Here is a 71708-nt window from a genome sequence, read left to right on the forward strand (position 1 = left end):
TTTCCCGAGACCACCGAAAATTATACTTTTACAAATTCAGCGCAAAAATCAGGTGTTATTTGTTCATCACATCCCCGCGTCCCAGGTCCCGGAGTCCCACGTCCCCGAGTCCCACGTCCCCACGTCCCACGTCCCCACGTCCCAAGTCCCCGCGTCCCACGTCCCCGCGTCCCACGTCCTCACGTCCTCACGTCCTCACGTCCCTGCGTCCAACATCCCACGTCCCCACGTCTGCGATCCCACGTCCCACGTCCCCGCGTCCCAAGCCCCCGCGTCCCAGTCCCCGCGTCCCACGTCCCCGTCCTACTTTTAGTCACAGCTCTGGGTAAGAACATGAGTGAAAGGATTCTTCCCACCGTTCCTCTTCATCGTTTTCTTTTCCTAACTTTCGTTCTTTTTCTGTCAAACACTTAACATTGCCTCAGATTTAGTTCTCACTGGAATCAAAGAACCCTATGAATCCCTTCCATAGTTCTTTATACTTTTCAAAAAGACATCAGTAACATCTAAGTTCACTTTCAGACTATTGCAATGCCATGTTATGAATTTTTTCAGAAGATTGTATCGCTGGAGGAGGGAGAGAGAAAGTGCTTGCTATCTAAAAATTGGCATGTTTGAGGCTCATATTTTTTTACTTTCGAACCGATTTTGGTGAAATTCTGAAGAATTACTCATGTCATTCTGAAAATTGATGTGCTGTAGAAGAGTTTGCTGATAATTACTGTTTCAGAAAAAAAATTGGAAATTTGTGTTAAAATACATTGTTGCTTTGGAATAGGGGGATCAACTGTTGTACCACTTATTTGACAACATCACCCATTTCACAGTTTTACCCTCTCTAAAGTCTTTAATTCTTTGTTGTAAAACAAATGGGCTTTACAAAGTGTGCTGAGCACAGAAGAGTTATTTTGAAGTAAGAGTTGCAAAAAAGTAGTACATGTTCATATAACCTGTATAAGCTCTTTCAAGAGGTTTAGAAATAACTGGTAGGACCAAGATAGGCATATAGTTATTCTTATCTTGAGGCAAGTCTTTCAGGTAAACAGGGGTTAACCTGGCTTTAACCTCCTCTTCTATTGCAAAAAGAAAGTATCAGCGCTATTGTGTGGAAGCCGATTGCCAGCCAAACCTTTGAACAAACCGACTTCAAGGTAAAAAAAATAATAAAGAAACTTTCTTAATCCCTTCCTTTTTTATTTTCATTGCTTAACTATATCATAGTTAACAAATGACGCTCACTGAATTCGAGCACGTGGCCCTATCCGAGCTTTCTTGGGTTCTTGATCTTTTCCATTTGTTGCAGGGCTTCAAAGAAAAAGTTTGATCCTTTGGCAGAGTTTTCAAGGTTAGCTGGAAAGTTGAAAGATAAAGTAATGAATCCAAACAAAGGTAAGTAACGGTGAAGTTGATTTGTGTGCTCCCAGCAAGACTGAAAAGTATTTGAAGCAGCAGTCAACGTGCCATACGCATTAAATTACAGCAGATGTACCCGTTTTGCCATATTTTACTTTAATTGAAAATTTTGTGGGCAACAAAAGCTCTTGACTACAGTTTTACGCAGCAGCGATGGAATCTCTCTTTAATCATTAAAGTTACAAGTTCCCTATAAGTTTTAGGGAAAATTTTTTCAGTTGATATCTACAAGTACTTGCGCAAGTACATTCGCTAATGATAGTGCAAAGTCAGCAACAAATTATGTGGTCAGTGAAAATCCTTTGAAGTTTTTACCTCATTTCATTTGTTTTACGCTCTAGATGACTCACCGAATGAAGACGACCCGTTTGATATCCCAGACACACCTCTGGTAACACTCTACAACTTTCACCAACTAACTTAGTAGTGTAAACGATTTGGAATTGTTTGAATGTAGGTGAACAATGAAAGGATCACAGAGCAATTGAATCATGGCCATCGATGTTGATCCTGAAATCAATTCGTGAGTTGCAAAAGCTCGAAAACGAATTTTTATTCATTTCTTTGTAGGATTGTGACTGGGAAAGTGAAGAAGAAAATGAAGAAGTGGAAGAAAAGAAGACGCGTGACCTCAGCTTGTGGAAGATAACGATTCCTCACGTGATCATGGAGACTAAACAGGTGATTGGTCATTTTACTTCAAGTAAAAACCGGGAAGGTTGGGTCGGGTCTTAAGATTAAGTACGCGACCCGACCCAAACCTCCCCGGTTTTTTTTCACTCCCTCGCTACCATCGCGCCCTTTGCTTTCGCGTTTCGTTTTACTAATTGAACGTCAGGGATAGGCTACCATTGCAGGTTAAAGTGAGGAGGAAATAACCTTATCATGTAGTAGTAGTAGTAGTAGTAGCAGTAGCAGTAGCAGTAGCAGTAGCAGTAGCAGTAGCAGTAGCAGTAGCAGTAGTAGTAGTAGTAGTAGTTGTTGTTGTTCTTTATTTAATGTAGCACCACACTTAGCTACAAGCTACTTTCCAGGAAATAATTTGGATATATCAACAAAAGTTAAATGGTAAATTGGCCATCGTAACGATTACAAAAGCTGACGTTTCGAGCGTTAGCCCTTCGTCGGAGCGAATAGAGGAATTGTGGGTTGTGTGTGCTTTTAAAGGCAGAAAATTTCTGCCTTTAAAAGCACACACAACCCACAATTATTTCGTTACCCCCACCGACGCAGCCCCAAATAGTTTCTTTAGAAACTATCAGCCTACTCTCCAGGAAACCCACAACAAAATATTCAATAAAAAATTACAACCTACATCAAGAATTTATGTACATTAAGTAAAATATTATTATATAAGGATATCGTAAACTTTAATGACTGTAACGCGGTTGACTTGGAAAATTGTAATTTCCATTTTGTGACAATCAAACCAGATCCTTTAAAACTCTGTTGGATCAGTCTAGTGAGAGGAATGGTCACCGTGTTTAAAGATAGTAGAATGAATCCTTAAACTAGTGTTAACTGTAGTGTGTTCGCTTGCTCTCGATTACTGTAACTGAGAGCAGTAATAGACTTTCATGCATGACATAAAAGGTTTCTTTGCTTTACAGAAATGTATTTTTATTATATCTGTGGAAAGAGCTGATGCAGAAGAAGGTGCGTATGCTGTAAATATACATCATTTACAATTGGCGCTATTCCGAAATCAAAGTTCCTCTTTTTCGTCGTAGAACCTTTAGGTATTCTAGAACGATCAGAGCATTTTCCATCACAAAATCAACGAAGACAGAATTTACTTTTACCCAACAAATGTGTCATCCTTTTCATCAGCAGGTTGTTGCACTAAATAGTTTATCCTTCAGCGACTTTGACCCTGTTTACTTGACTTTATGTTTTGATCGGAGAGGTGTTCTCTTCTTCTTATGGTTTCCATCTTTTTCAACCAATGTTTCTACGCTGTCATGATTCCTGCTTCCGTTTCCGCCAAATCTCTGGATATTTGTGCGAACTTCTTTTCCAAACTTACTGCTGCCTTTTGAGGTATTTGCGTTTGTTCCATGGAGGTTTGTAACCATAATGCACTTCGTGAAAGTCTTCGGTCGGTGAGTGCGAGCTGGGGATTTAAAGTTTCAAGCCAAACGCGCAATTTTTCATATTCCATCATCTTCTCTTTAGAGTTACAAGCCAGGCTCTATCAACGGTGTATATAGTTTTCAAATAATCAAAGCTACGCTGGCCACCTTTTGAAATAAAAAAGGTATAGTTTCAGCAAAAAGTGGCTTTCTTTGCAACAAAGTCGATAACAAGATGACGATAATGAAAAGTCAAAATTATAATAACTATTACTATTTTAAGCTACCAATTTCAACATAAGAACGGTTCATTAAGATGAAACACGCTGTTCGACAAAGGGTTCAATGCGAGGTATTTTTATTCTTACTGTTTCCACTGAAGTGGTTAGGTATTTTTCCATAGCTATGTTCGAGGTTCCTTCGAGTGTCCGCTCATTCCACAGTTACTTTGCGAGTGTATTTCCGATTATGAGCGTATCCTTCTCAGTCCCTTACACCCTTCTTTAGTCCAGAGTGAAACGGTTTCAATGGATACCAAACTAGCACTACCTCTGAAAACTGACGCCTTCAAGGCACCCCAGCTCCTCCAGAACCCACGCATATTGCAAAATCGCTTTGTGAGTTTACATAAGCGGTGACCCGTTAAAGGAGCAGTGAAAGTGATCCAAATGAAAGAAATCCCTGTTTTCGTTTTACTACTTTCTTGAGGAACGGTACGCTACTGGTAAAGCGGTTTAGAAATGCATGCATTTTGGTAAAAAGGGGGGGGGAGCTCAAGCAGTGAACTTATATTTCTTTTTTCCCTTTTCTTTGTAGTGACCCGATGGGATGTAGCACGGTAGGTTTTAATTACTGTTTGTCATCAGCTTCCCAGATTACGAGCAGTCTTTCCTTTTCGGCGTAGTTCGTCGCACGAGTCAAAACAAATTAAGTGAAAAAAATAACGGTGTTAGCGCACTGCGCAGAACTCTAGGTGCGAGGCGTACTGAGTTTTTTTCCCCTCGTGCGACGAACTTCACCGAAAAACAGAGACTGCTGTTAGTAAGGGGAGTTCAAGTTATACAGATGCCCTTCCATTCTATATTTTGTTGAGGAACTAAACGAATTTCACGATTTTGACATTTTTTCACAAAGCAATCGAAGTTTGCTAAACATTCCTCTTACCTTTTCCATTTTGAAAGTGGCGAAGGCACTAGTAAAATCGTTCCTTTTTTGTTCATATTACCAACAATAGTCGCGAAGAGGGAACTATCGTGCAATTCCTTGTAAGAGGATGTTGTACCTTTACAGACTTGGTTTTAACAGTTTTAATCGCCCTTTGATATTCATTTTAAATCAACAGGCGGTATAAGGAGTTCTTTGTTCTTCAAAGCAAGTTACAAGAATTCCACGGTAAGTATTGGATTTTGATCCATGTTTGCTTTGAATTATTTCCATTAGAAATATCACACCGAACTAAAAGGCATAGACACAGGGTCATTTTTATCAGCCAGCACGCGCAAGATGAGAGAAACACCCATGAGACCCACTAGACTAGTCTTTTTTCCTGTTCGACACTCCTAAAAAGTGCTTCGTGCATATAATTTCATTTCATTTCGTCTCTTGCAGGTTCAATCGATGACTCGCTTCTTCCACCGAAGCGTAATTCTTTAAAATCAGTTTCGCAGAAGAGTACAGCTACTTATTTCGATGCTTGCAGAGTTCAGTTTGAGAAATATTTACAGGTGAGAATGAGGCATGAATGAATCTCGAGGCTTGGAGTGAATTCTTCGAATAATTTGTTGCTTTTCTGTTTTCTAGTATTTGTGTTCTAATCCGCTGCTAAAGGGAAGCGGATTATTGTTCAACTTCCTTTCACCAGAAAAGGAATTCAGTAAAATGTTTGGCCCTGACAGGATGGGTGATAAAGCGGGTAAGTTGTATACTGTTTTGCACCACTAATATATCCTATGCACAGATAGAATGAAAAGAATACAGGATGAAATCAATAGAAGAAAAGATTAATAAGCAACGTGACGTTACTAAGCCAAAAAAAGCTTTTTTGAAACATACTTACAGCGAAGAGGGGTTATAGGACTGATAAATTAGTCAATCTAAGCTAATCAGAAAACAATGTCAAGTGTGACAGGTTGTTTGCCCAACGTGATTCTCTGTCATAGGAATATTACCGACACCCTCCTGCAGTTTTAGCTGTTGGAGTCCATACTTTTTGTTCTAATTTCTCGATTCTGCATTTTTCGCAGGTAAAAAGATCAAGTCAATGACAACAATACTCAAAAAGGAGGTAAGCCGGCGATGCTTTAAAGACAAGTGAATTACTTGATTCTTATACTGAGTTCTATTCAAGTATTCAGTCGGTGGATATACAATAAATGTCCCGTGGGTATACAAGGAGTGTCCCATGGGCATACAATGAATGTCCCCTGGGTATATAATGGATGTCCCCTGGGTATACAATGAATGTCCCCTGGGTAAAACTGTTAACCTTGCTGTTTCTCTCTACAGAAAGGTCAGAACCTTGATCCATTTTTGCAGTCGTTCTTATCATCTACCGTAGAACCAACAAAAAGGAAGCCATTACCAAAGTTAGTCATTTTCTTCACGTTGATTTTGTTTTAAGCTATCAACCATAAATCTCAGACCGATCTTGCAAACTATCTGTATAATCACAGGCAACGAGCAGAGCCTCTCTTTCCAGTTTATCTTGTCACATGAGTCAAAAATAGTTAACAGAAACCAGTTGTTTTATTCACCTCTGGTTACTGGTGACTCGCACAAAAGAACAAAAACAAAAACAAATGCTCTTAGCTTAATGGAGCCTATTCAAGGTAAGCCAAAATTGTGCTATTTTATTGACGTGGTAAATATTGGGTATTATCTATTGTAGGGGTCTTCTAGATGAATCAAGAAGAGGCGAGGTACGCTTACATTTTAGACATGATTTTCTTCTCTCCATATCTGTTTTCTATATTTGATTAAGCGTTTTTGTGTAGATGGCTTTGAACTCGCTTTTACCAGCCCTCAGTGTTACACTTTCAAACAATTTTGTACTTTCGGTTTTGAAACCTTTTGATCATTTTAACGAGTTACATTTGATTGTTGAATTGCATCTAGGAGGGACTTTTTCCAGGAAGGAGAAAACCGGCATCGTAAGTATTGCGTGGTTCGCAAACCTTTCTTTTTATTCTCGAGAAGGACAACAACTTAAATGAACAATATTATGTAATAATTTTTTTGTTTTTTCCCCTTTTTAGGAGTAGTGCATTACGCTTGAAGGTAGAAGGTGAGTTTTTGATCCGTAATCTATTAGATTTTAAATCGCTTTGTTTGTTGTTTTTATTCGTATCTACATGGTGTAGCTCATGGGATCATAGTAGGACACGAGTTTTGGATAAAGCTGATAATCATCGAAATCTTTGTTGTTATGTAGCATCAGGGAAGCCGCAGATACCAGTGACCGGTGTCACCGATTACATCTTGTTCCTCGGTAAGTCATATAAAATTCGTTCTTTGAGCGTGTACAAAGTGAAGTGATTCATTGTCTTACTAATGGTTGGGCGAATTTAGCCATAGATTGCCAAAGTGCCAAACCACTGCGCGTGCTTTTTAGCTCGGTTTCTTGAAATAAGTCAAGTCGCAAACTATCTGTAATTATTGGCTCTGTAGCTCACGAAGAATTAGCCAAAACAGCCAACGAAGATTGATGTCGCTGCGATATTAGGGACCTTAAGAAACCACGACGGCGACGGCAACGAGGACGAGGAAAAACAAGAGATCTAATTGGCAGAACAATAGCTCAGCACGTGCATTTTGAAACTTTGTACATTTCGTAGCCGTCCTATGCAAAACAGCAACGTGAAATCGCCAAAATTTGCGTCGTCTGCGAACCGAAACCGCGATGGCAAATTATTTTAATATCCATTTGGAACTCAAAGGCTACTTTATACGTCGTGCTGAAGTTGAGCTATGGCGCTGTATGAGACAGTAAGCTCGTGCAGCCATTTTAGAAATTCTGACTAAGAGTAGAAATTCATTTTTGAATCGAAGTCTTCCTTGGCGTCGCCATCGTGGTTTCTTAAGGTCCCTATTTACAAACTTTTCTGGTGAATTTTCACCAGTCAAGCTATGTATCGTCATCTTTTTTTTCTTACAGCGCAACGTCTATTCAATGTTCCAGCCTGGTTATACAGCTTGTTAGTTTGTGGAAAAGTCGCATTTCAAGAGACTCTAGATGTTTACGCTGACAGGTGCCCATGAAACTTAACTTTAGGCAGGATATCAAGTAATTCTGTAAATGAGACTCACCGGCATAACTGCTAGAGCCCATTTCGGTTTCTCCCACAGTTCCACGGTAACTAGTCATACTCCTCGGGGGAGGAGAGAGGTTCTGTGAGAGTAAAGTGTGTTGCCCAAGAACACAACATACTGGCCCAGACAGAAATTGAATGTTCATGTTTCCATGTACAGTGAGTTCAAAACAATACAGCCTCCCCATTAGCTCAATAAATACAGCGCTGGACTATTTGTGCGGGAGGTCGAGGGTTCGAGCCCCGGCCGGACCAACACTCAGGGTCTTAAAATAATTGAGAAGAATATGCTACCTTTCTATAACATCAAGAAATGATTAGATATTCTATTCTTCTCGGATAGGGACGAATAAATGGAGGTCCCGTCTCCTGCAGGGTTAGGGGCAGGAGACGTTAATTTCCCAACGCACGAGATTACTGTGTGATGGATGTCCTCCCCTAGGGTGGGATGGGTGGGTAACAGGACCCCCGTTGATACCATTGTTTACTACACTGAAGGGGCTATCCTGTATGAATATAGATGTCTACTTCTACTTCTACAGAATGAGCCAACTCTCCCTCAACTCTTTCTCTTGTCTCAAACAAATAGAGTTATTTTGAAAGAGATGTTTCCCACAAAAAAGCGAATATTTCAATACCAGCAAAATCTGGTCACTCTCGTCCCCGTTGCCAACCTTACGTCCCTTTTTTTGTATCGCAGATATTTAGCTGGTAAAGTGGATTTGTTGACGAATGAACATCGCCTGGTTATGATAATTCATTTACTAAGAGGTGACAGAGAACTGCTGGTGTAGATCCATCTGATATTTTTGGAATTGTTTTCATGTGATATAAGCTCATCACGAACGCAAGTGAAGTCTCGACTGCCATCAAAACCTGGTGAAAGACACAAAGCCAAGAGGAAGAAAATTTACTTTTAAAAATTTTTAATTTGAATTATTTTACTTACTCAGAGGCACGCCTATGACATTTTTTTTCTTCTCTCGTAGATGCACTTTTCTTTGATGAAGATCCCCCACGGTAAACTAAAATGTCTTGAAATGCCATTTTTTAAACTAGTTTCATTGCATGCCAATTTAATTACTTGGTATTTATTTTAATTTCCTATGTACTATTACGTTTTTTCGTTGGTATGATTGACTTCTCTTTCTTTTTCCTAGAACGGATACACAGAAGTTAGAAAGACGCGAAAAGACTCTGAAGGAAATGCTCGAGTTCATACCAGGTTTGTGAGTTAACATACCAGGAGGCCACCCACCATAGGGGGTGGCTTTGGACAAAAAACACACCTCTATCCTTACTCCACCCAAATTGTACCTGAATCACCTACATGCTGCAGCGCACTAGTGTTAAACTTAGCTTAAGTGCACAATGTTTATTACTTGTCTACAGATATGGCCGTGCGTGTTGTTGGAGCTGATAGACATAAAGCTGGGATTAGTTCATTGTTTGAGCTCCTTCAGCAGCCCAGGTTGAACAAACAGGTTCGTGTGTTCATATGAGCTTTCAAATGAAGGAGTCGTTTGGTTAATGTAATAAAGTAGTTTCTCAACGTTCTGGAATGATAGGTATTTTGCGCCACGTCATGCTTTTAAAGTAGTTTGTTCCAGATGTTCACTATTTTATCAACTCCTTTTTGCCCAAAAAAAAGAAATAAAATAAAGCAGACTGATAGGAGAGCGACGGAAAATAAACTGCGGAATATTTGAGCATGACGTATCTAACAACGTTTTCTACAACCGAACGCTTGAAACTTATGAATAATTGCGGTGCAAGGCTAGTTTCAAAAATATTTACAGCCGTGTTTCTTTCCTGATATATTTTGGTTGTTTTGTGTTGAATATTGTTTTTGTCTTTTTAATTTTCACCTTATATGAGACAAGGAAGTCAATTTATGAATGTAAGGATGAAGAATTACATCATTCAATGAAAAGCCAGAGAACAAACAAAGGTTCCAAATCAAGGCAGATAGTTCAAAGTGAATATAAGAGACGATTCAGGAGCTGCCTTGTTTATGAACCCAAGTATCCTAATCATGATGTAGCTTTTCGTTTGTCTCTTAGCTGACGTATGTTCTCCTGGATTGTTTGATGGCTGAGATTTTTCCAGAGCTGAAGGAGGTATGACACTTGCTCTTTCCTCGGTATCTTTCTTTCTTTTCTGCATCAAGCTAACATCTTAAGCTTAGATAGACCGTACGTTTTAGTCTAGAACTATTGTTTATTCACATTAAACGTGACACAATTTTCGACGTATGCAAAGACAAAGATTTTTATTTCTCTACGCTGACAGAAGCATAAAACTTATCAGTTAGTAACCAGTTCGCTAAATTCTCAGAATTGTTGCATTTCGATTTCCGCAGAGTGAGTTGTTTCCAGCAGAAGAGCTCCCAAGTCGCAAATGAATCAAAATATGTTAAAAAAGGGAAAATCAGTGAATGCAAGACAAACTGAGAAAAAGTTTCTCTTCTGAGTCAAGAAAAGAGGAAATAATTTCATTCGGAAGAGTAACTTTTAAAATGTGTAGATATTTACGTAACAGAAATGAAATTTAGTCATCAAAAGCTATGATAAAAATGTGGTAATTTGTATGTTTCTTTTATTTAAAAGTTTTCCACAAAATACAGGAAAGATTGAATCACTAAATTAATAAAATTATTTTTTGAAAAGTTTGTGATTGCTTCAGTCTCTTTTTTTGTGATCAGTCACTGTGTAAGCAAAATAAATTGTCATGCGAAAGTAACATCCACAATAATGTTTTCTTTTATTTGTTTTAACGAAAATGCAACTATTTTTATTCTTTTCGTATTTAATCATGAAACATATGGCAGTGTGGTCGTCCACCATTACAGGAAGGTATTAACTTGTTGTTACTGGTGTATTGTTGCATAGTTAAACAGCGAAGACAGTATACCTTTCCTATGATATTTTAACTTTACATTGACACACAATATGAGAACTCCCTCTATTCATCGTCGGTGGCCATAACCTCTGATTTTGATAGAAATGCTGAATTCAGGTGAAAATGGGTTCTGAAATGCTGAGATGATCGGCATGGAGACAAAAGGTTGTTCTAAATATAACACTGTATATGTTTGACTCGCTTATTTAACTCGGCCTCGTTCTGCAGGAGATAAGAGCAGGCAATTACGTTAACCCTTCTCGAGGCACATATTGTAAGTTTTCCTTCTGGAGGAGAAATATATCATTAAGAGAATTTGGGCTGACCTTAAATTAATCTTTGTCTTGATGTTTTTCTTTCTGGTTGATCAAAGTTTTGCTCCCGCCACTAGAAAGTGAAAAGAGCCAGGAGCACATCGCTAATCATCCAGCACAAATAAATATTAAACATGGCAAAGGGTCTTCAGGATTATAAACACATCAGTCTTGTTCCTCGGGAGTGAGAAGAAAAAAAAACATAGACCTGGATAAATAAATGAGTCAACCTCCCGCATTTATAACAACTCGCCAGATGCTTTACCACCAATTATAAAGAAATAATGCACATGGAGCAACGAGGTTCAAATGATGAAAAAAATACCTATATCTTATTAAACGTTTTGTTGTGTAGTATCGCTGAGTATTTTTACGAGTTGTGCCGTATTTTGACGAGCCCGTAGGGCTCGTCAAAATACAAATAAAGAGTAAAAATACTCAGCGATACTACACAACAAAACGTCTAATAAGTTATTTATTATCCAACACGCCAAACTGTTATTTCAGTGCGGGCGAATTTCGCGGATATTTATCTACGGGGAGTGCGTGACAAAAGTATGCGAAGCGGAACGGAATTGGCGCGTTGACGTGTTGCTGTATTTTTTTTTCTTCAATAAATGAAGAAATTTCCAGGTCGTCTAGCTGTTTTTCTTCGTTTGATTCATCTAATAAACTTGGATGTATATTTGCTAGCCATTCTGACTCTTCGTCGTCAGAAATGTGAATCAAATTGTCCGCCATTTTTTTTTCGTAACTACAGTTCAATTCTTCGCTTGCGCGGTGCGAGAAAACCTGTTTAACCGGTACTCTACAGTACAAATACCGCGTGATATTTGTACTCGTCTATGGCGTTATTTGTACTCTACGAAGTGTAGTTGGATAATAATTAAGGTTATATAACAAACACACAACGGGTCTTCAGCAATTTTCAAATAGGTTTCATTACTTTCGGAAATTGTTATTTTTCCAGACCAAATCGAACTCACTTAAACCAATCAGAAATCAGTAGTTTACCCACAACGTATATACCACATTTACTTACCTATCAAGTGTACATTTGCATTGGTAACTCACCGATTACCGCAGATTTTATTTCCTTCAAGATCTCTTAAAAGGTTTTACTTTGAAGCCTGAGCGTCGGGAACTTTTTTCTTTCGTAAGCAAACAATCGGCACTCCGTGTAGTTGTGTTGAAAATAAGTTTGGCTCTTATGCAAATTTGTATTAGCTGTGAGCGGGAGAGAAAACGAAATTACATTATCTAAAGGATAAAGCAACAAGAACCGATTTGTGCACTTCAAATAACTCCATTAAATGATGACAGAAGGTGAAGACCCACTATATTTATCTTACGTTGTGAACTGCATTCTCAATGCCTTCTCGTCGTATGCCGCAATCATGTTGAACAGTTTAACTATCCACACACTGAGAAGAACGCCGTCGTTACCGAAGCCTCTGAAAACATTACTGCTGAGTCTTGCAGTTTCTGATCTTGGAGTTGGTTTGCTAGCTCAACCTCTTTATATCGCAGTTCTTTTAAAAGTGGATCAAAGACATGGAAGACAATCTACTTAACGAGATCTTCGACGTGATCACGAGTGTATTTTATTACGCTTCGTTTCTGGGTCTCATAGCTTTAAGTTTAGACAGATTCCTGGCTGTTCATCTTCATCTCAGATATCAAGAACTTGTGACTCACAAACGTGTCGTTGGTTTGGTCATTTCAATCTGGCTTTTGAGCACATTTCTTTCTTCACTTTTGTTGTGGCTATCGAGTGACTTTGTAATTGACTTATTGGAAATTACTATCTTCACTTGCTGTTTTGTTAGTGTGACACTTTTTTATGTCAAAATTTATAACACTGTACGACGCCTTGAAATCCAAATGCGAGCTCTGCACCTAGGGCAAGCTGGTCAGAATCAAAATGGCGAAATGTACCTTTATTTCTCGAGGCTGAAGAAATCTTCTCTGAGCACATTCTATGTATATGTGGTATTTATGATCTGTTACTTTCCAGACTATTGTAATGCCATCCTGAATGTGTTACGGAGTGAACCAAACATGTTTTTAGAAGGTTTGGATTTGTTCACTTTTACTCTTGTGTTTACAAATTCTTCTGTTAATCCTGTTATTTACTGCTTAAGGATAAAACACATTCGACACACTATAGTGGACATACTTCGAAATATATTTCGGAATGTTTATGGAATTCACAGCTGATGGAACATGGAGAAGTTTCACAAAGAGAAAGTGAAGCTGTAACATTTTGATGTTAATTTGAAGTTTGTTAGTTCTTCATGAAGTTTATCCTGATGTATGTCAACCATTCGCTGGTGTATTCGAACCTGTCAGGTAGTTAGAAATACAAACATCGGTTAAAATCATGATCTCATTGGTTACATGTCGGCCTAGCGGAGTGGAACTGTAATCTAGGTCTCAATATACCACACAGGTAAATAGAGCTTCTCGCACGCACTGATTGGTTGGTTGAAAAGTGATTAACAAGTGCTATTCACCTTCGAGCAGCAGATAAGGCAAAATCGCGCGTCGAGAGTTCAATATCTGATTAATTTTCGGTGTACTGACAGAATAAACAAATAATTTTTTGCTTCAGTGTGGTAAATAGTCCGGATAATCGAAAATATGAAAATTAATAAGATAGAAATGTAAACAAAAGGTATACAGCAAAGAAAACATCATTTTAATTGTGATAGCTACACAGCTTGTATGTATTAACAAATAACGCATCAGAATATTTCTTTGTCTCGTCGCACTTGCGAATTTTGAAAAGCGCACAGGATAATACGCTGTTTTAACAGCCTTTTGAAAGGATTAGTGGGCTTTTTGCGACTCTAAGTTTTCAAGGTCACAACTAATTAATATCATGAAAAACTGGGACCAGAGAAAAAAGTCCGGATAGTCGAATTGTCCGGATAATCGAGGTCCGGATAATCAAGGTCCGGATAATCGAGGTCCGGATAATCGAATTGTCCGGATAATCGAGGTCCGGATAATCGAGGTTCGACTGTATAGACACATTCAGTGGAGTTCATAGTGTAATAATACACACGAAAAAAATCCGCGCTTCTGATTGGCTGCAAACGAGTGCCTTTTTCATGTAAAACGAATTCTTAGTCGTAGCGGCAGTGCAAATTGCAAAACGAGCGCTCGTGCTGTCAAAAGTTCGAATTTCTTGAACTTCTGTGATCCTTTTATTATGTAAATTTTTAATAACTAATGACATGATTTCTCGTAAAACATGGAGTAACGGTAATATCTCAGAGACTCAGCTTAACCCATATCGTCTATTAGTGGATTATTAGGGTGATACCCTGTGGGGGGAGGGGTAATAGACTATTGAGCGAAACAAACAAACATTTAGCAACAAGCTGCTAAAAGACTTATTTCACTACAAAAAAAAAAAGAATAAAATGAAAAATAAAAAATTAGAAATTATATCTTTGACGTTAACTGGAACTAGTTAACATTTGTTCACCGAAGTGGAGGTGAATTATTATTTTGGTATAGGAGAGGATAAGGTGTAAGTAATTCAATCGAAACTAAAATGAGACAAAAATTCATAGGTGTATAAACGAATATCTATTTATCTTTTCAATACTCTCACAGAATCACTCAGTGTACTTACAAAAATAATCTTTCAGCAAAATACGAAATCAACACCTTTAAGTGGCCATGTTAAGCAGGAGATGCTCCTAATTTATCGTCTTTACGTGTCATATTCCTATTTCAAAGTTTAAAATAGGCTTGTTTTTCTTTTTCGTTTTTAGAGTTATCTGATTAAAGACCCTCTAGCTAAGTAATTGGCGTTCGTTTGAATCAATTTCCGGGTAACTTATCGCTAAAAAAATATATAATAAAACAAAAACAATAGCTGTTAACGTCATCGGTCACCCCCTGAGGGTCCCCCAGAGGAACACATAGCCTCTTCACACAGAGAACAACTTACAAATCTAGTTGAGGACTTATATTGAATACCCAACATTTGAAAAAATGCACAGAACTTAATCTAGAAAGTTTTTTTATTCAAAATATGCTAGATTTTTGGCTTAATTTGTTGAATGGTTCAAGTTCGATTTTATCATTATTATAGCTCGTCACTCAAACCGCACTTTTGAATGATTGCTCATCAGCAGTCGATTCCGGTAACATTTTTGAAGCTCTCAATAGAAATCTCAGTAGCATTCCCACCCACTGATTACAGGTGATGCCTGGCGCAGGTCAGCAGTATTGTTTGTGACATGGTCTAATGCGGAAGCAAAGCGTCGTACTGTAAAACCAAGACCTCACAGCGGTTTTTTTTTTTTACACTAAAAATATAAATTCGATTTATCTGTATTCGCTTGGAGGAGCCCTTTATCGATTTTTTGAACTGCTAAGTTCCTCTATCGTGTACTAGAGGTGGAAAAAAGTGTTGAAGCTTCGAAGAAATTAAATTCCTCTTCACTGGATGATTATGACATTTAAATATCAGAACGACTAATAATTGAGTTTACACTCTCTAGAAGACTGCCATGGAAGGGAGCAGGTGATCTGTTTGAGGAAATTCAACTAAACAGCAGTGAAATGACGGAAATTTCTAAGTGTCAAACATTTGTCAACAGACTCAGTCATGATAGGCGATTTCAAGCCTTTGTTCGGTAACAAGTAAAAAAAAATAATAATTATTGATAATTAAGGCTTGCAGAATATGTCCAATTGAAAATTGTAGCTGTATTGAAAATGCCGAGGAGTGTCTTGGAGCAGTTACGTATGAAATTAATCACAAAATAGCCCGGATCTGTTTTTTTTAGAGGTAACACCTCAAAAGTACCCAATATTCATTTTTAATAATACTTCATGGACCTTGAAAGGTAGTTTTGCGGCTTGCATCGAACGGAAATTTATGTGACCCAGAAATATCTGTTTTATACTCTTTTTAGGATGAGCTTTTATAAACAATCTACTAATTTCGATGAAGTTCAAGGAAGTTGAGTGGGTGTTGATTTTGACAGATTGCTTGTCAATAGACATGGTAAACCCTTTTGTCAAAGGTGACATATATTATTAGTAGAAAACTAGAAGCCATCCACTTTTAATATTGCCATCCGTTTTCTAGCCAAGGTAGTTACATTCTAATTTGAATGCTGCTAACAGATCTAAGTCGTAAACTTACGACTCGAAATTTTGAAAAGCAGGATTTATATTCCCAATTTACTGATTTTAACTCGCTGAGATCAAACTCGTGAGGCCCTCTTAACAGTCTCTGTTTTCAAACGCCTTAACAATTTCTTAGATTCGGAACCAAATTTGGAAGGTGAGTATTTACACAGTATAACTAATGATCCTATGGCAACCGAGCTTGATAAGAAGTTTTGCCAGAATTTGGTGCCTTATCGCCCTTCTGACCTTGCATTGGTTGTAATGAGAGTCACACAAAGTTCTAACTAAAGCTTATTTAAAAATTTTCACTATTTATCATGTAATTATATTGTTAGTGACTCTTTTAACTTCCCCACCATGGCCACTGGGAAAACTGAGAGGTAATAATCTTAAAGGCATTACACAAACATAACGTATATGAATAGAAACTAAACTCAGGCATAAAATATCACATCATGCAACTCGGCAATCACTACAACCCGGATCCGAAAGGATTATTTTTCCAGATCTCTGGCATATCCATCAAATGATTCCGTCCATGCAAGTACTTTTGCTACCGACAACAACTGATGTAATCAAAAGCTCTTAAAGCAATAAGCAAATTCATTCATATTTGTGTGCTAACCAAAAGATGGAATATGTTGTGCGGAGGAAACCACAATCGCCTACACTTCAATTATATTATTCGACGGGCCAGTTAAAATCAACGGCTGTGGTTGAGAATAATTTTACTTCCCCCATTGGCCACGAGCATGCGTAAAGAAATAAAAGGCATGTCCTTTCTTTTTGATGCAGTATACTTACGAGTGGTTCTTGTCCAAAATTCAATTGTTACACTAAAGGCGGCAGGAAGTCACTACTTGCTAAGATAATGGAACAATCCACAACTTGGAAATTCTACTTGTTTCGGAGCTTTGTCAACTTGCAATGACCTTTGGTTAGTTTTAATACATTCATTGAGCTTAATTCTTTGTAGACTTGAAATCAGTTGTCTTAAAGAGCATCGACCATATCTTTAGTGGTTTATATCATTCTATACATGGTTTTTTGCATTTGTATCTTGTATTTATTATATAATTTTTTTAGTTGGAGGGCCAATGAATTGTAAATCTTTGTGATTATCATCATGATCTTGTGCTATTTCTTAACTAACCAAGGCATTTCCGTATTACCTACTGAAAATAGTCAACGGTTATGTGGTACGGCGCCTAATTGACCTTCCTCTTGTAGAATAACCTTCAGAATTTTGTCAACCCACTGATCGGACAAAATACAGGGAAGAGTCACGTTCTCATTTAAATACAACTGCTCAAGCGGATCGATCAGAGAATCATCATAGTTGATAATTATTATGCTGACGAACTGATCAGGGGCTGATACTCGTAGGTAAACCTTACATTTTTAATATGCATTAAAAAGGTACGCGATAACAACACAAGAAAAAGGAAGAAAAAAAAAACAATCATCTAAGAGTGGGTAGCATGTCTGTACGAGAAACACACTACGAGGCTTAAGCACACATTCACGGTGAACGTTATCGATTTTTTAATATGAATTCAGTCGACAGGCTATTACACTTAAGGGCCATTCTGTCTTTAAAAAGAACAATACGCAGTTAAAACCCAGAAACTCTCAAAACAACGCAAGAAAAAGGAAGAAAAAAAAACAATCATCTAAGATTGGGTAGCGTGTCTGTACGAGAAACACACTACGAGGCTTAAGCACACATTCACGGTGAATGTTATCGATTTTTTAATATGAATTCAGTCGACAGGCTATTACACTTAGGGGCCATTCTGTCTTTAAAAAGAACAATACGCAGTTAAAACCCGGACACTCTCAAACCTTGGAGGGTTTTAATGAAACAAAGTAGTTTTGGCAGAATTTGGGTATGGTACAAGGCGTGAAACTCAATACACTCTGTTTCAAGACAAAATTTACCAATTCTGAGGTTATTATGCTAATGCCTCCGTTTAGGTCTCCTTTGATCTTCCGACATGCCAAATGAACACACGACTGATTGTTTATCAATTTCTGAACAAGATGTTAATCTTTTGCACCCTCATTTAAGTCCACTGAAACTTATGATTGTTTGCATTCGTTCATCTCCAACAAAACAAATAAATGATATTGGTCGCGTTTTATTGCATATAGTCTTCTCAATACTGGTGAATTTGCGAAGATTGATATTTTTTTAAGCTTGGATGTGCTAGCAACACTCTAACGCGGGCAAGATTAGAAAACTCCGCCCACTTTACAGGTCAATTAGAAACAGCAGGATGCGATAAATTACACTTGCTCAGTCACTGAAAGAAAGCTAATTGTTTCAGATATTTTTATCTGCGAAGATGGTCAATTAATTTGAGCTCGAGTAAATTCAAAATAAAAGTAGTGCGATACCTTAAGGACGTTGAAAGGTTGCTTCTAAAATTAATTATTTTGCCAGAATTTTCCATATTTGAAGATACTTGTTGGGTCGTGTGAAGAGGAAAACAATTCAGAAGCTCCAAAGTTACAAGTGAGCGAGATCACAACGATATACTGTTTTTTTTAATACAAAAGAGTGACGTTTAACATGACATAGTCTTGCATACTCCTTGAAAGACTTTGTATAAACTTCCTCAACCCTGGAGCCGGACCACCAGACCAAACTACCTAAAAATCATAATACATTTCACTGTGGAGATCAATCAAAACTGAGTTATATATGACTTTACAACTCAAAACATTTAAACCATCTGTCAGAACATCTTTAAGTTTCAGTGATCTTACGCGGAAATATTGTTCATGCACATCAAACTATTATAAACTCTTCTGAAAATTTCTACATCTAAAATGGAACATAGTTGCACTTGAAAAAGCCTCCATGTGATCAGTTTAGGGATCAGGACAAAGGTACCCTTATTGTCTAATTGATTTTGACTTTTGTTCTAACTTGGAATAAACGTGGCATATCAAATTTGTAGACCATCTGACCATCAGAGTCAATGAATCCGCTTTTGAAACTGTCATCGATTTTCAGTAAATTTATCGCGTAAAACTATCGATTATCGGGGCATAACAAATTTGCATAGACCATCTGACCATCAAAGTCAGTGAATCTCGCTTTTGAAACTGCCGGTTTCAGCAAATTTATCGCGTATAGTGATCGATTATCATTGTTTATAAACAGAATGGGTTTTCAATGGAAATTCAACCTTACGAAATACTTCCGCGTAAGAGAATTCAAACTGACCTTGTTGTCATTATGTAAATTCAAAAGGCAATTCGATTTTCATTTCATTTTCCGCTGTTCATATAAAACAAAAACAAGCGAGAAATAAAAAATCTCAAAGTCTTCATCAACTGGCCTTCTCCCTTGCTTTATAAACATCGTACTTGGAGGGCATATTACGAGAAAAAGGTTTTCCCAAATTTATATTTGCAGGATCATGGGAGGTAGGCCCCCAAATGGTTTGGTAGATGGCAATTAATATCAAAATTCATCAGTCAAGATCGCCGGGAAGTCATAGATAATTTAAAGCTGCTTTCGTTCTCGAGAAGTTACCATTTTGTCCACTGTTAGTCTTCTGTTCGACTATCCACGCGTTTGGTCTTCACCTGCGTCCTAAACAATGACAAGCGCTGAGGGTCCCGATCGTTCATCAATGGTCGCCAATTGTGTGCTCAACGCATTGTTATCCTACACCGCCATCACATTGAACATCATAACAATTTACGCAATGAGAAAAACCTCGTCGCTACCGGGGCCGTTAAGAACATTTCTACTGAGTCTTGCTATCTCAGATCTTGGTGTTGGTATATTTGTACAACCTTATTACGTTGTGCTTTTAGTTAGAGGGTTGAAAAGCGCCGATCCTGTTGACGAATCAACAAATAAAGCCATGCTTGCCATCGCGGATACCCTCTCCATAGTTTCAATTCTCACTGTTTTCGCCCTCAGCATGGACAGATTCCTGGCTGTACATCTTCATCTCAGATATCAGGAGCTTATCACCCACAGACACTCTGTTTTGGCTGCGATATCAATCTGGATGTTCAGTGTATTTCTTGGAGTATCTGGACATTTTTGGATACCCCCCTCCCTTGTGATTTTCCTTCCTGTTGTCCTTGGGTTCTGTTTTATGTGCACAGGATTAGTTTACTGCAGGATTTATTTTGCTGTACGGCGCCACACGAGGGAAATTCAGTCCTTGCAAGTGCGGCGAGCCGAGCAGGATGACGGTGACATGGAACAAACCGCAAGGATAAGGAAAATTGCTATTACTACATTTTACGTGTATCTTGTGTACTTGGTCTGTAATTTGCCTGAATACTGCACTAGTATTGCTACTACTGCCACTAACGAGCGTAGCGTTGCTTTGAAAACTTTTAGGCTTTACAGTTGGACTCTTGTGTGTATGAATTCATCGCTAAACCCCATTATTTACTGTTGGAGTATGAGGCACATTCGACACACCATCATTAACACTCTCAAAAATATACACCTGTGCGGAAAGTGAGCGACACAGAAAAATAAAAAGTCGAACTCCTATGGCTATTGCACCTGACAGTTATTATGTGAGTGGATACAATAACACAACTTGATAAGCTTTTTGAACTAACAGCCTGCATAAAGTAGTAATAAAATGGTTTACTTGTAATATTCAAAATTGATCTCTAGTAATAAGGAAAAAATCACCGTAGGGAGCCTGTCTAAACGAGAATATTGGTGCAATTTTTGCTGTTGCTCCTCTGCTAATGACATTGGCACAGAAAAGAAGTGCTTTGTATTTATGATAGCCTAATTTAGATGCAACATGAAAAGGAACACATCAAAGCGTGACGGTTGCTATCGTACATATCTTAAAAGGAAATTTCTACGTAATTTGAATACAAATGTTAAGCATGGTGATAATTGGAATTAGAATAAAGAGCTTCAGCTATCTACGTTTTCTAGTTCTACAATATATTAGAGAGCTATCACATAAAAAAAAAAAACAAGCAAAAACCACCTCATGGCTCAGTAATTTTGCATCGATGGAAAGACAAAGAACTTTTGACTGATACAGCGTTGTCGCTCAGCCAAAAACCATATAATTAAACTTTGAATTGACCTTTTAGTTGCTTCCACAGTAGACGCCGACAACTCCCTGACGAAATGAATTCAGGGAAAGTGTTTTTTTTTTTTCAATTCTGTCGCTTTTCCTCCAGTGGAAGCTTTTATATTTTCAATTTACGCTTTTTTAAAGGTTGTTTTACACTTCGGGTTCACAAATCATTAAACAAATAAAGATCCAGAATATATTATCTGACCCTTCCTTCTTAAACGAATCCAAATGAGATTAGATACACACACGTCTCGTAGTTCTCGCAGCAGTTATTGGACATAAACAAATAAGAGGAAACCCACTAACCGGATAATGCCTAGAACATTTGTATTTAGAAAAGTCTTTATTTGGCATCGATTATGTAAAAATCAGAATCATCATGAAACTTAGGCTCGGCCAAACGCTATCAAAATTTAACGCAAGATCTTGCAACGTTGTTGCGCGCAACGTGTTCCACACCTTTGGCCAGCCCATTAAATTGTTGGTTGGTGTTGTTTGAAGCGGTCAAATTTTTGGTGCCACATTTTTGGATGTTGCAAAATATTTCTCTCGTTTGGCCAGGTTCTTCACAACATTTTTTATCGCACGATCCAACAATGTTGCGTTGAAATGTTGCGTGCGTTTAGACGGGCCTTGAAAATGTTATTCGGTTTTAATTACCCCAGAGGACTTAGTGATCATAGTTGGATCAAATTTCTTCAGTTATGAGTAATGCACCCCTTTGTTTCGTTTGTTTTTAGGTTTTGTGAATGGCACCCATCCTTACAAAATATTTCGGTTTAAATTGACCAAACATACCCGCAGTTTATTGACATTCAAGCCAACTCTCCGCCTACACAGCCCACCGCTTATTATACCAAACAACCCTCTTCCCACACAAAAATATTATTAAGAAGTCTGCATTTCGATTTTTCCGTTTTACAGTGCTCGATACATAAAAGTAGAGCGCGATATATACTGAGTTAGGGAAATGCAAAGAGTACGCTTTCATCCTTACAAGCCTGTTTCTAAGATCACTAAGAAAATTATTAAATATTTTGAAGTAAAAACGGTATTTTGTTTATTTTCTTACAGCTGAATAGAGCCTCAATCGAAAGCCCATATATATTATGGAAGAACAAATTATCCCTTACTCAAAATATGAGTCATTTACTTTCATGGAAAACTGAATCGCAGAATAAAAACCCGCAGTATAACACACGCACTACCCTCGTGTTTTTCAGTAGAATGTGCGCTCAGATTACTATCGTCTGAGTGTGACTGTCCCTGCCATAAGTGTTTCCAAGGGGCAGAAAAGTGAGGTTGATTATTTCCGCTGAAAAATCGATCTCGACGTGTGCAGCCATCATAATCTACTTCACATACGTATATCATAAATGCATTCGGAGACCAATTAATCCTTTTTCTCTGAATAAATAGCGCGGGGCTTGTCTAGTCTGTAAAATTCTTTCATCGTAGAAAAAGCCGAACTAAAACTGATCACTCAACTATTTTACCCGAAAATGAACACCCAACATAGTTTAAAAAAAAAAAAAAAAAACACATAAAAAGTTAATATACAGAGTAAATCCCATAATTTAACTGAATAAAGCTGCCGCGATCACATTAAACAGAAAAAAAGACTGAGAAAGTCTAAGAAGAGCCCTAGAACCCAGGAGTAACATTTCATAATATAGTGAGGCGAATGAGCGTGCTTAGAAGGACGTTTTGTTGTCAGCGACAATGATAGGCACCTGAACATCCTGAGCGGGTGATGATATCCGTTCAGGTCGTCTTGAGAAAATATCTATTAGGTGTATATTTTCGAAAACTTCCCGCAGCTTCATGAATGTTTAATAGGGCAGACAGTAGTGTCTACTAAAGTCCAAATATAGAAAAAGCTTGTTCCGCATTCAAATCAGTTTCACTCCCTGAGTAAATAAAAAGACCATAAAAATCATTTAAATCGAAAGTTGCCCTGAAAAGGAAAATGATTAATTTCATCCAGATAATATACTTTCTTGCTATCACTACGAAAACATAAAAATGTATTCTCTTAAATATATACTCAGTTTACTCGCAATTGGACTGAGAAGAAAAAAGGACTTTTATACTGCAAGCGACAGAGATGTCAATGAACCAAAACATAAATTATCTTAAAAACGTCACAACAGGCTCCTCTTCCGAGAAATGTCTTAATGGAGCAAACTTAATTAAAGCAGAAATAATAATTATGAGTATTCTCTTAAATATATGCTCAGTTCACTCGCAATTCGACTGAGAAGAAAAAAAGGACTTTTATACTGCAATCGACAGAGATGTCAATGAACCAAAATATAAATTATGTTAAAAACGTCACAACACGTTCCTCTTCCGAGAAATGTCTTTAATGGAGCAAACTTAATTAAAGCAGAAATAATAATTATGAGTTTGAAAGTTTTCTTCCTCGTCTTTGGCCACTGATACAGATATACAAAAAGAATGCAATAAACGTATAGTAGTTGACTTAAGCCAAAGTGCACTTCTTCTCTCAGTACACTCTTTCCTAAAGCTTTCTTAATGGGTTTCGGGCGGCGATTGTTTATTCATTGGAAAAAGCTAATTTTAAGTAGGGCAGGTGAACCCGCCCTTGATTGAATTTACTAGTACTCACAATCGGCTGCGATGAATAATATGATTTTAGGGAAAATAAAACAGTTCAGAATTATTCTCTTTTTCTCATGATTAAGTTTTCCCACAAACTCGTGAAAATAACATACAAAAGACATTTAAATGTAATCCTAACTTTCGAAAATTTCAGTCCACTATTTGATTCCTACTCTGAAGTACAAACTGAATTTGACAAACTTCATTCAAAAAGAAAGAGGAAAAACAGTCATTGAAATATTATAAGATATTAGCGATGGAAAAACTACAGAAACTTCTCCTGTTGATCTTGATTTTGTGAGGATAGAAAAAGGCATAGACTTGACGTGGTATCAGCAGATAAAAGGGTGCGGTAATTTTAGTATCAAGCAAACAAAACCAATTCTTAAGAATAATTTCTGTGAGCAGCTGTTCATCATTAAAGCGGACCATGTTCATCAGCCCGAGAACGGTGCTGGAGACAGTACTGTAAACATCTCTGTGGCAACGCTCACAGCAGTTTTCTTTACGACCACAGAATGGAAGTCTCGTACATCGTTAATCTCGTCTTGAACGCCTTGAAATCCTTCACCGCCATCAAGTCCAAGATTTCACGCGATAAGGACAACTTCATCCTTACCGACTCCTTTCAAAGTCCTTGACTGACTGGTTGACTGCCTTGCTGACGGACTGTTGACTGACTGGCTAATAGACTGGTGCCTGACTGGCTAGCGACTGGCGACTGGCTAATTAAACGGTTGTCTTATACTGGCTGGCTGATTCACTGGTACTTGACTGGCTGACTGACTTGTTGACTGACTGGCTGACTGACTGATTGAGTTAATGGCGACTGACTGTCTGACTAATTGGTTGAGTGTCTCACCGGCACCTCAAGGCTATCTGATTGGCTAACTGATTTACTGACCGAGTGGTGACTGATTGGCTAACTGACTGGGGAACTGACTGGCTGACTGACTGACTGACTCACTGAGTCACTGACTCACTGACTAACTGACTCACTGACTCACTGAGTCACTGACTAACTGACTCACTGACTCAATGGTACCTGACCAGCTGAGTGACTGGTTGACTATCTGGCTAACTGACTGGTTCACTGAAGGACTTATTGCTTACTGACTGGCGTATGACTGGCTGACAGACTGGTTCACTGATCACTCGCACCCGACTTGTTTTTAAGCCTGAGTTGAGCTCTACAAGAGCTCACACTTTTCACTTTTTGGCCAAATTTTGCAAAACGCATCGCATTTCAGCTGGATTTTAATGTTTTCTTAAAGATTTCAAGCCCATGAAATGAAAACATTTAATCTCGGCTTTTTTGCATATACTTTCTGCAAATAGTGTTTCGCAAGCAGTTTCTGACCTTATCGCTGGTTTGTTAGCTCAGCCATTATATATCCTACTTATTGTCATTCGGTCCAAGCAAAACACCGCAGACGGCGATACCTTGGCATCCACCCCACTACTGGTCATGATATGTACTCTGTGCACCGCTTCACATTTCGGCGTCATGGCTTTGAGTCTAGACAGTTTCCTGACTGCTCATCTCCATCTCAGATATCAGGAGCCTTGTTGGTGCAATGATCTTATTAGGGACCTTAAGCAGTTAGGACGGCAACGCCAAGGAAGACGTCGATTAAAACATGAATTTCTATTTTTAATCAGAATTTCGGAAATGGCTGCATGTATTTACCATCTCATACGGCGCCACAACTCAACCTCAACATAACGTATAAAAGTAGCGTTGAGTTCTAAATGGAAATCAAAATAATTTGCCATCACGGTTTCGGTTCAAAGACGACGCAAAGTTTGGTGATCTCACGTTGTTGTTTTGCAAAGGACGGCTAAGAAATGTACTAAGTTTTAAAATACACGTGCGGAGCTATTGTTCTGCTAACTGGGTTTTTTGGTTTTTCCACGTCCTCGTTGCCGTCGCCGTCGTGGTTTACTTAAGGTCTCTAATGTGGATATCAGGTGTTGGTATTTCACTAGTTTGGACTTGGGGGAAGGCATGAACAGCTTTCTGCTTTGTCGCAATAATTTGGAGTCTTTGTTTCGTTTACATCACAATTGTTAATTTTAGATTATATCAAGCTATAAAACGGCACAGAAACCAACTTTACGCTCACTTATAGGTACAGCAAGTAGAACAGCATAGCCACAAAGAAAGTGCTACAAAGCCAAGAAAATCTGCAGTCAGTACACTGTAAGTACATCTTGTACTTTTAGTTTGTCATTTGTAGCATTATTTTCATTGTAAGACGTAAAAGTGCAGACAATTTCCTTCTCTAATCCTTACTGATTCCTGTTATTTACTGTTGAAGGATAAGACCAATTCGTCAAACCATTATGGACGTACTGCGGAACATATTCCCATGCAACTCGTAACCAAAGAAAACCGGAAAGAAAAACTTTGTTGATTGGATTAACTCAAGGGTAACCTCGTTATCAAGTGATGGATTTTTATCGCAGAATATTCATCGTCTAAAATTGTTTCAATCGTTTGTTCTTGTCATGAGTTCATGATCAATCTTCTTACACGCAGCGAATCGCAGACATTTTCCTCATTATATGGAAAAACAATCTGTTTGGTAAAATAGCCAATTATCGCGGCGACATGATAACTCATAACACATTTTGTTACCATAGCTATTTATAGCTGTTTTTGTAAGCTATCACGAATAAACCTAAAGCACAGTAGTATGCTTTTCAGACGAAGACACGACCGTGATAACCGGAACTCTGAAGTTTAACATGACTCTTACTCAAGTTTTTGAGAACTGAAAGGTATTTATCATGTATGGTTTTCGAAAATTGCAAGCAATTTTTCGTAACTTATTCGATAAGAGCTTAATTCAGGGTAAATAGGAGTGACTTGAAAGAACTAAGTCGATTCTTAATATTTTGAAAAGTTTTCAGTATTTACGCGCCTACATTTAGAAAATTGATCAGTATTGAGATCAGTTTCACTTGCTCCAACTTTATCTTGTGTGAAGGTGAGACAAGAGACAAATTATCACAAACATGTTAGTGTTCTTTCTGTTTAAAAGGAGTAAATTTCATCGCGGAAGCTAATAGAAAAAGATATAAGCTTGACATAAGCTCTTCCTTTCTTCGTCATGCACGGTAATTGAATGCTAACAGAAGGAACTAACAAATATCATTTGTGTTGCCCTATTCGTAGCTTAAGACTAGGTGTGCTATTCGCTAAACACGCTCTTCTCCCAGCCTTTTTTTAATGTTTCTTTGTGCATCTTTAAGAAAGGCAGGTGAGCTCGCCCCCGCTCGAACTGACTCGTGCTCAAAATTTCAATGATGAATAAATTGTTCTGATTAAAGTAATATAAAAGTTTCAAAATTTTCTCCATTGCGCAAAATTTCAGCCATTTCACGAGTCCAGCAAGGGAACCTCGAGGTTAACAAATTGTCAAAACCTCAATAAATGTATTTCTAACTTAAGAAACTCACATCTGCTTCTGATTCTGAATTACAAATTCCGTTTATTTGGTGCTCAACAGTATGCAAATAGATTTAAATAAAAATCCGTAATGCTTCTTACAAAGTGCATACCCTAAAATGCATTATAACACAGCACGTGTGTTTGTCCAATGTCACTCCTATTGAGTTACAATGGTATAAATGTCTTAATACCTACGGCCGCGCGGATATATCGTGGCGTATGCAGTCAAATTTGGCTGCAACGTTCCAGTCCTATTCAGCTGCGAGAAGCTAGAGAAGCTATAATCGCTGTCGGCTATGCCTCGAGCAACTTTTAAGCTTCTATGGCGCTCTCTAAAGTTCCTGTGTGCATCCGTGTTCTGTAGCTCTTTGTAATAATCATCTCACTTTGAAATGAAATTGTCGCACATTATAATAAAATAGTCTCGCTTTGTCATTAAAAAGCTGTCATATTTTTTTCTAACACGCCATTACCTTTTGTAATAAATTAAGTTGGCTTACTTTATAATAAACTCGGTATAGACGGTCGGAGCGCAAGTAGATCCAACGATAGCTAATAGATTGTAAATAGTTAGCAAAATTGATAGTAACCAGTGGCCAGTCTTTCTAGCAAATGTTAAGACGTCGTTTTCAAATTAGGTTTTTAAAGGAACACGAGCTGTTTTAATTATTTTCATTAGTTTCCCACCACTTCTGCACGTTGTATATTATAGAAAGTTATAATCCCGGTAGGAACATAGGTTACGTTATTACGCCCTATTTTTTTTTGTTTTTTTTTTGTTTTTTTTGTTTTGTTTTGTTTTTTTCTTAATTAGCTCAGCATCTTGAGGTTCAGTACTACGATAAGAAAATTAATAATACTGACGAAGATGGTGATACAGGACTTACGCCATAACGGACACTATCTGCACTTCCACAGAAAGACCGAGCTGTTACAAAGTGCGACAAGCTTTGTTATAAAGTATGGCAGCTTTTTTAAAACAGAGTGCGACAAGCTTTATTAATTTTATTACAAATTGTGACAGGTATTCCGAAATAAAACGGAACAATTTATACTTCAATAAACGCACGCTAAGCATGAACCAGTCGTTAAATCATTTAAGGAGAGAAGGTCATTCATCTTGCCATTTATTAACTTTGAACTGAAGAGAGTTCAGTCATTCACATACTACCGGGTATAGGCAATATAAAGCTAAGCAAATATTTCACCTGTTTTTACGTAAATTTTTTGAGAACAGAAAGTAACAGGTGGTCGTTTTATGTGATATGTGATATCGTTGGCTATAAGGGAGCGAAAACTACAGGATCAATGGGATGACGATCTCCAGTCAGAAAGCTGGAAGTCAGTTAACTCTAAACTTCTCTGTGGCGATTCTCACAGTAGTTTTCTTTTTGACCACAGAATGGAAGTCTGGTACATCGTTAATCTCGTCTTGAACGCCATAACATCTTTCACCACCACTGTGTTCAACACTTGTACAATCTACGCGATGAGGAAAACTTCTTCTTTACCGGGACCTTTCAAAACACTTCTCCTGAGTCTTGCAGTTTCTGATCTTATCGCTGGTTTGTTAGCTCAGCCATTGTACATCCTGCTAATTGTCATTTTGTCCAAGCAAAACACCTCGGAGAATTCCTTGGCATCCACCCTGCTACTGGTCATCGTATGTGCTCTATGCACCGCTTCACTTCTCAGCGTCATGGCTTTGAGTATAGACAGGTTCCTTGCTGTTCATCTTCATCTCAGATATCAGGAGCTTGTGACTAACAAACGCGTTGTTGGTGCAGTGATCGTGACATGGATATCAAGTGTGGGTATTTCGCTAGTTTGGATTTGGAGGAAGGCGTATACAGCCTTCTCCTTCGTCGCAATAATTTGGAGTCTTTGTTTCGTTTGCATGACAATTGTTAATTTTAGACTATATCAAGCTATCAAACGCCACAGAAACCAAATCCAGGCAAGCTTACATGTACAGCAAGTAGCACAGCATAGCCAGGTAGAGAGTGCTACAAAGCCGAGAAAATCTGCAGTAAGTACACTGTATGTGTATCTTGTAGTTTTAGTTTGTTATTTGCCAATGTATTGTTGTATAATTTTCATTGCAATACATGGAAGTGCAGACAGTTTCCTTCACTACTCACGGACCGTTATGTTTTTCAACTCTTCATTAAATCCTGTTATTTACTGTTGGAGGATAAGACCAATTCGTCAAACCATGATGGACGTACTACGGAACATATTCCCATGCAAGTCGGCATCAGAATCAGTGCCAACAAGATCTTCGCAAGAAAGAACAAGAACAGCACATGGCATCCACACTACGAGAAATTTACAGGAAAGTTGAGGCGTTGTGACCTTAAATCTTGACTTAGTAATTAGTACATTTTTAGTACTGTGTACCGCACTTATAACAAATATCGTTATGAAAAATAATGCGTTCTGTCATAAAGGCTGATAGTTTCGAAAGAAACTGTTTGGGGCTACGTCGGTGGGAGTAACGAAATAATTTGGATATATCAACAAAGTTGAAGTGGTAAATTGGCCACCATAACGATTACAAAAGCTGACGTTTCGAGCGTTAGCCCTTCGTCGGAGCGAATAGAGGAATTGTGGGTTGTGTGTGCTTTTAAAGGCAGAGAATGGAGCTACGTTATTGGTGGGAACATGGCAACGAGAAAAACAAGAATAAATTAGTGGAATGAAAAGCGTTCGTTGATCCCTGTGGGATTTAGACTGCCGGTTTGAAAGATGAGCTTTTGTTCAAGGTTTTTACGGCTTTCCGTGCTACCTAAGTGTAAGGAAAGACCGCAGATTGCCATATGTTACTTAGATGATTAGGTAAATTAAAATGTCTAGCGACTGGTTTCGATGTGTCCTTGTCATTCCTTTCCACGTCTCGAAGGTGTTCTCGGAATCGGTCACCTAGTCTTCTGTCTGTTTCACCGATGTATATCTTTTTGCAATAAGTGCAAGTTATGCAATAGATTACATTGGCAGAGGTGCATGTAACGTGATCGGTGATCTTAATGGATCGTTTAGGTCCCGATATTTCCACCACAAATCAGAGTGAATGTGCCAGTTTTTCGATAAACGTGGTTACCCTGTTTCTGTCGTTCAAGCGGGTCACCGCCGCGCCCAACTTATTGATCGACATTCAGCACTACAAACGTCGCATAAGGAAGATTCCGACCGCATTCCATTCACTCTCGCGTTTCACCCTCACAACCACTCAGTTAAATCCATCATTCTTAAGAACTTTAAATTACTTCAAAACGATCCAGAGACAAGCACTATCTTTTCGCAGCCTCCGCTCATTTCATTCAAACGCGAGAAAAACATAGGCAATTTTTTGGTCAAAAGTTCTTTTCACACTAATGACCAACCAGGCACTTTTAAATGCCTCTATTCGCTCCGACGAAGGGCTAACGCTCCAAACGTCAGCTTTTGTAATCGTTACGGTGGCCAATTTACCACTTCAACTTTGTTGATATATCCAAATTATTTCGTTCTATCATAAGACACATAAATACATAAAAATCCTAATTTTAATAAGTGCTCCAATAAGAATCTTATCTATACCCTTCTGGTTTTGATCGGATTTTGTCAGCTAGATTTGTGGGTTACTGATGCTCAATACGCCATTAAAAAAAAACATTGAAAGTGGGTTTATGTGACAATCTTCGTTGTGTTCGGATCTGAGTGTTTGATAAAACCTTTGCACGTTCAGTAGAAAATGAAGATAGCATATTTGAAGCCTCATAGGTGATTACTTTTCTTTAACTGACACTGACATACTTCATGCAAAGCGTATATGGTGTAAAGTTTTTTTTCTCAACGCGCCTCAATCCAAATATTCCTTTAAATAAACCGTTTTTCATGATGACAATCTGAGTCTGAAGTTATTATCAAAGTGGAGTAAATGGGGCTTAGCCTTTCGGAGAACCACCGATGAATTCTGAATAATCAATATCGCTTAAGTTTTCAGTGCCTCGCAGGTTTTTCCGCACACCTGTAGCCGAAAGTCGTTCTTCTTAAAGTTGTACTGTGTTCCTATTGGTCAAGCTAGACCAAACTCTGAGGCACACTTTAATCGTGAGTGCGTTGCCATTAATTAAAGTGAATGGTAGTTCAGAGTAAACTTCCTACGCGATAGTTACGGAAGTTCTTTCAATAGCGGCTTATCAGTTAATTGGTATACCCAAGTTAATTGGTATACCCAAGCGTTTTAGAACTGGTTTCATTCTTTTTCCTGTAGCCGTCGTGTTTTCAAAAATGTCCAGAACAGTTACGCTACGCTGACAATTCTCCACATGACTTTTTGTTTTTGTTTTTCTTGACGGAAATGATTAAAGTATGTAATCAAGTTCTTTTGCGTCATTTCCACTAGGCAGAGGAAGTATTAATGCTTCAGATCTTTGCGTTGAAACAAAGATATTTTTTCTTGAAGGGAAATCAGTTGGTACTTAGAAACTTGGGACTACAGTAAGGTTACGGTCTCATTTCAATTTTTCACAAAAACAAAATGAAAAAAATAACCCTTTCATTTTTCTCAGTGACGTATGATGATCTGACACACTTCATTGGAACAAATTTTCCAGACTGTCATCCCCTCAGTTCACTGTTTAAATAGATAATCTTAATTTGATTCTAGAAACCCGTTTTGAAACCTGAGTTGTGAGTCTCGCTGCCCCCACTATGCATTGGCATATTAGACAATCCCAATATGTAAAGTAGAGGCTCGTTCCATGAAATATAGGAAATTCAAAACTCTTTTACTTAAATTTCAGAATTTTTTTTAATTCGAGAAAAAGGACGCGAATGCTTTTTTCGAATTTTAATTAAAACATTTTGAGATAACTAGGACTAGTGCGGATCTTACTGATACAGAATTTTGATCACCGGCCTTTCGTCAACAAAGGTTGTTATCCGTAGCTCCCCGTCGGGTGGTCGCGGTTCATCACTAAGCGCTCTTCGCCACCAACACAGAAGAGTGTTTGACATAGTACAGAATAGAAATGCAAGAAAGAACAGTCAACTTGACGAGTGCGAGCATCGTTAATCTTGTCTTGAACGCATTATCAGTCCCGATAGCCATCGTTTTGAACAACTTAACAAGTCACCTCACGAGAAAGACTTTGTCATCGTTACCGAAGCTTTTAATAAATATTACTACTGAGTCTTGCTGTCTCTGATCTTGCTTTTGGTTTAAATGCCCAGCCATTATTTATTGCATTGAAGATTTCAAGGTACTATGGCCTATTTACTCTCAAGTTGTTAGATGGAAATTTGCATGCACTTTCTAACATATCGTTCCTCGGTGTCATGGCCCTGAGCGTGGACAGATTCTTGGTTGTTCAACCTCATCTCAGATATTAGGAGCTTGTGAAGTACAGGTGTGTCGCTGGTGCGGTGATTTTACCGTGGTTGTTAGACATTTTTATTTTCAGTAGTTTCCTAGAATTGGATTCACGTTAAAGTTGTAGTCCTCGTAATTTGGAGTATTTGTTTTTTATTTGCATAACAATTATAAGTTGCAGATTGTATTTTGCAGCAAAAGGCCATAAAAACCAAATTCAAGCCTTACAGCTTGTTGAACTGAGTTCAACAAGCAGCACCGAATGGTGAATGGAGGATGCTAGGAAGCTGAGAAAATCTGCAGTCAGCGTATTCTATTTATATTTTGTATTCATAGTTTGTTACATGCCGATATATTCTAGTCTTGTTGTCCGGTTAAATTTTGGGCTACATCGCTTCAGCAGCACAGCATCATATCATCTTTATTTTTTTCTCTCAGACACTAATGTTTGTAAATTCGTCATTAAATCCAATTATTCACTGCTGGAGAATGAAAGACATTCGGCATTCTATCATTAGCATACTGCGACAGATATTTTCATGTCAGAATTACGGATGAGCAAGATAGAAAAATTTTACAGAACTGACTCGGCCTTCCACTCATGGGTCTACGACATTTGAATTCCTAAGTTTTTTAGATTTTGCTTCATACTATGTAACATTGACTTTTAAGCCTACTAAATTGAGTTTGGAAAGGTTAAGAATGTCTTAGTGACTTAAGTATAATTTTATACTTCGCTCAGAATTCATATACATTTGTTGCCTCCTTACAGGGTGCGTTTTGGAAAATTTAGCAAAGTACCCGGCGACCCTGCAGTCTTTTGTATATATTCAGTGATTATGTATAGCGATTTTAGCCACCCTCCCTTTGAAAAGAAACTAGTTCACGGACGCAAGTTTATGCCTTATTCCAAACAAAATTATTCGACTACAACAACATTACTGGTGCAGAAGATTATAAATCATTAATTTCTTGATTGGCATCAACTTTACAGCTAAGCAGGCAAAACTGACAATGAAACAAATCTTTTTCAGGTTGGAAAAAACAGGATTTACACACATACTTTAGTTTATAGAAGGTTGCGTAGTTTGTAAAACTTAGTGGAGTATTGACGCGAAGACATGATAGTCTGGGAGCAAATGTGGTCCCGTGTGAAGTTCGTGCTGAAAGCAAGCACCTAGTGTAAAAGTGTTCATTAGGACCTACTAAACATGAAAAGTTTTGGTGCCAGCTTTGCAACTTGCTCAGACCGCTTTTAAGGGGGGGGGGTTAAGTTCTGACCCATGAAATCCAGCATGAAAACGAGGCTAAAACACATAGTTCTTCATAATTTTGTTGATAACGGACGAAATTGGGCATGATCCTACCTGTTGATTTATGCTAATTTACATAGTCACGTGATCTTACGCATGAAACCGAGGCTGGAACACATAATTTTCCAAACATTTGTTCAAAAAAATCCTTATCATGCCAAACTTGCTCACCTTAGTCAGTTAATTAGACATCTTGCATCGATTGGTGCTACTTTGTAGTGTCACGTGATCCCATACATGCAAACGAGGCTGGAAATATCTGGTAGCAAGGTGTAGGATGGCATTTGTCTTGCCAAATGTATTAAAAACTACTAGGCAGGTACATATCTGGTTATCCGAGTTTAGATATAAAAACTTCAACTAATCATTGTCCTATGGCCCATAGCACAGGGACGAGACGGATAAAGAAAATATTGCGGAGGCTCCACTTGAGAATCTATTTTGTACACATAATCAATAATTTTGCCAACTTATGATACTGGTTCCATGTATTCATTTTCACATGTATATTGGAACAAGGGCAGAAAATGAAAATAGCGACTACTGCTAGTTTATATATACAGTCATGAAAGTCTTACTGAATATCTATATACATTGTTCAGTTGTCCATTCCTATGGAATTTCTTGTTCGACTTCGATTCGTCCTCATCATACTCATCATCACTCTCAGCATACTCGTTCTGGCAATCTTCAGAGCACAGACAGAGATCAGTACAGACAAGTCCGGCTTTATGACACTGACAACGGTTGTTAGAGCAACGGGACTTGGCGCACTTCCATCGGACAAGCTGTATAATTGCCTCTGGAGCTGGTGGAAGATTTTTCATGACTGGTACCCACTTTCCATCTTCATCTTGCCATCCATAGCCTTCTGGTGAGGGCAACACTGCGTTTGCTACTTGATCGTTGTTCCAAACAAGAAGCTGGTAGTGCGCTCTCAGTATGGCTTGATGGAGAGCAGCTTGTGTGGGCGGCAACCTCTCAGACTCAGCTTGATTTTTCTTAAAGAGGGACCATCTGAGGGCTTTGACAGTTTTGATGTCTGTCTTTGTTTGGTACATCCGACAAACCAGCTGTTCCACTCCACTTCTTGTGCCGTCATTTAGCTGTTCCCCACAACCGAGGTTAGCAAGAGCTTGCAAGATAGGAGTACTGCCATTATCAAACTCATTCCAACAAGTGGCTATTCCCTTTCCAGAGAAACTCCCAGTAACATCTGCTCCGGTCAACGCATGAGATGCTGGCAGCGCAGCCGTCTTAGTGGGCCCAAGGGCGTCTGCAATTGACTTCAAGTTGATAACTCTACGACTACTGCAGGTCCCAGTAAAAAAGCAAGAGTTCGAGCACAAATCTGGATACTGTCGGAGAGCCAAAACAAGAACATCAGTGTCAGGAGAATATATAGAGAGTTGCGTAGCACCTTGAGCAGAGGCATCCAGAGCATATAAAATAATCTTTGTGTCGGCTTCTTCTTGTGTACTTTGTAAATGCCTGACGTCTCTGTGCGTTGCCTCACATTCCTTTCCCCATGCCACAACGACTTGTCTCCCATTAGCATTATCCTTCACAGTCTTTGCGAGAAACATAGTAAGTTCGCCCTTGGTCTTTGAATGGGCAAGAAGCTTCTTCATCGGCACCTTGGCGATTTGGGTAGAATCAGTGATGCGATAATAAATGGGAGCATGGCCACCTTGTCGTTTTACTGGTGTTGCTGATTTCAGTGAGAATGGTTGAAGTGAGGTTGATCTTTCCTGTCTTGATCCTATCTTGTACAAAAGAACTGAATAGCTTTCTCCCTTCTTCACTCTTATTAACAAGATCTTTCTTCGTTTTCTCATTCATCACAACCGTTTGTGACCAACTTGTACAGATCGGTGTTGGTGCTAAGGTCTGATGAAAAGGGATTGGTGAAGGTCTTGATTGTCTCGGTCAACTTATTTATGCTGTTATCTTCATGCGTCAAAACAGCTGAGTTTAGTTCTTGATGGTGTGCACGTTCCGGAACGAGACCCGCCATTGCCCTGGCTTCTGCTGTGAGTCGGGCTAGTTCTGGGGCAATGAGGAAAAACTTGGCTCGTGCGCTCTCATTCAAAGTGATTCCTACAAGCCCACCAGAAACTTTCATAGATCGATTGAGGTGTTCCAACGCAGTATCACCACCAACAGCACAGAAGGGAACCTTCTTGTTCTTGTTCACCACACAGTTTCCTGTGATGAACTCTCCACTGGAATTTGTGCGAAATAGGATTGTAGTAATCGCTCATAATAAAGTTATATAAGCCACACGAAATACATTATCATTACACCTTTTTAGCTTTTATTTTTTTCATTCAAATGCTATACATACAGCATTAATATGCATTACAATGAGTCAACGTTATTGTCCTGGATGATGTGTTCACCTTTGGCGTGTTTTGCAATCCAGCCTCATTTCCATGTATGGGGCCACGTGACACTACAAAGTGGCATCAATCGATGCAAGATGTCTAACTGACTAAGGTGAGCAAGTTTGGCATGATAAGGATTTTTTTGGACAAATTTATAGTAAATTGTTTCAGTCTCGCTTTCATGCGTAAGATCAAGTGACCTATGTAAATTAGCATAACTCAACAGGGAGGATCATGCCCAATCATGTGAGCACCACTAATATATCCTATGCACAGGTAGAATGAAAAGAATACAGGATGAAATCAATAGAAGAATAGATTAATAAGCAACGTGACGTTACTGAGCGAAAAAAAGCTTTTTTGAAACATGCTTACAGCGAAGAGGGGTTATAGGACTGATAAATTAGTCAATCTAAGCTAATCAGAAAACAATGTCAAGTGTGACAGGTTGTTTGCCCAACGTGATTCTCTGTCATAGGAATATTACCGACACCCTCCTGCAGTTTTAGCTGTTGGAGTCCATACTTTTTGTTCTAATTTCTCGATTCTGCATTTTTCGCAGGTAAAAAGATCAAGTCAATGACAACAATACACAAAAAGGAGGTAAGCCGGCGATGCTTTAAAGACAAGTGAATTACTTGATTCTTATACTGAGTTCGATTCAAGTATTCAGTCGGTGGGTATACAATAGATGTCCCCTGGGTATACAAGGAGTGTCCCATGGGTATACAATGAATGTCCCCTGGGTATACAATGGATATCCCCTGGGTATGCAATGAATGTCCCCTGGGTAAAACTGTTAACCTTGCTGTTTCTCTCTACAGAAAGGTCAGAACCTCGATCCATTTTTGCAGTCGATCTTATCATCTACCGTAGAACCAACAAAAAGGAAGCCATTACCAAAGTTAGTCATTTTCTTCATGTTGATTTTGTTTTAAGCTATCAACCATAAATCTCAGACCGATCTTGCAAACTATCTCTATAATCACAGGCAACGAGCAGAGCCTCTCTTTCCAGTTTATCTTGTCACATGAGTCACAAAGAGTTAACAGAAACCAGTTGTTTTATTCACCTCTGGTTATTGGTGACTCGCACAAAAGAACAAAAACAAAAACAAAAACAAATGCTCTTAGCTTAATGGAGCCTATTCAAGGTAAGCCAAAATTGTGCTATTTAATTGACTTGGTAAATATTGGGTTTTATCTATTGTAGGGGTCTTCTAGATGAATCAAGAAGAGGCGAGGTACGCTTACATTTTAGACATGATTTTCTTCTCTCCATATCTGTTTTCTATATTTGATTAAGCGTTTTTGTGTAGATGGCTTTGAACTCGCTTTTACCAGCCCTCAATGGTACACTTTCAAACAATTTTGTACTTTCGGATTTGAAACCTTTTGATCATTTTAACGAGTTACATTTGATTGTTAAATTGCATCTAGGAGGGACTTTTTCCAGGAAGGAGAAAACCGGCATCGTGAGTATTGCGTGGTTCGCAAACCTTTCTTTTTATTCTCGAGAAGGACAACAACTTAAATCAACAATATTATACATATGATGCACGATCCTCGCAGTACATAGCGCTATTTAAGCAATAGCGAAAATCAAACCTGAAAAAAATCAGGCCTGTACGGGATTCGAACCACTGACCTCTGCGATACTAGTGCAAAACATATGAACTTCATATATCTATTGTATCTGATTTATCATCACGGGTTTATTACGAATCAACTTAACGGCCTGCTCCCAGTTGGCTTGTTAGCTCAATAGGTGGTTTGCACGTTACGTCATAGCCGCCATGTTGGTGGACGTAAACAATGAATATCTCATTAGCTTCGTTTGTTCGTCCACCAGCATTTGTTCCTTTCACCATTGTTACCTGTGTCTCTAGAGATTGGTTGCAAACCACCAATTAGTAGAGTGCTGCACTAGTATCGCAGAGGTCAGTGGTTCGAATCCCGTACAGGCCTGCTGTTTTTCAGGCCTGATTTTCGCTATTGCATAAATAGCGCCATCTACTGCGAAGGATCGTGCATCATAAATATATCTTTGATGTTAAAAGGAACTAGTTAACATTTGTTCACCGAAGCGGAGGTGAATTATTAGGGACCTTAAGAAACCACGACGGCGACGGCAACGAGGACGTGGTAAAAAAAGAGATCTAATTGGCAGAACAATAGCTCAGAACGTGCGTTTTGAAACTTGGTACATTTCTTAGCCGTCCTATGCAAAACAACTTGAACGTGAAATCGCCACAATTTGCGTCGTCTGCGAACCGAAACCGCAACGGCAAATTATTTTAATTTCCATTTGGAACTCAACGGCTACTTTATACGTCATGCTGAAGTTGAGCTGTGGCGCTGTATGAGACAGTAAGTTCCTGCATCCATTTTTGAAATTCTAACTAAGAGTAGAAACTCATTTTTTAATCGAAGTCTACCTTGGCGTCGCCGTCGTGGTTTCTTAAAGTCCCTATTATTTTGGTATAGGAGAGGATAACGTGTAAGTAATTCAATCCAAACTAAAATGAGACAAAAATTCATAGTTGTATAAACGAATATCTATTTATCTTTTCAATACTCTCACAGAATCACTCAGTGTACTTACAAAAATAATCTTTCGGCAAAATACGAAATCAACACCTTTAAGAAGCCATGTTAAGCAGGAGATGCTCATAATTTATCGTTTTTACGTGTCATATTCCTATTTCAAAGTAAAAAAAAAGCTTGTTTTTCTTTTTCGTTTTTAGAGTTATCTGATTAAAGGCCCTCTAGCTAAGTACTTGGCGTTCGTTTGAATCAATTTCCGGGTAACTTATCGGTAAAAAAATATATAATAAAACAAAAACAATAGCTGTTAACGTCATCAGTCACCCCCTGAGGGTCCCCCAGAGGAACACATAGCCTCTTCACACAGAGAACAACTTACAAATCTAGTTGAGGATTTATATTGAATACCCAACATTTGAAAAAATGCACAGAACTTAATCTAGAAAGATTTTTTATTCAAAATATGCTAGCTTTTTGGCTTAATTTGTTGAATGGTTTAAGTTCGATTTTATCATTATTAAAGCTCGTCACTCAAACCGCACTTTTGAATGATTGCTTATCAGCAGTCGATTCCGGTAACATTTTTGAAACTCTCAATCGAAATTTCAGTAGCATTCCCACCCACTGATTACAGGTGATGCCTGGCGCAGGTCAGCAGTATTGTTTGTGACATGGTCTAATGCGGAAGCAAAGCGTCGTACTGTAAAATCAAGACCTCACAGCGGTTTTTTTTTTTACACTAAAAATATAAATTCGATTTATCTGTATTCGATTGGAGGAGTCCTTTATCGATTCTTTGAACTGCTAAGTTTCTCTGTAGTATACTAGAGGTGGAAAAAAGTGTTGAAGCTTCGAAGAAATTAAATTTCTCTTCACTGGATGATTATGACATTTCAATATCAGAACGACTAATAATTGAGTTTACACTCTCTAGAAGACTGCCATAGAAGGGAGAGGTGATCTGTTTGAGGAAAGTCAACTGAACAGCAGTGAAATGAAAGAAATTTCTAAGTGTCAAACATTCGTCAACAGACTCAGTCATGATAGGCGATTTCAAGCCTTTGTTCGGTAACAATTAAAAAAAAAAAAAATCAATATTGACAATTAAGCCTTGCAGAATATGTCCAATTGAAAATTGTAGCTGTATTGAAAATGCCGAGGAGTGACTTGGAGCAGTTACGTATGAAATTAATCACAAAATAGCCCGGATCTGTTTTTTTAGAGGTAACACCTCAAAAGTACCCAATATTCATTTTTCATAATACTTCATGGACCTCGAAAGGTAGTTTTGCGGCTTGCATCGAACGGAAATTTATGTGACCCAGAAATATCTGTTTTATACTCTTTTTAGGATGAGCTTTTATAAACAATCTACCAATTTCGATGAAGTTCAAGGAAGTTGAGTGGGTGTTGATTTTGACAGATTGCTTGTCAATAGACATGGTAAACCCTTTTGTCAAAGGTGACATATATTATTAGTAGAAAACTAGAAGCCATCCACTTTTAATATTGCCATCCGTTTTCTAGCCAAGGTAATTACATTCTAATTTGAATGCTGCTAACAGATCTAAGTCGTAAACTTACGACTCGAAATTTTGAAAAGCAGGATTCATATTCCCAATTTACTGATTTTAACTCGCTGATATCAAACTCGTGAGGCCCTCTTATCAGTCTCCGTTTTCAAACGCCTTAAGAATTTCTTAGATTTGGAACCAAATTTGGAAGGTGAGTATTTACACAGTATAACTAATGATCCTATGGCAACCGAGCTTGATAAGAAGTTTTGCCAGAATTTGGTGCCTCATCGCCCTTCTGACCTTGCATTGGTTGTAATGAGAGTCACACTAAGTTCTAACTAAAGCTTATTTAAAAATTTTCACTATTTATCATGTAATTATATTGTTAGTAACTCTTTTAACTTCCCCACCATGGCCACTGGGAAAACTGAGAGGTAATAATCTTAAAGGCATTACACAAACATAACGTATATGAATACAAACTAAACTCAGGCATAAAATATCACATCATGCAACTCGGCAATCACTACAACCCGGATCCGAAAGGATTATTTTTCCAGATCTCTGGCATATCCATCAAATGATTCCGTCCACGCAAGTACTTTTGCTACCGACAACAACTGATGTAATCAAAAGCTCTTAAAGCAATACGCAAATTCATTCATATTTGTGTGCTAACCAGAAGATGGAATAAGTTTTGCGGAGGAAACCACAATCGCCTACTCTTCAATTATATTATTCGATGGGCCAGTTAAAATCAACGGCTGTGTTTGAGAATAATTTTACTTCCCCCGTTGGCCACGAGCATGGGTAAAGAAATAAAAGGCATGTCCTTTCTTTTTGATGCAGTATACTTACGAGTGGTTCTTGTCCAAAATTCAATTGTTACACTAAAGGCGGCAGGAAGTTACTACTTGCTAAGATAATGCAACAATCCACAACTTGGAATTCTACTTGTTTCGGAGCTTTGTCCACTAGAAATGACCTTTGGTTAGTTTTAATACATTCCTTGAGCTTAATTCCTTGTAGACTTGAAATCAGTTGTCTTAAAGAGCATCGACCATATCTTTAGTGGTTTATATCATTCTTTACATGGTTTTTTGCATTTGTATCTTGTATTTATTATATAATTTTTTTAGTTGGAGGGCCAATGAATTGTAAATCTTTGTGATTATCATCATGATCTTGTGCTATTTCTTAACTAACCAAGGCATTTCCGTATTACCTACTGAAAATAGTCAACGGTTATGTGGTACGGCGCCTAATTGACCTTCTTCTTGTAGAATAACCTTCAGAATTTTGTCAACCCACTGATCGGACAAAATACAGGGAAGAGTCACGTTCTCATTTAAATACAACTGCTCAAGCGGATCGATCAGAGAATCATCATAGTTGATAATTATTATGCTGACGAACTGATCAGGGGCTGATACTCGTAGGTAAACCTTACATTTTTAATATGCAAGAAAAAGGAAGAAAAAAAAACAATCATCTAAGAGTGGGTAGCATGTCTGTACGAGAAACACATTACGAGGCTTAAGTACACATTCACGGTGAACGTTATCGATTTTTTAATATGAATTCAGTCGACAGGCTTTTACACTTAAGGGCCATTCTGTCTTTAAAAAGAACAATACGCAGTTAAAACCCGGAAACTCTCAAAACAACAAAAGAAAAAGGAAGAAAAAAAAACAATCAACTAAGATTGGGTAACGTGTCTGTACAAGAAACACACTACGAGGCTTAAGCACACACTCACGGGGAATGTTATCGATTTTTTAATATGAATTCAGTCGACAGGCTATTACACTTAGGGGCCATTCTGTCTTTAAAAAGAACAATACGCAGTTAAAACCCGGAAACTCTCAAACCTTGGAGGGTTTTAATGAAACAAAGTAGTTTTGGCAGAATTTGGGTATGGTACAAGGCGTGAAACTCAATACACTCTGTTTCAAGACAAAATTTACCAATTCTGAGGTTATTATGCTAATGCCTCCGTTTAGGTCTCCTTTGATCTTCCGACATGCCAAATGAACACACGACTGATTGTTTATCAATTTCTGAACAAGATGTTAATCTTTTGCACCCTCATTTAAGTCCACTGAAAGTTATGATTGTTTGCATTCGTTCATCTCCAACAAAACAAGTAAATGATATTGGTCGCGTTTTATTGCATATAGTCTTCTCAATACTGGTGAATTTGCGAAGATTGATATTTTTTTAAGCTTGGATGTGCTAGCAACACTCTAACGCGGGCAAGATTAGAAAACTCCGCCCACTTTACAGGTCAATTAGAAACAGCAGGATGCGATAATTTACACTTGCTCAGTCACTGAAAGAAAGCTAATTGTTTCAGATATTTTTATCTGCGAAGATGGTCAATTAATGTGAGCACGAGTAAATTCAAAATAAAAGTAGTGTGATACCTTAAGGACGTTGAAAGGTTGCTTCTAAAATTAATTATTTTGCCAGAATTTTCCATATTTGAAGATACTTGTTGAGTCCTGTGAAGAGGAAAACAATTCAGAAGCTCCAAAGCCACAAGTGAACGAGATCACAACGATATACTGTTTTTTCTAATACAAAAGAGTGACGTTTAACATGACGTAGTCTTGCATACTCCTTGATAGACTTTGTATAAACTTCCTCAACCCTGGAGCCGGACCACCAGACCAAACTACCCAAAAATCATAATACATTTCACTGTGGAGATCAATCAAAACTGAGTTATATATGACTTTACAACTCAAAACATTTAAACCACCCGTCAGAACATCTTTAAGTTTCAGTGATCTTACGCGGAAATATCGTTCATGCACATCATACTATTATAAACTCTTCTGAAAATTTCTACGGCCAAAATGGAACATCTTTGCACTTGAAAAAGCCTCCATGTGATCAGTTTAGGGATCAGGACAAAGGTACCCTTATTGTCTAATTGATTTTTACTTTTGCTCTAACTCGGAATAAACGTGCCATAACAAATTTGCATAGACCATCTGACCATCTGACCTTCAGAGTCAATGAATCCGCTTTTGAAACTGTCATCGATTTTCAGTAAATTCATCGCGTAAAATTATCGATCATCGGGCATAACAAATTTGCATAGACCATCTGACCATCTGAGTCAATGAATCTATCGATTTTCAGTAAATTCATCGCGTAAAATTATCGATTATCGGGTATAACAAATTTGCATAGATCATCTGACCATCAGAGTCAATGAGTCCGCTTTTGAAACTGTCATCGATTTTCAGTAAATTCATCGCATAAAAGTATCGATTATCGGGGCATAACAAAATTGCATAGACCATCTGACTATCAAAGTCAGTGAATCTCGCTTTTGAAACTGCCATCGGTTTCAGCAAATTTATCGCGTATAGTGATCGATTATCATTGTTTACCAACAGAATGGGTTTTCAATGGAAATTCAACCTTACGAAATACTTCCGCGCAAGAGAATTTAAACTGACTTTGTTGTCATTATTATGTAAATTCAAAGGGCAATTCGATTTTCATTTCATTTTCGGATGTTCATATAAAGCAAAAACAAGCGAGAAATAAAGAATCTCAGAGTCTTCATCAATTGGCCTTGCTTTATAAATAATTGGCCTTCTCCCTCGGAACATCTTACTCGGAGGACATATTACGAGAAAAAGGTTTTCCCAAATTTATTTTTGCAGGATCATGCGAGGTAGGCCCCCAAATGATTTGGTAGATGGCAATTAATATCAAAATTCATCAGTCAAGATCGCCGGGAAGTCATAGATAATTTAAAGCTGCTTTTGTTCTCGAGAAGTTACCATTTTGTCCACTGTTACTCTCCTGGTCGACTATCCACGCGTTTGGTCTTCATCTGCGTCCTAAACAATGACAAGCGCTGAGAGCCCCTATCGTTCATCAATGGTCGCCAATTGTGTGCTCAACGCATTGTTATCCTACACCGCCATCACATTGAACATCATAACAATTTACGCAATGAGAAAAACCTCGTCGCTACCGAGGCCGTTAAGGACATTTCTGCTGAGTCTTGCTATCTCAGATCTTGGTGTTGGTATATTTGTACAACCTTATTACGTTGTGCTTTTAGTTAGAGGGTTGAAAAGCGCCGATCCTGTTGACGAATCAACGAATAAAGCCATGCTTGCCATCGCCGATACCCTCTCCATAGATTCAATTCTCAGTGTTTTCGCCCTCAGCATGGACAGATTCCTCGCTGTACATCTTCATCTCAGATATCAGGAGCTTATCACTCACAGACACTCTGTTTTGGCTGTGATATCAATCTGGATGTTCAGTGTATTTCTTGGAGTATCTGGAAATTTTTGGATGCCTCCCTCCCTTCTGATTTTCCTTCCTGTTGTCCTTGGGTTCTGTTTTATGTGCACAGGATTAGTTTACTGCAGGATTTATTTTGCTGTACGGCGCCACACGAGGGAAATTCAGTCCTTGCGAGTGCGGCAAGCCGAGCAGGATGACGGTGACATGGACCAAGCCGCAAGGATGAGGAAAATTGCCATTACTACATTTTACGTGTATCTTGTGTACTTGGTCTGTAATTTGCCTGAATACTGCACTCATATTGCTGCTACTGCCACTAACGAGCCTAGCGTTGCTTTGAAAACTTTTAGGTTTTACAGTTGGACTCTTGTGTGTATGAATTCATCGCTAAACCCCGTTATTTACTGTTGGAGTATGAGGCACATTCGACACACCATCATTAACACTCTCAAAAATATACACCCGCGCGGAAAGTGAGCGACACAGAAAAATAACAAGTCGATTTGCACCTGACAGTTATTATGTGAGTGGATACAATAACACAACTTGATAAGCTTTTTGAACTAACAGCCTGCATAAAGTAGTAATAAAATAGTTTACTTGTAATATTCAAAATTGATCTCTAGTAATAAGGACAAAATCACCGTAGGGAGCCTGTCTAAACGAGAATATTGGTTCAATTTTTGCTGTTGCTCCTCTGCTAACGACATTGGCACAGAAAATAAGTGCTTTGTATTTATGATAGCCTAATTTAGATGCAACATGAAAAGGCACACATCAAAACGTGTCGGTTGCTATTGTACATATCTTAAAAGGAAATTTCTACGTAATTTGAATACAAATGTTAAGCATGGTGATAATTGGAATTAGAATAGAGAGCTTCAGCTATCTACGTTTTCTAGTTCTACAATATATTAGAGAGCTATCACATAAAAAAAAACAAGCAAATAACACCTCAATTTTCATGACTCAGTAATTTTGCATCGATGGAAAGACAAAGAACTTTTGACTGATACAGCGTTGTCGCTCAGCCAAAAACCATATAATTAAACTTTGAATTGACCTTTTAGTTTCTTCCACAGTAGACGCCGACAACTCCCTGACGAAATGAATTCAAGGAAAGTGTTTTTTTTTTTTAATTCTGTCGCTTTTCCTCCAGTGGAAGCTTTTATATTTTCATTTTACGCTTTTTTAAAGGTTGTTTTACACTTCGGGTTTACAAATCTTGAAACAAATAAAGATCCAGATTTTATTATCTGACCCATCCTTCCCAAACGAATCCAAATGACATTCGATACATACGTCTCAGAGTTCTCGCAGCAGTTATTGGACATAAACAAATAAGAGGAAACCCACTAACCGGATAATGCCTAGAACATTTGTATTTATAAAAGTGTTTATTTGGCATCGATTATGTAAAAATCAGAATCATCATGAAACTTAGGCTCGGCCAAACGCTATCAAAATTTCAACGCAAGATCTTGCAACGTTGTTGCGCGCAACGTGTTCCACACCTTTGGCCACCCCATTAAATTGTTGGTTGGTGTTGTTTCAAGTGGTCAAGTTTTTGGTGCCACACTTTTGGATGTTGCAAAATATTTCTCTCGTTTGGCCAGGTTCTTCACAACATTTTTTATCGCACGATCCAACAATGTTGCGTTGAAATGTTGCGTGCGTTTAGACGGGCCTTGAAAATTTTATTCGGTTTTAAGTACCCCAGAGGACTTAGTGATCATAGTTGGATCAAATTTCTTTAGTTATGAGTAATGCACCCCTTTGTTTTGTTTGTTTTTAGGTTTTGTGAATGGCACCCATCCTTACAAAATATTTCGGTTTAAATTGACCAAACATACCCGCAGTTTATTGACATTCAAGCCAACCCTCCGCCTACAAAACCCACAGCTTATTATACCAAACAACCCTCTACCCACACAAAACTATTATTAAGAAGTCTGCATTTCGATTTTTCCGTTTTACAGTGCTCGATACATAAAAGTAGAACGCGATATATACTGAGTTAGGTGTTTCCTAGGGGCAGAAAAGTGAGGTTGATTATTTCCGCTGAAAAATCGGTCTCGACATGTGCAGCCATCATAATCTACTTCACATACGTATATCATAAATGCATTCGGAGACCAATTAATCCTTTTTTCTCTGAATAAATAGCGCGAGGCTTGTCTAGTCTGTAAAATTCTTTCATCGTAGAAGAAGCCGAACTAAACCTGATCACTCAACTATTTTACCCGAAAATGAACACCCAACATAATTTTTTTATAAAAAAAAAATACATAAAAAGTTAATATACAGAATAAATCCAAAGTCTGACTAAACGTTCATAATTTAACTGAATAAAGCTGCCGCGATCAGATTAAACAAATGATAGGCACCTCAACATGCTGAGTGGGTGATGATATCCGTTCAGGTCGTCTTGAGAAAAATATCTATTATGTGTATAGTTTTGAAAACTTCCCGCAGCTTCATGAATGTTTAATAGGGCAGACAGTAGTGTCTACTAAAGTCCAAATATAGGAAAAGCTTGTTCCGCATTCGAATCAGTTTCACTCCCTGAGTAAATAAAAAGACCATAAAAATCATTTAAATCAAAAGTTGCCCTGAAAAGGAAAATAATTAATTTCTTCCAGATAATATACTTTCTTGTTATCACTACGAAAACATAAAAATGTATTCTCTTGAATATATGCTCAGTTCACTCGCAATTGGACTGAGAAGAAAAAAGGACTTTTATACTGCAAGCGACAGAGATGTCAATGAACCAAAACATAAATTATGTTAAAAACGTCACAACAGGCTCCTCTTCCGAGAAATGTCTTAAAGGAGCAAACTTAATTAAAGCAGAAATAATAATTATGAGTATTCTCTTAAATATATGCTCAGTTCACTCGCAATTGGACTGATACTGCAATCGAGAGAGATGTCAATGAACCAACATATAAATTATGTTAAAAACGTCACAACACGTTCCTCTTCCGAGAAATGTCTTTAATGGAGCAAACTTAATTAAAGCAGAAATAATAATTATGAGTTTGAAAGTTTTCTTCCTCGTCTTCGGCCACTCATACAGATATACAAACAGAATGCAATAAAAGTATAGTACTTGACTTAAGCCAAAGTGCACTTCTTCTCTCAGTACACTCTTTACTAAAGCTTTCTTAATGGGTTTCGGGCGGCGATTGTTTATTCATTGGAAAAAGCTAATTTTAAGAAGGGCAGGTGAACCCGCTTTTGATTGAATTTACTAGTACTCACAACCGGCTGCGATGAATAATGTGATTTTAGGGAAAATAAAACAGTTCAGAATTATTCTCTTTTTCTCATGATTAAGTTTTCCCACAAACTCATGAAAATAACATAAAAAAGACATTTGAATGTAATCCTAACTTTCGAAAATTTCAGTCCAATATTTGATTCCTACTCTGAGGTCTAAAATCGGTTTTCACCTCGCCGCTATGCTAATGAAATATAATGAAAATCCGGCACGTATTTTACAAACTGAATTTGACAAACTTCATTCAAAAAGAAAGAAGAAAAACAGTCATTGAAATATTATAAGATATCAGCGATGGAAAAATTACAGAAACTTCTCCTGTTGATCTTGATTTTGTGAGGATAGAAAAAGGCATAGACTTGACGTGGTATCAGCAGATAAAAGGGTGCGGTAATTTTAGTATCAAGCAAACAAAACGAATTCTTAAGATTAATTTCTGTGAGTAGCTGTTCATCATTAAAGCGGACCATGTTCATCAGCCCGAGAACGGTGCTGGAGACAGTACTGTAAACATCTCTGTGGCAACGCTCACAGCAGTTTTCTTTACGACCACAGAATGGAAATCTCGTACATCGTTAATCTCATCTTGAACGCCTTCAAATCCTTCACCGTCATCAAGTCCAAGACTTCACGCGATAAGGACAACTTCATCCTTACCGGCTCCTTTCAAAGTCCTTGACTGACTGGTTGACTGCCTTGCTGACGGACTGTTGACTGACTGGTTAATAGACTGGTGCCTGACTGGCTAGCGACTGGCGACTGGCTAATTAAACGGTTGTCTTATACTGGCTGGCTGACTCACTGGTACCTGACTGGCTGACTGACTTGTTGACTGACTGGCTGACTGACTGATTGAGTTAATGGCGACTGACTGTCTGACTAATTGGTTAAGTGTCTCACCGGCACCTCAAGGCTATCTGATTGGCTAACTGATTTACTGACCGAGTGGTGATCCGCTGGGGAACTGACTGGCTGACTCACTGACTCACTGACTCACTGACTCACTGACTCACTGACTCACTGACTCACTGACTCACTGACTCACTGGTACCTGACCAGCTGAGTGACTGGTTGACTATCTGGTTAACTGACTGGTTCACTGAAGGACTTATTGCTTACTGACTGGCGTATGACTGGCTGACAGACTGGTTCACTGATCACTCGCACCCGACTTGTTTTTAAGCCTGAGTTGAGCTCTACAAGAGCTCGCACTTTTCACTTTTTGGCCAAATTTTGCAAAACACATCACATTTCAGCTGGATTTTAATGTTTTCTTAAAGATTTCAAGCCCATGAAATGAAAACATTTAATCTCGGCTTGTTTGCAAATACTTTCTGCAAATAGTGTTTTGCAAGCAGTTTCTGACCTTATCGCTGGTTTGTTAGCTCAGCCATTTTATATCCTACTTATTGTCATTCGGTCCAAGCAAAACACCGCAGACGGCGATACCTTGGCATCCACCCCACTACTGGTCATGATATGTACTCTGTGCACCGCTTCACATCTCGGCGTCATGGCTTTGAGTCTGGACAGTTTCCTGACTGCTCATCTCCATCTCAGATATCAGGAGCCTTGTTGGTGCAATGATCTTATTAGGGACCTTAAGCAGTTAGGACGGCAACGCCAAGGAAGACGTCGATTAAAAAATGAATTTCTATTTTTAATCAGAATTTCGGAAATGGCTGCATGTATTTACCATCTCATACGGCGCCACAACTCAACCTCAACATAACGTATAAAAGTAGCGTTGAGTTCTAAATGGAAATCAAAATAATTTGCCATCACGGTTTCGGTTCAAAGACGACGCAAAGTTTGCAATGGTGATCTCATGTTGTTGTTTTGCAAAGGACGGCTAAGAAATGTACTAAGTTTTAAAATACACGTGCGGAGCTATTGTTCTGCTAACTGGTTTTTTTTGGTTTTTCCACGTCCTCGTTGCCGTCGCCGTCGTGGTTTACTTAAGGTCTCTAATGTGGATATCAGGTGTTGGCATTTCACTAGTTTGGACTTGGAGGAAGGCATGAACAGCTTTCTGCTTTGTCGCAATAATTTGGAGTCTTTGTTTCGTTTACATCACAATTGTTAATTTTAGATTATATCAAGCTATAAAACGGCACAGAAACCAACTTTACGCTGACTTACAGGTACAGCAAGTAGAACAGCATAGCCACCTAGAGAGTGCTACAAAGTCAAGAAAATCTGCAGTCAGTACACTGTAAGTATATCTTGTAGTTTTAGTTTGTTATTTGTAGCATGATTTTCATTGTAAGACGTAAAAGTGCAAACAATTTCCTTCTCTAATCCTTACTGATTCCTGTTATTTACTGTTGAACGATAAGACCAATTCGTCAAACCATTATGGACGTACTGCGGAACATATTCCCATGCAAGTCGTGACCAAAGAAAACCGGAAAGAAAAACTTTGTTGATTGGATTAACTCAAGGGTAACCTCGTTATCAAATGGTGGATTTTTATCGCAGAATGTTCATCATCTAAAATGGTTTCAATCATTTGTTCTTGTCATTAATACTGGGGACCTTAAGCAAACCACGACGGCGACGGCAACGAGGACGTGGAAAAAAGAAAGATCTAATTGGCAGAACAATAGCCCAGCACGTGCGTTTTAAAATTTTGTACATTTCTTTTTCACTAAAATTTGCGTCGTCTGCTAACCGAAACCGCGACGACAAATTATTCGTCTTCTGCTAACCGAAACAGCGACGACAAATTATATCAATTTCCATTTGGAACTGTTCGCTACTTTTATACGTTGTGTTGAGGTTGAGGTGTGGCGCCGTACGAGACAGTAAACACATGTAGTCAATTTCCAAATTCTAATTAAAAGTAGAAATTAATTTTTTAATGGACGTCTTCCTTGGGGTTGCTGTCTTGATTGCTTAAGGTCCCTATTGATATCAAAAGATTCGCCATTACGGCAAAAAAGAACAATAACAACACATGGTATCCAAAGGGAAACTCGACTTGACTGAAGCTAATGTGTTATTTATCGTTAGCTAATGCGAAATATATTGCCTTTATGAAAAGGTAATTTGAAATATGATACTTTTAGTCATGTGAATCAGGGGAAGGAAAAGCATCACACACAGTGTTGAAGTTTGATTGCTGAGTAAAGCTTTCGCCCAACCAGAGGAAAATTATAGCAAATCTAAAGCCTTTTAACAAAGGGCTTCTCGTTATTAGACAGACATGCTTCACGCAAAGCGATATTTGAGCCCTACCTTTTTTTCCGCACATAATGACAAAATATGCGGGAAATAAATGACAATTTAATTGTGAAGACTTAATCCGAGTAGAGATGGTCAGGCGAAGCCTTCCAAATACGCCACTCATGGGTGCCGAGTAATGTACTCATCTAGGCCTTCAGTGCCTCGCAAGTTTTTCCCCTCATCTGTAGCCGTCAGCCACTCTTATCAACTTGTGTTCCTATTGGTCAAGCCGTGTTTACGATACGATGATCACGATCATACTTTGCGGCACACTTCGTACTTAGGTGCGTCTCCATGGTTAGAGGTAGTTTGAAATTCAGAGGTTTTTTCTAGGCGATTTTTGCAGAAATTTTGAGTGTAGTGACTGGTTTAAATAATAAGACAAGATTTTCCAGTTGATTGGTTGATTTCACAGCGAACCGGCCAAGTCGCTACCTCGTGTCTCAAAAATGTCTGTACCTATAAGCGATCAGAAAAATTTCACTAATGATCGTCTACCTGTTTTTCTTGACTAAAATAATAAACCGGAAGGCATATGCTTTTAATTCACTGCCGCTTTGATGAGGAAGCATCAACGCTTTTAAAAGAAGTTTAATTGAAAAAAAAAGAGGATTTCTTTTTTAAGGAAAATTGTTTTCTACTCCCCTAAGACAGTTTAGATGATGCTTAGAAACCCAGGAGCAAAGCTAATATATAGTCTCATTAAAAAGAAACCCGCAAGACTATTTAGTTTATCTGAGCAACATATGATCATCCGATAGACCTCATCAGAACACATCTTCCAAACAGTCTTCACTTCAGTTCATTTTTTACATAGATAGTCTTAATTTGGTTCTAGAGACCCATAATGAAACCCGATTTCAATCTAATGGAAGAAACAGCAATCACTTGAATGGATTTGATCAATATTGATCTTGTTTTGAATACATTTTTAATACAGACATCATGTTGAACAGTTAAATAATCATCATCACCAAGCCTTACGCTAATGTTTGTAAATTCATCGCTGAATCCTGCTATTTATTGGTGGAACTCTATCTTGGCAAGTTCTGCACTACATTTTAACATCTGATTTCCACGTCATTCCTTCGAATGGAATTTTTCAGTTGAGTATTGAAAGTAATCCAATTGCATCCTTTGTAATTCTTAATCGTTTTAAATAAGTTGTTTGTTAATAGGTTTTTAACTATATTATATTGTTAGGCCTTTTTTAATAGTTCCATTAGAAAATAGTTGATAGGTTATTAATTGTTTCCCCAATTAGTAGAGGGTTTCCTTAACCCCATCGGCTAGATATTTCAAGACACATTAACAAAGTTTATGTATGTATGTATGTATGTAGGTTTCATTTTATTTCGCTACGTGATTGGTCCACAAAAATCGCGCCACTTTCCTCAATCAATCAGATTCAAAACCAGAACCAATCGTGACTTTATCACCCACGTTCTCTTGAGCTATGAGCAGTTTACTTGTTTTTACTTTAACAGTATTTACCTTCGTGCAGACTAACTGAATTGATTGCTTTCGTTTGGGTTTGACTACACTTACTCGGAATATGCAGTAAGCAACTAACCGCTGGCGTTCCATTTCCGTACCTACTGACTAGAAATTACGTTCTTAGCTTTCCATCCATTTCAAGAGAGTTCAAGTAGCAGTTCTTTAAACTCGTAAGAAGAGTGATAAATTGGAAAGATTAAAGAAAAGCTCAGAAATCCGAGTTTTTGTGAGGTTTTTAATTAAACAGACTAAACAGACGATATGCTGCATTAAAGTAGAATCCCTTCATTAGCTGACGGTTTTATCTTTTATTTATCCACAGGTGGCCCAAGCGTACTGTGTGTGACCCAGGTTTCAGTCCGGCGTGTGACTTTGGGTGTAAAGTTCAGTAAAGGCAATAACTAACATATTTTAAAGATCAGATTTCAAGCGTACGAATAGGCCGTTAAAAAAAGGAAAAAAATATAAAAAAAGATAACAAAAAGTTTCAAAGGATAATAAAAGCGAGGAATAAAACAAATGCAGTCTCCCTACCTTTTTCCCGTACCTGCTTTGTTGCCAACGGTCGTTTTGACGCTGTTTTGGCGACTTTCTTTGTAACGTGTGTGGTGCTACCGGTCAACTGTGTATAAAAAAAAACTCAAGGCTGGAAACTTCAACCGGTCCCGAACACCAACCGTCGCCACTTGCAGCACAGGTAGCCCAGGCTCTGCCACAGGCTCTTTCACAGTGAATAATTAAAGAGTTTGTATAGTGGTTTAGTTGGATTACGAAGGTAAAACTTTATTTCTTTGATTATTTCACACAACTTACAAATATCCTCTTACCCGGGATACCTTGTTAGAAGACTATGGGGAGGACCCGTTGAGAGAGATTTGACTACGTTCCAGGTTGACCGCGCATTAACGGTCTCTCAGCTGCACAAGAAGTTCCTTCCACGCATTAGAAGAATTCAGAACGGCCGTTAATTTAAAATTCTCGCTGGATTGGTTGCTCGACAAACCGACTTTTGTGAGATTTTTTTTGATGAACTTGAAGGGCAACTATTTGGCTTTCGTGCTGCCGAGTCTTGATTCGAGGGAAAGTATTTAAGTGTTGTTTTCGAGCGATTTTGGCGAGCATGTGTCAACAGAAGTTTCCGACCTTCCCGTATTTTATGCACGGTAATTTAGGGCGTCAAGCTAAAACACATAAAAACGGCCTCAAATCGCGAGGAGAACAACACAGACTACTCTCTACGAAGGTAAGACTTTATTTCTTTGATTATTTCACACAACTTTACATTTACGGAGCTCAAAAGCAAGTCCAACCGGCTAAACCACTATACTAACTCTTTAATTATTCACTGTGAAAGAGCCTGTGACAGAGCTTGGCCTAGCTGTGATGCGCTTTGATATTTGAATTCCGCAGTAAGGGCAAAAGGATACGCGTACCTACAAAGCGATTTAGCCAGAATGGGTAGTAAAACGGAGCGGCTCTCGGATCGATGCAGCGGAATTTGGAAACTTTTGCCGCTGGAAAGGATAAGTAATAAGTAAGCGCCCTCACGGGTGGAAATTTGAGAGAGATCGGTCGACTTTTGTGCAATTTGTCGGCCTTCGAGTGGCGACGGTTGGTGTTCGGGACCGGTTGAAGTTTCCAGCCTTGAGTTTTTTTATACACAGTTCACCGGTAGCTCCACACGCGTTACAAAGAAAGTCGCCAAAACAGCGTCAAAACGACCTTTGGCAACAAAGCAGGTACGGAAAAAAGGTAAGGAGACTGCACATGTTTTATTCCTCGCTTTTATTATCCTTTTAAATTGTTCTTATTTTTTTTAATTTTTCCTTTTTTTAACGGCCCACACGTATGCTTGAAATTCGATCTTAATATGTTAGTTATTGCCGTTAATAAACTTTACAGCCAAAAGTCACACACAGCAAGCTTGGGCCACTTGTGATCTATCCTCTTTTTCAGTGGTAATTAGGCATTCATTTCCTCTTACTTCCCATCTTACGTAGACAGAAATATTAGCATTCGGTTTCCAATGTTACAGCTATTGTTACTTGCAGTTAGTCAGTTTTAAAATTCATCCTGTGTATCTGTTTTCGTTGCCGATTGTTCAATTCTCTCCATATCGAGAGTTGAAATGAGTTCATGATCAATCTTCCTACACGCAGCGAATCGCAGACATTTTCCTCATTATATGGAAAAACAATCTCTTTGGTAAAATAGCCAATTATCGCGGCGACATGATAACTGATAACACATTTTGTTACCATAGCTATTTATAGCTGTTTTTGTAAGCTATCACGAATAAACCTAAAGCAGAGTAGTATGCTTTTCAGACGAAGACACGACCGTGATAACCGGAACTCTGAAGTTTAACATGACTCTTACTCAAGTTTTTGAGAACGGAAAGGTATTTATCATGTATGGTTTTCGAAAATTGCAAGCAACTTTTCGTAACTTATTCGATAAGAGTTTAATTCAGGGTAAATAGGAGTGACTTGGAAGAACTGAGTCGATTCTTAATATTTTGAAAAGTTTTCAGTATTTACGCGCCTATATTTAGAAAATTGTTCATGACTTTACAACTCAAAACATTTAAACCATCTGTCAGAACATCTTTAAGTTTCAGTGATCTTACACGGAAATATCGTTCATGCACATCAAACTATTATAAACTCTTCTGAAAATTTCTACGGCCAAAATAGAACATCGTTGCACTTGAAAAAGCCTCCATGTGACCAGTTTAGGGATCAGGACAAAGGTACCCTTATTGTCTAATTGATTTTGACTTTTGCTCTAACTTGGAATAAACCTGGCATAACAAATTTGCATAGACCATCTGACCATCAGAGTCAATGAATACACTTTTGAAACTGTCATCGACTTTCAGTAAATTCATCGCGTAAAATTATCAATTATCGGGGCATAACAAATTTGCATAGACCATCTGACTATCAAAGTCAGTGAATCTCGCTTTTGAAACTGTCATCAGTTTCTGTAAATTTATCGCGTATAGTGATCGATTATCATTGTTTACAAACAGAATGGGTTTTCAATGGAAATTCTACCATACGAAATGCTTCCGCGTAAGAGAATTCAAACTGACGTTGTTGTCATTATTATGTAAATTCAAAAGGCAGTTCGAGTTTCATTTCATTTTCGGATGTTCGTATAAAACAAAAACAAACGAGAAATAAAGAATCTCAAAGTCTTCATCAATTGGCCTTCTCCCTTGCTTTATAAACATCATACTCGGAGGACATATTACGAGAAAAAGGTTTTCCCAAATTAATTTTTGCAGGTTCACGGGAGGTAGGCCCCCAAATGGTTTGGCAGATGGCAATTAATATCAAAATTCCTCAATCAAGATCGCCGGGAAGTCATAGATAATTTAAAGCTGCTTTCGTTCACGAGAAGTTACCATTTTGTCCACTGTTAGTCTCCTGGTCGACTATCCACGCGTTTGATCTTCATCTGCGTCCTAAACAATGACAAGCGCTGAGGGTCCCTATCGTTCATCGATGGTCGCCAATTGTGTGCTCAACGCATTGTTATCCTACACCGCCATCACATTGAACATCATAACAATTTACGCAATGAGAAAAACCTCGTCGCTACCGAGGCCGTTAAGGACATTTCTGCTGAGTCTTGCTATCTCAGATCTTGGTGTTGGTATATTTGTACAACCTTATTACGTTGTGCTTTTAGTTAGAGAGTTGAAAAGCGCCGATCCTGTTGACGAATCAACATTTAAAGCCATGTTTGCCATCGCGGATACCCTCTCCATAGCTTCAATTCTCACTGTTTTCGCCCTCAGCATGGACAGATTCCTAGTTGTACATCTTCATCACAGATATCAGGAGCTAATCACTCACAGACTCTCTGTTTTGGCTGTGATATCAATCTGGATGTTCAGTGTATTTCTTGGAGTATCTGGCAATTTTTGGATGCCTTCCTCCCTTCTGATTTTCCTTCCTGTTGTCCTTGGGTTCTGTTTTATGTGCACAGGATTAGTTTACTGCAGGATTTATTTTGCTTTACGGCGCCACACGAGGGAAATTCAGTCCTTGCGAGTGCGGCGAGCCGAGCAGGATGACGGTGACATGGAACAAGCCGCAAGGATGAGGAAAATTGCCATTACTACATTTTACGTGTATCTTGTGTACTTGGTCTGTAATTTGCCTGAATACTGCACTAGTATTGCTACTACTGCCAATAACGAGCCTAGCGTTGCTTTGAAAACTTTTAGGTTTTACAGTTGGACTCTTGTGTGTATGAATTCATCGCTAAACCCCGTTATTTACTGTTGGAGTATGAGGCACATTCGACACACCATCATTAACACTCTCAAAAATATACACCCGTGCGGAAAGTGAGCGACACAGAAAAATAACAAGTCGAACTCCTATGGCTATTGCACCTGACAGTTATTATGTGAGTGGATACAATAACACAACTTGATAAGCTTTTTGAACTAACAGCCTGCATAAAGTAGTAATAAAATGGTTTACTTGTAATATTAAAAATTGATCTCTAGTAATAAGGACAAAATCACCGTAGGGAGCCTGTCTAAACGAGAATATTAGTGCAATTTTTGCTGTTGCTCCTCTGCTAACGACATTGGCACAGAAAATAAGTGCTTTGTATTTATGATAGCCTAATTTAGATGCAACATGAAAAGGCACACATCAAAGCGTGTCGGTTGCTATTGTACATATCTTAAAAGGAAAGCTCTATGTAATTTGAATACAAATGTTAAGCATGGTGATAATTGGAATTAGAATAGAGAGCTTCAGCTATCTACTTTTTCTAGTACTACAATATATTAGAGAGCTATCACATAAAAAAAAATCAAACAAAAAACACCTCAATTTTCATGGCTCAATAATTTTGCATCGATGGAAAGACAAAGAACTTCTGACTGATACAGCGTTGTCGCTCAGCCAAAAACCATATAATTAAACTTTGAATTGACCTTTTAGTTGCTTCCACAGTAGACGCCGACAACTCCCTGACGAAATGAATTCAGGGAAAGTGTCTTTTTTTTTAAAATTCTGTCGCTTTTCCTCGAGTGGAAGCTTTTATATTTTCATTTTACGCTTTTTTAAAGGTTGTTTTACACTTCGGGTTTACAAATCTTTAAACAAATAAAGATCCAGAATTTATTATATGACCCTTCCTTCCCAAACGAATCCAAATGACATTCGATACATACGTCTCATAGTTCTCGCAGCAGTTATTAGACATAAACAAATAAGAGGAAACCCACAAACCGGATAATGCCTAGAACATTTGTATTTATAAAAGTGTTTATTTGGCATCGATTGTGTAAAAATCAGAATCATCATGAAACTTAGGCTCGGCCAAACGCCATCAAAATTTAACGCAAGATCTTGCAACGTTGTTGCGCGCAACGTGTTCCACACCTTTGGCCATCCCATTAAATTGTTGTTTGGTGTTGTTTCAAGTGGTCAAGTTTTTGGTGCCACACTTTTGGATGTTGCAAAATATGGCTCTCGTTTGGCCAGGTTCTTCAGAACATTTTTTATCGCACGATCCAACAATATTGCGTTGAAATGTTGCGTGCGTTTAGACGGGCCTTGAAAATGTTATTCGGTTTTAAGTACCCCAGAGGACTTAGTGATCATAGTTGGATCAAATTTCTTTAGTTATGACTAATGCACCCCTTTGTTTTGTTTGTTTTTAGGTTTTGTGAATGGCACCCATCCTTACAAAATATTTCGGTTTAAATTGACCAAAAATACCCACAGTTTATTGACATTCAAGCCAACCCTCCGCCTACACAGCCCACAGCTTATTATACCAAACAACCCTCTACCCACACAAAAATATTATTAAGAAGTCTGCATTTCGATTTTTCCGTTTTACAGTGCTCCATACATAAAAGTAGAACGCGATATATACTAAGTTAGTAAAATGCAAAGACTACGCTTTCATCCTTACAAGCCTGTTTCTAAGATCACTAAAAAGATTATTAAATATTTTAAAGTTAAAACAGTATTTTGTTTATTTTCTTACAGCTGAATAGAGCCTCAATCGAAAGCCCCTATATATTATGGAAGAAGAAATTATCCCCTACTCAAAATATGAGTCATTTACTTTCATGGAAAACTGAATCGCAAAATAAAAAACCCGCAGTATAACACACGCACTACCCGCGTGTTTTCAGTAGAATGTGCGCTCAGATCACTATCGTCAGAGTGTGACTGTCCCTGCCATAAGTGTTTCCTAGGGGCAGAAAAGTGAGGTTGATTATTTCCGCTAAAAAATCGGTCTCGACATGTGCAGCCATCATAATCTACTTCACATACGTATATCATAAATGCATTCGGAGACCAATTAATCCTTTTTCTCTGAATAAATAGCGCGAGGCTTGTCTAGTCTGTAAAGTTCTTTCATCGTAGAAGAAGCCGAACTAAAACTGATCACTCAACTATTTTACCCGAAAATGAACACCCAACATAATTTTTTTATAAAAAAAAAAAAACACATAAAAAGTTAATATACAGAATAAATCCAACGTCTGACTAAACGTTCATAATTTAACTGAATAAAGCTGCCGCGATCATATTAAACAAAAAGAGAGACTGAGAAAGTCTAAGAAGAGCCCTTGAACCCAGGAGTAACATTTCATAATATAGTGAGGCTATTGAGCGTGCTTAGAAGGATGTTTTTTTGTCAGCGACAATGATAGGCACTTGAACATCCTGAGCGGGTGATGATATCCGTTCAGGTCGTCTTGAGAAAAATATCTATTATGTGTATATTTTCGAAAACTTCCCACAGCTTCATGAATGTTTAATAGGGCAGACAGTAAGTCCAAATATAGGAAAAGCTTGTTCCGCATTCAAATTAGTTTCACTCCTTGAGTAAACAAAAAGACCATAAAAGTCATTTAAATCGAAAGTTGCCCTGAAAAGGTTAAATGATTAATTTCATCCAGATGATATACTTTCTTGCTATCACAACGAAAACATAAAAATGTATTCTCTTTAATATATGCTCAGTTCACTCGCAATTGGACTGAGAAGAAAAAAGGACTTTTATACTGCAAGCGACAGAGATGTCAATGAACCAAAACATAAATTATCTTAAAAACGTCACAACAGGCTCCTCTTCCGAAAAATGTCTTAATGGAGCAAACTTAATTAAAGCAGAAATAATAATTATGAGTATTCTCTTAAATATATGCTCAGTTCACTCGCAATTGGACTGAGAAGAAAAAAGGACTTTTATACTGCAATCGACAGAGATGTCAATGAACCAAAATATAAATTATGTTAAAAACGTCACAACAGGTTCCTCTTCCGAGAAATGTCTTTAATGGAGTAAACTTAATTAAAGCAGAAATAATAATTATGAGTTTGAAAGTTTTCTTCCTCGTCTTTGGCCACTCATACAAATATACAAACAGAATGAAATAAAAGTATAGTAGTTGACTCAAGCCAAAGTGCACTTCTTCTCTCAGTACACTCTTTACTAAAGCTTTCTTAATGGGTTTCGGGCGGCGATTGTTTATTCATTGGAAAAAGCTAATTTTAAGAAGGGCAAGTAAACCCGCCCTTGATTGAATTTACTAGTACTCACAATCGGCTGCGATGAATAATATGATTTTAGGGAAAATAAAACAGTTCAGAATTATTCTCTTTTTCTCATGATTAAGTTTTGCTACAAACTCATGAAAATAACATAAAAGAGACAGTTGAATGTATTCCTAACTTTCGAAAATTTCAGTCCAATATTTGATTCCGACTCTGAAGTCTAAATTCGGTTTTCACGTCGCCGCTATGCTAATGAAATATAATGAAAATCCGGCGCGTATTTTACAAACTGAATTTGACAAACTTCATTCAAAAAGAAAAAAGAAAAACAGTCATTGAAATATTATAAGATATCAGCGATGGAAAAATTACAGAAACTTCTCCTGTTGATCTTGATTTTGTGAGGATAGAAAAAAGGCATAGACTTGACGTGGTATCAGCAGATAAAAGGGTGCGGTAATTTTAGTATCAAGCAAACAAAACCAATTCTTAAGAATAATTTCTGTGAGCAGCTGTTTATCATTAAAGCGGACCATGTTCATCAGCCCGAGAACGGTGCTGGAGACAATACTGTAAACATCTCTGTGGCAACGCTCACAGCAGTTTTCTTTACGACTACGGAATGGAAGTCTCGTACATCGTTAATCTCGTCTTGAACGCCTTCAAATCCTTCACCGCCATCAAGTCCAAGACTTCACGCGATAAGGACAACTTCATCTTTACCGGCTTCTTTCAAAGTCCTTGACTGACTGGTTGATTGCCTTGCTGACGGACTGTTGACTGACTGGTTAATAGACTGGTGCCTGACTGGCTAGCGACTGGCGACTGGCTAATTAAACGGTTGTCTTATACTGGATGACTGACTCACTGGTACCTGACTAGCTGACTGACTTGTTGACTGACTGGCTGACTGACTGATTGAGTTAATGGCGACTGACTGTCTGACTAATTGCTTGAGTGTCTCACCGGCACCTCAAGGCTATCTGATTGGCTAACTGATTTACTGACCGAGTGGTGACTGATTGGCTAACTGACTGGGGAACTGACTGGCTGACGGACTGACTCACTGACTCACTGACTCACTGGTACCTGACCAGCTGAGTGACTGGTTGACTATCTGGTTAACTGACTGGTTCACTGAAGGACTTATTGCTTACTGACTGGCGTATGACTGGCTGACAGACTGGTTCACTGATCACTCGCACCCGACTTGTTTTTAAGCCTGAGTTGAGCTCGACAAGAGCTCGCACTTTTCACTTTTTGGCCAAATTTTGCAAAACACATCGCATTTCAGCTGGATTTTAATGTTTTCTTAAAGATTTCAAGCCCATGAAATGAAAACATTTAATCTCGGCTTGTTTGCAAATACTTTCTGCAAATAGTGTTTTGCAAGCAGTTTCTGACCTTATCGCTGGTTTGATAGCTCAGCCATTATATATCCTACTTATTGTCATTCGGTCCAAGCAAAACACCGCAGACGGCGATACCTTGGCATCCACCCCACTACTGGTCATGATATGTACACTGTGCACCGCTTCACATCTCAGCGTCATGGGTCCTCCCCGTAGTCCGTCTAATAAGGTACCCCGGGTAAGAGGATATTTGTAAAAATCCATTGAAAACAGTGAACATGGACAGTATCGACGATTTAGTCAAGTCGATGAGTTTACCCGGGTTACCTTAGTATGTGTGAAGAGTTGGTGTTAGAAGACTATGGGGAGGACCCGTTGATAGAGATTTGACTAGGGTCCAGGTTGACCACGCATTAACGGTCTCTCAGCTGCACAAGAAGTTCCTTCCACGCATTAGAAGAATTCAGAACGGCCGTTAATTTAAAATTCTCGCTGGATTGGTTGCTCGACAAACCGACTTTTGTGGGAATTTTTTTGGTGAACTTAAAGGGCAACTATTTGGCTTTCGTGCTGCCGAGTTTTGATTCAAGAGAAAGTATTTAAGAGTTGTTTTCGAGCGATTTTTGCGAGCATGTGTCAACAGAAGTTTCCGACCTTCCCGTATTTTATGCACGGTAATTTAGGGCGTCAAGCTAAAACACAGCAAAACGGCCTCAAATCGCGAGGAGAACAACACAGACTACTCTTTACGAAGGTAAGACTTTATTTCTTTGATTATTTCGCACAAATTTACATTTACGGAGCTCAAAAGCAAGTCCAACTAAACCACTATACAAACTCTTTAATTCTATCAGTCATCACCGCAGAGATTCCAAGAGATCACTACGCATGCGCATAACTGGTCATTCTGCTACGCTTACGCTCCGCCATTACATGTGCGACTGGTCAAGCGAATCGAAATCAAAGAATATCTTCACCATCCTACCTCCTTTACAGACAATATATAAACCTCTACGTAAGGCGCTGCCTTACAAGGATAATTTGGTTGTCTTGCGAGGCAAAACTGTATTTAAAGCGTTTTATCGCTGTCTACCAATATGAATTCAGAGGGATCAACGCTGAGCGCGTTTGACATAATTGTAGAGGAAAATTGCCCCAAGGCGCCGCCGGGGAAACAAGGGAGTGATGCTCCAACAGGCAAAACTCCCAATGCTGGTACAAGGAGAGAAAAACAACCAGCCTTAAAGGTCTCTAAGGTCAAAAAGGCTTCAAAGTCAGCAGACACCATAACATCAAACACGATGATCAACGAGGAATCATCCAAAACGTCAAAAGGATTTGACGAACTCAGCCACAAAATTGACCAACTCACGGCAGTTGTAGGTAATTTCGCTCCCGTTATTGCCGAACTAAAGGCGGCTTATGATGCCGGCTTAAATGAGGACTCGCCTGACGATTGCGAGGACGATAATGGAGTCGTGGGGGAACCCCCGGCAAAAATGAGTAGGTCAAGCTCAGACAATGATAAACCCGTCGCGGACGGTTTAGTTGATGTACTTGTTCAGGAAGTCACTGGAGATGAACAAACTGGCAAAGCATTAAACGAGAAAATTGCACAAGTTCTTGATAATATCTTAGCTTCAGGACTGAGCGAGCACGTGTTGACGAAACGCAAAGAGGATATAAAACGGCCCGAAAATTGCAAACTGCTGCGGGTCACAAAGGTCAACACTGAAATATGGGATATTGCCCAGAAAACCACACGTAGTATGGATGCCAGAATCCAGAAAATGCAAGAAACCCTGATTAAGGGTCTAACTCCACTCGCCTACCTAACAGGGAAGGTAGGTGAGACAGTGGAAAACCAGGCTCCACTGCCAGCCCCAGAAGAAATATGGGAAAGCCTTACAAGGTCTGTGTTGCTGATTGCCGCTGCCAATCATGACCTCAATATGTGTCGTCGAGATCTTTTCAAGGTTGATTTGAATACAAACTACAAAACTATACGCAGTAGCAAAGAACCTGTCAGTTCAGAATTGTTTGGCGATGATTTGACAGAGCGACTGAAAACTGTCAAAGAGAGCAAAAAGGCAGCTCAACAACTCACAAAACAAAAGTATGGAGAGTCTTCTTCTAAAAGCACAAGTAACTCCTGGAGGAATTTTTTATCGCATCGCAGGGGGCGTGCCAATCAAGGACGCTCCCACAGAAGGGAACAATACAGCTACCCCCACAACTACTATCAAAAAGAAGTCAAAAACTATCAGTCGACAAAGGCGACCAAACCACAGAAACAAAAATAGATGTGTCAAATGTGAGTATGACAGGGATTGAGGGAAATGGTGTGCCTCATTCCTCTGAAAATTTGACTGCAGCAGGGAACCCAGCCACCAAAGTGGCAGGTCGAATCTAAAATTTTTTCCAAAAATGGAGAGAGCTCACTCAGGACTCCTCCATATTATCTGCTATCTCTGGATACAAAATAGAATTTTTAGTACAACCTGTGCAGTTTTCTGTACCGGGGCCAATCAGATTTTCAGCTGATGAAAGCTCGAATATTGCTTTACAACTTACTCAGTTCCTTGACAAGGGAATCATAAAAGAAAGTCATCATGAACATGGACAGGTTATCTCAAATATATTTTTAAGGCCAAAGAAAGATGGTACATACCGTATGATTTTAAACCTCAAAGAATTAAACAAGTTTGTGGTTTTTCACCATTTTAAGATGGATTCAATTCACACCTGCACCCAATTAATGAGACCAGGGTGCTACATGGCCTCAATAGACCTACGAGATGCATACTTCTCTATACCAGTCCACAGGGAACACCAAAACTATTTAAAATTCTATTGGAACAACACATTATACCAATTTACCTGTTTGGCCCAGGGCCTTTCGTCTGCCCCACGCCTTTTTACAAAAATTATGAAACCAGTTTTTGCTGCACTCAGGAGAATGGGGCACATCTCAAGTGGATACCTTGATGATTCATTTCTAGTTGGATACACATTTGATGAATGCCAACGTAATGTAAATGACACCCTTACCCTGCTTGAAGATTTGGGTTTTTTGCCACATAAAGAAAAATCTGTTACATCACCTACCCAAACAATTCACCACCTGGGTTTCATACTTAACTCCAGGGACATGACTATATCCATTTCAGATGAGAAATATCAAAAACTCAAAGGGGTAGCTCATGGGGTATTGGAACAAGCCATGCCCACCGTAAGGGAGGTTGCACAGCTTATTTGCATGATGGTCTCCTCCCTGCCAGGAGTTGATTATGGTGAATTGTACTTCCGCCAGATAGAAATAGAAAAGGCTGCTGCCTTGAAGTCTACTCATGGTGATTTTGACTCGTCCATGCAATTCTCTGGGAGAGCAAAATCTGATATTTTGTGGTGGATATCTAATGCCTTGATATCAAAAAGAAAAAATTGATAGGGGGAAAATCTCACAAACCCTATATACCGATGCATCTACCCAAGGTTGGGGTGCAAGCCTGGATGGCAATACTACTGGGGGAAGGTGGTCAGCCTCAGAATCCCACTATCACATAAACTACCTTGAACTCAAGGCAGTCTACCATGGGCTTCAAGCTCTATGTAAAAATCTAAACCAGACTCCTATCAAAGTGTTGACCGACAACACGACTGCTGTTGCTTATATCCGTAACATGGGGGGCTCCCATTCCCTGCCATGCAATCAAATGGCAAGGGAAATATGGGAGTGGTGTATCCCATGGGGAGTCTGGATTATAGTGAGTCACATCCTGGGGAAGGATAACATTGTAGCCGACAGGACGTCCAGGATTTTTGATGGCTCAACTGAATGGAAACAAGATTCAAATATTTTCAGAGAGGTCACAACAATTCTGGGACATCCAAACATTGACATGTTTGCCTCAAGACTGAATTGTCAGATTACCCCCTACGTTTCATGGTTCTCAGACCCAAATGCACTTGCTGTTGATGCATTTACAATTGAGTGGAGTAATTATTTTGTATATGCTTTTCCTCCTTTTAGTGTTTTGCCACACACACTGCCGAAGATCGAGAGGGAAAAGTCACTTGCAATCTTAATTGCCCCAAATTGGCCATCCCAACCCTGGTACCCCAAGCTCCTGCGTCTGTTGATCAAGAGACCCATTCTACTGCCTCCACAGAAGACCAATGTCCACTTGCCATTCAAGAGGGACAAACCTCATCCTTTTGGAGTGAAGCTCAAACTGATAGCCTGCCTTTTGTCAGGAGATCCCTTCCAAACAAAGGCTTTTCAGCAGCAGTACAGGCAACGATCTGTAACTCCTGGAGATCAAATACCCAGATATACGTCCATGTGGGACACTTCAATTGTTCTTCGATATCTTCAAACACTTCATCCACTATCGGATCTTAGTTTGAAAAACCTTACATACAAATTGATCATGATGTGTGCACTCGTAACAGGTCAACGCTGTCAGACAATCCATCTAATGAGCCTTAAGAATATGCATATGGATGAGGACAAATCTTATTTGTTTTACATTGACCAATTCGTAAAACAATCTGCACCAGGTAGGGAACAGCCTGTACTCACCATACCCAGATTCACCTCAGATGAGAAATTGTGTGTGACCTCAACACTTGAGGAATACCTGAATAGGACACAAGACCTACGGGATGGGGAGAATCAGTTGTTTATCAGTGTTATACGGCCATATAAGAAAGTGTCAAAAGAGACCATATCCAGATGGATTAAAGAAGTTATGGCACTCTCAGGCGTAGACACTACAATGTTTACACCACATAGCACACGAGCAGCTTCTACCAGCAAAGTGTTCAACAAGGTCCCCTTACAAACAATAATGAAATCTGCTAGCTGGAGGAGTGACTGTGTGTTCAACAAGTTTTATAACAAACCAATAGCAAGGTCAAGCGAAAATAGTTTTGGACATGTTCTTCTGTCTGCAGTGTGAACACTTGTATATTTTTTACTGTCAGAACCCATTATGTTGTTGTCCTCTAATCCATATAGCGATTAGACTCACTCATTTTCAACTGGAGAGCTATCTTGTGAAATGTTAACATTTGTTCTGTTATGCAGTTACTTTGTCACAAGTCAGAGTTGGAACTCTAGTTATTTTTATGGGGGATGCATGTTTATCTCACCACCACCCCCACATTATGCAATCAGTTTTGGATGCTATGTTGGTGTTATACTAAGCTTAAATTCAGTGCTTGATTAAAGCAAACTTGATATTCTCCAGGGATGTCTCCCTTGTAGAATTGTGGATAATCAGAGTGACCACATGACTTTAAAGTCTCGTGGAATCTCTGCGGTGATGTCTGATAGAATTATAAAATTAAACGAGACTTACCTGGAAGTTGAAGTTTGATTGGGATTCTATCAGTCATCACAGAGCAGAGATTACACGCCCACCCTTCATGGTACCTGAATCCTCCCTGCACAGTGGAGTGCACCTTTGTCATTGTTGCATATAGACCCTCATGTGGCCACTCATAGTACCCTTTTAAAAAAATGACCAGTTATGCGCATGCGTAATGATCTCGTGTAATCTCTGCTCTGTGATGACTGATAGAATCCCAATCAAACTTCAACTTCCAGGTAAGTCTCGTTTAATTTTATAATTATTCACTGTGAAAGAGCCCGTGACAGAGCTTGGGCTAGCTCTGATGCGCTTTGATATTTGAATCCCGCAGTAAGGGCAAAAGGATACGCGTACCTACAAAGCGATTTAGCCAGAATGGGTGGTAAAACGGAGCGGCTCTCGGATCGATGCAGCGGAATTTGGAAACTTTTGCCACTAGAAAGGATAGGTAATAAGTAAGCGCTCTCACGGGTGGAAATTTGAGAGAGATAGGTCGACTTTTGTGCAATTTGTCGGCCTTCGAGTGGCGACGGTTGGTCTCCGGGACCGGTTGAAGTTTCTAGCCTTAAGTTTTTTTATACTTTTTGTATACTTTTTTTATACGGTAGCTCCACACGCGTTACAAAGAAAGTCGTCAAAACGACCGTTGGCAACAAAGCAGGTACGGAAATAAGGTAAGGAGACTGCACATGTTTTATTCCTCGCTTTTATTATCCTTTTAAATTTTTCTTATTTTTCTTAATTTTTTCTTTTCTTAGCGGCCAACACGTATGCTTGAAATTCGATCCTAATATGTTAGTTATCGCCGTTAATAAACTTTACATCCAAAAGCCACACACACAGCACGCTTGGGCCACCTGTGATCTATCCTCTTTTTCAGTGTAATTGGGCATTCATTTCCTCTTAATTCCCAACTTACAAAGTGAGTATGTAAAGATGAAATGGCTCGGATTTTCCTATTACACTAAAAATTGTTCCCAACTTACGTAGACAGAAATATTAGCGTTCGGTTTCCAATGTTATAGCTATTGTTACTTACAGTTAGTCAGTTTTAAAAAATTCATCCTGTGTATCTGTTTTCGTTGCCGATTTTTCAATTCTCTTCATATCGAGAGTTGAAATGAGTTCATGATCAATCTTCCTACACGCAGCGAATCGCAGACATTTTCCTCATTATATGGAAAAACAATCTGTTTGGTAAAATAGCCAATTATCGCGGCGACATGATAACTGATAACACATTTTGTTACCATAGCTATTTATAGCTGTTTTTGTAAGCTATCAGGAATAAACCTAAAGCAGAGTAGTATGCTTTTCAGACGAAGACACGACCGTGATAACCGGAACCATAGTTAATAGAGGGGACTGGTTATGAAGGCCGGCATACATGAAAGGGCCGGCCCATTGTTCGGCTCCTGAGGTTGAAACGTACCGTGATGTCACGCGAACGTGCACATCCTTGATTTGCACTACAAGGCAACATGGCGGATAGTAGTGAACTTTTTATTTTCGGCGACGATTTTGATGCCATTTTAGACATTTTAGAAGAAGAAGAAGAGCTAGATGAATACTTTACAGAAGCCGCTGACGATGTAACTATTATAACCTTCCTCATCAGTTTAAAAAGCGAGAGAAAACAACTGTTTTGCTATTACCATTTCGGTATGTTTGACAAGATCGAGTTCAACTGTTATCGTGCTTTTATGTCGGGTATTCTGTAATCTTTTTAATATCATATCTATTTGCAATAGGTCGAATTCGATGACCTAGTATGCGAACTGTGTTCCAAGAAGTGCAAAAGCAAGAGTGGGTCAAAGCGACACAAAACAGCGAAGCACAAAGACCAAAATAGTGCAGATTCGTCCGAAAAGCCAAGGGAAACAGAGCAATTCACCTTCGAGATTTATTGTGAAATCATCCACAAAGCAAAAGCCAAAATAGTTGGATAGAAATTGTATCCAAGTTCGATTAGAGAGGAAATAAACACCTACCAAACAAATCCAGCAAATGGAGGTATAAGCGAAATCAAAAACATGTATGGTCGCTTGGTCAAGTCTGGCAACGCGGAACGATTCTATACTTCCTTCTACTCTGCAGTAGTCTCAAATGCAGTAATTTATTTTGAGGGGTTGTCTAGGGATGCTGCGACATTGCTATCTACCAAAGTGGTAGATTTTATATTGGCTGGCAGCAAGGAGAAAGGACTACAGTACATAGGAGGAGATGTTCTACATAAACTTCATAACAAACTGGCAAATAGTAAAAAATCACCGGAAATTGAGCAAGCAATCTCAATTCTTAAGGCTGGAAAGTCAGATGACCAGGCTGTTTCAGATAGCCAGAGGCTAACTTCATCTTTAAATCGTGGAGGCTTATGGACAATAACAAAGAATACCCAAACAAATAAAACTTCAAAGGCTGACATAAGAAAGCTTGATTGTACTGACACTATATCAGGATCTACCCATGACATAGATGTAGTCTCTGCATATCATTTAATTTTTTCTGATGCTGAACTTACTGCAGAAAGCACTGTTGCCAGAGATGTACTACATAACATCATTCAAGTGTATGTAAGAGTCCGCTCCTTTTCTTTCGCAAAGGATATCATACAGAAGCATAAGGTACAAGCAAAGCAGTTGGAATCCAAAGCGCTACGTAAGGAAATAAGCAGAGCTTGTAAAGAATCTGAAAATGACAGGCAGTCCTAGTCCAATATAAATTTTAATGACTTTTCACCATATTGCTAAAATTGTATTGATTGACTCAGAGGATTTTAAAGAGCATTAAAAGTTACCTGGCTTATACTTTTCCCAAGAAACATTGTTATTGATGTTATACAAAATTAACATTTTATCATTACATTTAAAAGCTGTTACTGACTGTATGCATGAAACCCATGTTCCTCATCTCTCTGGAATCAAATAAATACTTGTCACGGTTTATAATTACTTTCAGCTAATTGAAATGGTAACAAGTATAGTTTAGTTAATACAATAGAGTGAGCACAAAAATCATCCATCAAATATAGTCATTGGACTAAGAGTTATTTCTTGATCTTCTCCTGGTACCATTTGATTGATATTTTACTCGAATACTTACACGTTTTGATATCCTTTGGATCGAAATGCTTCTCACATGTAAATACATTTCCTTTATCAGTTTGACTTTGGAAATCTTTATCGATAATTCTTGTTTTGGTCAGCTGATTCAGCCACTCTTTGCGCCATTTTTCGGCATTTCGCAGCGAGGGCAACTTAAATATGCCGATTCCTTTCGTTCTACGACATGTACCGCAACCAAACACGGCATAGTTGTCGCCAGGAATTGTAATTTCGCGTTTAGATACTTAAATAAACTGTCCCGGTGGACAGAACTACATCATGACGCTTTAGAAACAGATCAAACCACGTACACAAGTCTTCTAGCCCCCCGCCATCTTGAATGTGTGTGCACGGTCACGCTTGGTTGGCTTCGATAAACTCGAACAATAACCTAGCTCTCTGATGTATGCCGGCCTTCATAACCAGTCCCCTCTATTAACTATGCCGGAACTCTGAAGTTTAACATGACTCTTACTCAAGTTTTTGAGAACTGAAAGGTATTTATCATGTATGGTTTTCGAAAATTGCAAGCAATACTTCGTAACTTATTCGATAAGAGCTTAATTCAGGGTAAATAGGAGTGACTTTGAAGAACTGAGTCGATTCTTAATATTTTGAAAAGCTTTCAGTATTTACGCGCCTATATTTAGAAAATTGTTCAGTATTGAGATCACTTTCACTTCCTCCAACTTTATCTTGTGTGAAGGTGAGACAAGAGACAAATTATCACAAACATGTTAGTGTTCTTTCTATTTCAAAGGAGTAAATTTCATCGCGGAAGCTAATAGAAAAAGATATAAGCTTCACATAAACTCTTCCTTTCTTCGTCATGCACGGTAATTAATGCTAAAAGAAGGAACTAACAAATATCGATTTTGTTGCTCTATTCGAAGCTTAAGACTACGTGTGCTATTCGCCAGACACGCTCTTCTCCCAGCCTTTTTTAATGTTTCTTTGTGCATCTTTAAGAAGGGCAGGTGAGCTCGCCCCCGCTTGAACTGACTGGTGCTCACAATTTCAATGATGAATAAATTGTTTTAAGTAAAGTAATATAAATGTTTCAAAATTTTCTCCATTGCGCAAAAATCTCAGCCATTTCACGAATCCAGCGAGGGAACCTCAAGGTTAACAAACTGTCAAGACCTCAATAAATGTATTTCTAACTTAAGAAACTCACATCCGCTTCTGATTCTGAATTACAAATTCCCTTTATTTGGTGGTCAACAGTATGCAAATAGATTTAAATAAATATCCGTAATGCTTCTTACAAAGTGCATACCCTAACATGCGTTATAACATCATGACGTGTGTTTGTCCAATGTCATTCCTATTGAGTTACAATGGTATAAATCTCTTAGTACTTACGGCCGTGCGGATATATCGTGGCGTATGCAGTCACATTCGGCTGCAACGTTCCAGTCCAATTCAGCTGCGAGAGGCTAGAGAAGCTGTAATTGCTGTCGGCTATGCCTCGAGCAACTTTTAAGCTTCGATGGCGCTCTCTAAACTTCCCGCGTGCATCCGTGTTCTGTAGCTCTTAGTAAGAATCATCTCACTTTGAAATGAAATTG

The 71708-nt window shown here is 38.6% G+C and overlaps 7 protein-coding genes, 1 long non-coding RNA gene and 1 pseudogene across 8 annotated transcripts; all 9 read left to right on the forward strand.

The window, feature by feature from the left end:
* Window positions 1-4135: 4135 nt before the first annotated feature.
* LOC148721342 (sorting nexin-14-like) lies at window positions 4136-10463 on the forward strand. Its single transcript, XM_088735230.1, has 17 exons — window positions 4136-4323; window positions 4828-4877; window positions 5094-5209; window positions 5286-5397; window positions 5729-5769; window positions 5991-6070; window positions 6373-6403; window positions 6600-6634; window positions 6740-6768; window positions 6916-6972; window positions 7639-7732; window positions 8493-8563; window positions 8782-8812; window positions 8953-9017; window positions 9185-9276; window positions 9856-9912; window positions 10155-10463. The coding sequence occupies exons 4-17, from the start codon at window positions 5364-5366 to the stop codon at window positions 10194-10196; spliced, it is 759 nt and encodes a 252-aa protein (XP_088591356.1). The 5' UTR covers window positions 4136-4323; window positions 4828-4877; window positions 5094-5209; window positions 5286-5363; the 3' UTR covers window positions 10197-10463.
* Window positions 10464-12054: 1591 nt separating this feature from the next.
* LOC148721343 (adenosine receptor A3-like) lies at window positions 12055-13620 on the forward strand (annotated as a pseudogene).
* Window positions 13621-19781: 6161 nt separating this feature from the next.
* Window positions 19782-20669, forward strand: LOC148721344 (dopamine receptor 1-like). The gene has a single exon (XM_088736133.1). It carries the CDS (start codon window positions 19782-19784, stop codon window positions 20667-20669), a length of 888 nt encoding a protein of 295 aa, XP_088592259.1.
* Window positions 20670-26470: 5801 nt separating this feature from the next.
* Window positions 26471-31161, forward strand: LOC148721345 (melanocyte-stimulating hormone receptor-like). Its single transcript, XM_088734611.1, has 2 exons — window positions 26471-26666; window positions 28741-31161. The coding sequence occupies exon 2, from the start codon at window positions 28742-28744 to the stop codon at window positions 29681-29683; it is 942 nt and encodes a 313-aa protein (XP_088590737.1). The 5' UTR covers window positions 26471-26666; window position 28741; the 3' UTR covers window positions 29684-31161.
* Window positions 31162-37253: 6092 nt separating this feature from the next.
* LOC148721346 (uncharacterized) lies at window positions 37254-37936 on the forward strand. The gene is made up of 3 exons (XR_015992221.1): window positions 37254-37299; window positions 37608-37638; window positions 37835-37936. It is a non-coding gene; the product is annotated as an uncharacterized LOC148721346 (long non-coding RNA).
* A 6392-nt stretch (window positions 37937-44328) lies between these two features.
* LOC148721347 (dopamine receptor 1-like) lies at window positions 44329-45216 on the forward strand. Its single transcript, XM_088736134.1, has one exon. The coding sequence runs from the start codon at window positions 44329-44331 to the stop codon at window positions 45214-45216; it is 888 nt and encodes a 295-aa protein (XP_088592260.1).
* An 11013-nt stretch (window positions 45217-56229) lies between these two features.
* LOC148721348 (dopamine receptor 1-like) lies at window positions 56230-57117 on the forward strand. Its single transcript, XM_088736135.1, has one exon. It carries the CDS (start codon window positions 56230-56232, stop codon window positions 57115-57117), a length of 888 nt encoding a protein of 295 aa, XP_088592261.1.
* A 5388-nt stretch (window positions 57118-62505) lies between these two features.
* LOC148721349 (uncharacterized) lies at window positions 62506-63958 on the forward strand. Its single transcript, XM_088736136.1, has one exon. The coding sequence runs from the start codon at window positions 62753-62755 to the stop codon at window positions 63956-63958; it is 1206 nt and encodes a 401-aa protein (XP_088592262.1). The 5' UTR covers window positions 62506-62752.
* A 656-nt stretch (window positions 63959-64614) lies between these two features.
* Window positions 64615-66619, forward strand: LOC148721350 (uncharacterized). The gene is made up of 2 exons (XM_088736137.1): window positions 64615-65008; window positions 65151-66619. Exons 1-2 carry the CDS (start codon window positions 64615-64617, stop codon window positions 66617-66619), a joined length of 1863 nt encoding a protein of 620 aa, XP_088592263.1.
* The last annotated feature ends 5089 nt before the right edge of the window (window positions 66620-71708 follow it).

This window comes from Stylophora pistillata, chromosome 10, assembly GCF_964205215.1.
Source record: "Stylophora pistillata chromosome 10, jaStyPist1.2, whole genome shotgun sequence".
Taxonomy (NCBI): domain Eukaryota; kingdom Metazoa; phylum Cnidaria; class Anthozoa; order Scleractinia; family Pocilloporidae; genus Stylophora; species Stylophora pistillata.

Excerpts from the sequence above, each read along its gene's own strand:
- LOC148721348 (XM_088736135.1), top strand. The coding sequence starts at position 56,230 with ATGACAAGCGCTGAGGGTCCCTATCGTTCATCGATGGTCGCCAATTGT.
- LOC148721347 (XM_088736134.1), top strand. The coding sequence starts at position 44,329 with ATGACAAGCGCTGAGAGCCCCTATCGTTCATCAATGGTCGCCAATTGT.
- LOC148721345 (XM_088734611.1), top strand. The coding sequence starts at position 28,742 with ATGGAAGTCTGGTACATCGTTAATCTCGTCTTGAACGCCATAACATCT.
- LOC148721344 (XM_088736133.1), top strand. The coding sequence starts at position 19,782 with ATGACAAGCGCTGAGGGTCCCGATCGTTCATCAATGGTCGCCAATTGT.
- LOC148721342 (XM_088735230.1), top strand. The coding sequence starts at position 5,364 with ATGTTTGGCCCTGACAGGATGGGTGATAAAGCGG. Across the intron at positions 8,564-8,781 it reads GATAATTCATTTACTAAGAG|ATGCACTTTTCTTTGATGAA; the intron begins GTGACAGAGAAC and ends CTTCTCTCGTAG. Across the intron at positions 9,913-10,154 it reads TTTTTCCAGAGCTGAAGGAG|AGTGAGTTGTTTCCAGCAGA; the intron begins GTATGACACTTG and ends CGATTTCCGCAG.
- LOC148721349 (XM_088736136.1), top strand. The coding sequence starts at position 62,753 with ATGAATTCAGAGGGATCAACGCTGAGCGCGTTTGACATAATTGTAGAG.
- LOC148721350 (XM_088736137.1), top strand. The coding sequence starts at position 64,615 with ATGGGGCACATCTCAAGTGGATACCTTGATGATTCATTTCTAGTTGGA. Across the intron at positions 65,009-65,150 it reads TGCCTTGAAGTCTACTCATG|GTTGGGGTGCAAGCCTGGAT; the intron begins GTGATTTTGACT and ends CATCTACCCAAG.